The 61,367-nt window shown below is 40.3% G+C and overlaps 5 protein-coding genes across 9 annotated transcripts; 4 read left to right on the top strand and 1 right to left on the bottom strand.

Annotated features, from left to right (window-relative positions):
* The first annotated feature begins 17,317 nt into the window (after positions 1-17,317).
* Positions 17,318-23,220, top strand: npy7r (neuropeptide Y receptor Y7). Its single transcript, XM_088292675.1, has 2 exons — positions 17,318-17,673; positions 19,216-23,220. Exon 2 carries the CDS (start codon positions 19,265-19,267, stop codon positions 20,378-20,380), a length of 1,116 nt encoding a protein of 371 aa, XP_088148801.1. The 5' UTR covers positions 17,318-17,673; positions 19,216-19,264; the 3' UTR covers positions 20,381-23,220.
* Positions 23,221-28,317: 5,097 nt separating this feature from the next.
* On the top strand, positions 28,318-31,784 carry prelid1a (PRELI domain containing 1a). Of its 2 annotated transcripts, none has more exons than XM_088292676.1 (6): positions 28,318-28,479; positions 28,867-28,986; positions 29,307-29,532; positions 29,921-30,034; positions 30,195-30,273; positions 31,084-31,784. In XM_088292676.1, exons 2-6 carry the CDS (start codon positions 28,895-28,897, stop codon positions 31,203-31,205), a joined length of 633 nt encoding a protein of 210 aa, XP_088148802.1. In that variant the 5' UTR covers positions 28,318-28,479; positions 28,867-28,894; the 3' UTR covers positions 31,206-31,784. The 2 variants fall into 2 exon arrangements, with proteins under 2 accessions (XP_088148802.1, XP_088148803.1); XM_088292677.1 differs by lacking the exon at positions 28,318-28,479 and adding an exon at positions 28,601-28,749.
* Positions 31,785-31,825: 41 nt separating this feature from the next.
* Positions 31,826-40,385, bottom strand: mxd3 (MAX dimerization protein 3). 2 transcript variants are annotated; one of them, XM_088292679.1, is made up of 7 exons: positions 40,090-40,385; positions 38,454-38,553; positions 38,304-38,333; positions 38,108-38,222; positions 34,029-34,194; positions 32,828-32,948; positions 31,826-32,792 (listed from the first exon to the last, which is right to left on the bottom strand). In XM_088292679.1, exons 1-6 carry the CDS (start codon positions 40,157-40,159, stop codon positions 32,830-32,832), a joined length of 600 nt encoding a protein of 199 aa, XP_088148805.1. In that variant the 5' UTR covers positions 40,160-40,385; the 3' UTR covers positions 31,826-32,792; positions 32,828-32,829. The 2 variants fall into 2 exon arrangements, with proteins under 2 accessions (XP_088148805.1, XP_088148804.1); XM_088292678.1 differs by having other exon boundaries at positions 31,826-32,948.
* An 834-nt stretch (positions 40,386-41,219) lies between these two features.
* fam193b (family with sequence similarity 193 member B) lies at positions 41,220-52,919 on the top strand. Of its 2 annotated transcripts, none has more exons than XM_088292672.1 (10): positions 41,220-41,591; positions 43,903-44,121; positions 45,387-45,573; positions 46,557-46,775; positions 47,361-47,772; positions 47,858-48,041; positions 48,984-49,217; positions 50,305-51,313; positions 51,427-51,502; positions 52,494-52,919. In XM_088292672.1, exons 1-10 carry the CDS (start codon positions 41,430-41,432, stop codon positions 52,588-52,590), a joined length of 2,799 nt encoding a protein of 932 aa, XP_088148798.1. In that variant the 5' UTR covers positions 41,220-41,429; the 3' UTR covers positions 52,591-52,919. The 2 variants fall into 2 exon arrangements, with proteins under 2 accessions (XP_088148798.1, XP_088148797.1); XM_088292671.1 differs by having other exon boundaries at positions 50,305-51,337.
* A 968-nt stretch (positions 52,920-53,887) lies between these two features.
* ddx41 (DEAD (Asp-Glu-Ala-Asp) box polypeptide 41) lies at positions 53,888-59,905 on the top strand. 2 transcript variants are annotated; one of them, XM_088292674.1, is made up of 17 exons: positions 53,888-54,084; positions 54,437-54,532; positions 54,630-54,780; positions 54,865-54,939; positions 55,027-55,087; positions 55,166-55,302; positions 55,395-55,467; positions 55,755-55,908; positions 56,070-56,206; positions 56,607-56,769; positions 57,016-57,147; positions 57,230-57,301; positions 57,392-57,488; positions 58,035-58,184; positions 59,108-59,179; positions 59,382-59,492; positions 59,575-59,905. In XM_088292674.1, the coding sequence occupies exons 1-17, from the start codon at positions 54,058-54,060 to the stop codon at positions 59,709-59,711; spliced, it is 1,845 nt and encodes a 614-aa protein (XP_088148800.1). In that variant the 5' UTR covers positions 53,888-54,057; the 3' UTR covers positions 59,712-59,905. The 2 variants fall into 2 exon arrangements, with proteins under 2 accessions (XP_088148800.1, XP_088148799.1); XM_088292673.1 differs by lacking the exon at positions 53,888-54,084 and adding an exon at positions 54,131-54,252.
* The last annotated feature ends 1,462 nt before the right edge of the window (positions 59,906-61,367 follow it).

Raw genomic sequence — 61,367 nt, 5'->3', positions numbered from 1 at the left:
TTCTTTCAGTTATGGTTGCTATTTCTGTATTCAACACATACATAAAGCTTGCCGTGTTATTGGACACAGACACGGTAAAACATATGCGAGCTTAAAATACGCTACAAATACAGTGACTAACATGCATGCTAGCGTATATTTTTAAAAAGGCAACGGGAGCAAAACTGAGTTCAGTTGTACATTTTTGAAATATTTAACACTCCAGGTTCCCTCTAGTCAGTGTCAGTGAGTCTTGTTGCCCTGCAGCGCCTCGGAAATGATGCCGGCTTTTGCAAATGCTTGAACAGTACTAGCAGGGATATTAGCGGCTAATGTGGCTAACGGTTAGCCCAAGCGTCCAAAATCTATTCTCAAAATGTGACTTCACTTTGAACATTCTGTTCATACCGATGTCCGACAGTTGGATTTCCTTCATCAAGCTTACTGGAATGATGGCAAGCTACAGGTTCATTTGACGTACTATAATATCTACTGGGGGCCGTGCCGTTAGCGTCCTCTTTCATGTTTACATGCTGTCCTCAGTCATATCCGCCTTTCCTCTATATAAGCAGTGTGTCGGCAGGCAATGCTCCCAGTCAGTAAAGCGGAGCGCTCAAGAAAGTCACGTTTACAGGATTTTGTGAACACACAAGGCGCACCGGATTGTTAGGCGCCCCGTACACTTTGGAGAAAATGTAAGACTTTTATGTGCGCCTTCTGACCGTGAAATACGATAAATATTGTTGTGTATCGACTTTTGTAATGTTATGTTTCACAAATAATTCACTTAGAAACGATACAAATGGGATGGGAATCAACTTTGCACTATTTTGAGGTACATAAAAATCCGCAGTGGATTTGCGTTTGTTGTTGTGGCATTTTATTAGTCAGCCAACACTACCCAGCTACCGCCGGCCCTACAGTTACCGCAGAAATTATGGGCTTGTATGCACTGAAAAAAAGATTGGGGACCACAGTTTTAAAGACAACTATCTTCAGCATCTTGGATTGAGCACCATTCAAAATTGCTCACAGATGCACTGAGCGATATCTTTGATTGGGTCAGATTATCTCCTATTTGAAATCAATAAAGCTCTTGCTCGGGGATCAAAACATAATCCTTATAAGACTAAAGACAAAGAGAGTTTTTTTTGTTTTTTACAAGTAATCCTGTGTAATATTATCACAGAGTGATGCACTTGGTTAATTTTAAGCACCATTTTGTCATTAGCGACTCACCTCAATCATGACTGAAGCCTCCATGATGGCGCATGCCTGCTGAAGCCCCGTCAGATTTTCCAGCTTCTACTGCATGTTCGATACGCTCCACATGACGCTGGATTTTCTACTTCTCCTCTTCACGCTCCGTCTTTAAGTGCACCAACAGAGAAGCCTCCTCATCATGCAATATCTGATGGAGAGTTCGTATTCCCCACTGATACGGGCCCGCAGATCCTCTCCGACTCGCTGGAGTGAAGGGAGGCCGGGGGGTGATCAGTGGTGCAGCTCATCACGAAGCAGCTTTCAATGTATTTTTTATTGCGCAGCGAGAAAATGCAAAGACGAAGAATACTACGATGATATTCCAAATGTGCTTAAAACACTTGTGCAAAAGTACACATGTGCAGAAGGCCGAATGAATTCATTGTTCGACTCGCAGGTCTGCTTGTCAAACAACTAGACAATGTTTACACAGGGTCGGGCATTTCCTGGTCATCATCTTAAGCATGAGCACTTTTCGTCCATCTGTATTGCACATGATTTTCATTTTGAGCCACCATTTCTGTGTTTGATGCACGCTTGTTATTCAAATAAATAAATATAAAATCGTTTATTGATTTCTTTTATTTTTTATATTAATTATAGGCATTGGATGACATAAAAGTTGTAAAGGGGCATCGTACACATCAAAGCATGCGTCATTTACATCTGCAAACATCATCACATATGTACAATGGCATACTGTAAACAGCCATTATGGAGGGACGCATGCATTCTTATCTGCTAAGTGTTCTGCAGGAGTGCACCTTTATGTGGTATCCACCTTGTCTTTGTGTCTGGAAATCCCACTGTTGAAGTTGTCTTGAGGCGATGGCTCGGCATCTTCTCTTTCAGCTATTTCTGCACAACAAAAGGAAAAGTGATCAGTGCTCCAACAAAGAAATGAGTGATCCTCATTCAGTGTAGTCCCGTGAAATCGCAAAATCGATCCTCCCCAAAAAAAAAAAAAAACATCTTTACGAGGTTATTTGATTCTATTTCTGGTGTTTATAAAACCTTCTTTACCATTGAGCCAAAGTAAACAGATTGAACCACAGGTACGTACAAAACGTGTTCCCAGTGGTTATTTTTAGCCGTCTGTCTGTGCCCTTGTGTCTGTGTTCAAGTTATGATGAATGTTGGTCATACAAAGGGATGTTTTGGTGAGCTTGATTTAAGCAAACGAGACGTGTCGCTGGGAAATATTTGCAAACGCAACAGCACGGGGGAGATGTCGAAGTCAAACAATATTTTCTATGCAGCTTGATGACAATCAAGTTGTTCCAATTGCAAAATGATTCTTCACATAGCAGATGATGTAATGTTAAAGTCATTTTAGCAGCAAGAATTAGGATAAGAAAAACAGTCATGAGACGTTATGCTTTCAGCTACATGATATTTACGTTAACAAATTTGTTATTTTTTTTTTGTATGCTTAGATATGTAACTCTGCCTGCAGTGGATGTTCATATTCATCAACTAGAATTGTTTACCGCTACCAACGGATAATACTACAAATACGTTTTTCAACGGGTAGGTGTGGAAGAAGGTCTCGCTCTTGTGAAATTCAGGTGTGTAGTGTAATGACAAACGGATGCCTCTAGATGGCGAAGTTGCACTTGTTTGGATTTGAGATCAGCACAGCTTTTGAGTAGGAGGTAAAGATCAGGGATTAATCTTGGCTTGTTACATTCATTATAAGGGAGAGAAATGCCAACACATTGCAAGTCAGAAACGTTTAGGGACCTCACATTTAAACCGAGAATATGTATGGTATAAAGACGATACAGTTCAAGAAGTGAATGACGAATGCAATGTAAATGTAATGTAATGTCCTGATTACTATGGTAGGGAAAATTCTTCATATTCTCCAGGTTTTGGGGGGTTGGCTGATTTGTCATTTTGAAGATCGTTAACCACGATTGACCATTAGATCATGAAAAGGACTTCGACACAGTTTTCTCTTTGCCAGAAAAACAAGGGTGTCAATGTCAATCCTCAGACAGCTCGTGCAATAAGGACTGAAATTAATTGCTGATTTGCCAAACTTGATCTGAAGCACAACTTGAAGCTGGAATGCACGTAATATGCAAGTACTAGTAGGGAGACTGAGTGGTTCGTCCGCCAGGTGAGTGGCTCTTTAGATGCTCTTATATCTCTTCGTCGTTTGTACAAGAAGAACTGACTTCCTCGTTGGAATGGCTCAACCCCTCCCCTCCCTCATTCGCATCTCTCTAACTCTTACCTCTTCTTATGCTTGATAGTGAACAACAAGCTTTCACGTTTTTTTGTTTCGTTTTCCCCACCTTTATCTTAAATGAAATATTTCCTCCAAGACACATGTTTTTTTTTTCTGTCCAACTGATGTATAAGACACCGGAACCCAAACACTGGCATCTGATCAAGACATGAACTGAGATATTGCTCTGTTCATTTTGTTGTTTTTTTTACATCGTCAGAAATACTTTCGGACATTTTCAAAAAAAGATGGAAGACTGCCGTACGTTATTTGTTTTTTCTGGCATCTGCTTGTGGGCTTGGCCGGGTGCAGAGATAGCTAAATTATGCTCTCTGTACTTTAATATTTACCTTCATATATAAATTGAACATTTTTAAGGAGCCTGTAGTCATTTATTTTGAATTATATTTTGCAACCATAGCAAAGTAGAAATTGTGCTGATGTCCTCTTGCCTGAGTAGCTTAATAACAAGCTTTGCAGACGGCTTTGTCATGTCTGTCAGCTTGCCCCGGCTGTTGACAACGTACCCAAAATAGTTCCAGATTTCACTGCATGCTTCTTGTTTCTACAGGAGCAGCACGCTTTGGGAGAGAGAGAAAGGCGCAACCTCGTAGCCTCAGAGGAAATGGAGAGCTGTGGCTGGACTTAAAGTAACAGCACTAAAAACATGTGGTCTGGTTTTATTTTTGATGGAAAGGTCTCACAATACTTTTCTAGTACTAGTATACCATGGAGCCAACATGGGGAGAACTTGCTAAGATTGAGCTAACTCCACAACAGGAAGCTTGTGGCGTGTTTTGTTTGCATTTTTGTGCCAGTGTACCTCATGTTGACGTCAGGTCAGCTAACCCTTTCCAAAAGAGGCTTTGATCAGTGATACCCAACTAGGGTGTTGTGGAACACTAGTCTGCCGTGAGAGACCTTCAGCTGTGCTGTGTAAAATTATCCAATTACACTTACTTTCTCAGGAAATTGTTGTTAATTAATTACACATATACATTTGTTCAGCTATGAATGCTTGTGATATCTAGTGACAGGCAGAAGAATAAAATGCAGAGGGTACACACTAAATAAATAAATAAATAACCTGTACATGCTCTGACATTAACAATTGCCCAAGGTCAACACCTCACTGTGTCGGCCACTTCACTGATCCTGGCCTGACCAGTACAAAGTCAATATAGACATGTGATGGAATCAATTCGTTCCTGCTTTTTAATATCTAATATTCAACATTTTAGGTGTCATCCACGTAAGGTGATCAATCGTCGTTGCTCTTTTTCAATTGCACACATTCAATGAGGTCATTCGTGCTGGTGTGCATCGACACACACCACTATTTCAGCGTTAGGTAGGCCTGTAGATATTATTAAAAAACTATTAGAATATACTGGCGAGTGGATAATGTTTGATTTCAATTTTATCATTGTATTAAGCGGCTGCCTTGATCAACCGTACTTGCATTCATTTTGGCCACTGAGACTTCACGCAATCTTGTGAAATTTTGGATGAAATGATCACTGTGATGCTGTGGACTCACCTCAATGTTCTTGTTCTAAGAGTCTCAGCTCACAGCCATGACTTCTCCACCAAGGTGGCTGAGCAGTGGTACTGGTGGTTGAACTCCTTACGGCACTGTAGCCAGGTCACGGGCCTCTGTGTTGCCCTCCAGTATCTGGAGAAGCATACAAGCTCCCGGAAAAGGTTGCAGCAAATGGCAAACGTCAGGTCCTCTCTAGATGCTGCCTTCGGTTGATGGTGGCGTTGTTGGTAGTTCAGCAGCAGCCATGGTGAAGGAACACTTTCTTCAAGCTGGAAGAGGAAAGAGAGAATGATATCCAGACACAAATTACTTGTAAAGCTATGAAATACTTACGCGGTTAAATATTTTAACTCAGTTAACTCCATTTTATTTACTTCAAAAATAATTTCCATACTTTGCAGAGCCAAATTCAAATACTGTACCATATTAACTGTACATCTTTAGCACATCATGTCACTCACTACAAAACAGCCTGCTCAAGTTACCACTGCGCATCACAAACCAACACTGCTGGAGTGTGGTCCTTGTGGTTAGAACTAAATGTACTGTGTACATGAGAAATTGTAAGAAAAATACCAGTAAATATGACAGTTTTGATCCTATTCAAGGATCAAAGAAAGGTACTGGAACAGTCTTAGAATTAAAATATAATTCATGTTCGGTGATTTTGCATTCATTCCAAGATATTATTCAACTAAATATCTGTCACAAGCTTCACCAAAAAAAATTCCTTGAAAAATTTGATGAACCGCAATAGATTACGGAATTTTCTGTATTTTTTGTATCTCAAATATACACAATACATATTTGCAGCTGAGAACCTCATTCAAAAACTCTTTGCTGAGTAAGGCAATTTTTAAATAATGTTTCTGCCAATGATAAGCTCATCCCTTCAGTCGTAATGATAAAAAAATGGTGGCCCTGTCCAGCATTTAAGTTGACAGCCACTGCTCTAGACCAGTTTCACTGAAAGGGCCTAGCTGAGGCCCTGATTTTTGGAGGATGCATTCAACCTGTTTCTAGCACACATTCAAGCATGCCTGCAACTGTACCTATTTTACTAAATGTTATTTATAGACCAGCATATTGAAATGTTTGTCAAAGTTGCATATTCCGCTCCATCGCTTTTTTTTTCAATAGTTCAAAATAAAAAGAAAAATGACCTACCTCCTATTTCTACATCATGCACGGGGCAGAGCAAGATGATGTCGCTGAAGAGAAGACAGGAGAGAGCGTCAGAGAGAGAGAGAGAGAGAAAGCAAGAGAGAGCAAGAGAGTGAGAGAGAGAGAGAGAGAGAGAGAGAGAGAGAGAGAAAGAGGACTTTGGAGATGCTGGCTTTTCTGAAAGAGGACACAGAGCAGGAAAGACTCGGATGAAGATGCTGAGAGTGTGAAACAACGACAGAGAATAATGCAGGTCCTGTATGTGCTTCCACAAGCACTCAGGTTTGTGACGGAAAAAAAAACACCTAATGTCTGCCTAATGTGTGTGCATGCGCGCTTGCGTGTGCGTGTGTTTGCATGCATCTAATCTACGGCCATTTATATTGATCGATTTCATAAACATAGTCAACTACAATAACACACGACATTTGATTGAATTTTTTTTGATAGGGTTGATGTTTGTAATTGACTGTAGGAAGAGTTCATTTCAATGTAACAGAGGCCGCCAATAAGTATCACACATGACGAGCACCTCAAATCTAATTTTTAATGTTAGGCTTTGAACTTAAAGCATTTATTGTTGAAACTTTTATTAAAGCAGAAAATGCTTGAATAAGGAACCGCAGTATGTCTGCCAGTTGAAGTCCAACTAACAAACTACATATATTTGCTATTCCATGTTACACAAAAATAATATCCATGTGAATGTCTTGGTTCGCTTTAAATTAAAAGGCAATTTGTTTGCTTCCATTGAGAACTTGGTAAAACAGATGTATTGAAATGTGAGAGGCGTAAAGAAGAGGATTGGACTTTTCAAAATAACACATCGGTCCAAACTTTTCCCATTTTGTGCGCTGACAAGAGCCAAGTTTCACAGATTTTTTATGGCTCAGTCTCAGCCTATTTCATTTAATTATCTGACTACTTGTGTTTTATTGTCATTGTGTTTTCGCTCAACCAGAGTTTGACTCTTTGGTTATTTAGGTCTTTGGTCACTGTGGAGAGTTTCAGTTGCATGCGAGAGGATGATTCTTTGCTCATAAAAGTTGACATACTCCAGAACAAATATCCACTCCCCCCCCCCGGACTTCTGAAATGATGACTATGCCCGTGCATGTAAGGATAATGACTCTATTTCTTCAACAGTTTGAAAGCGGTTGTATTTCGCCACCACACAAGCATAAAAGTCATTAGAAAAGTCATTGTGATTCATTGTTGGCCCAACACCTTTCATGGGAGTCCATTGAGGGCACCTGGCAATGCAAACAGCCTGGAGACTTTCGAGACTCCAATTTGTGTGATCTACCCTTGTAAAGGATTGAAGCTTATATTAATTAAACAAAAATAACAATGTGGTTTTGGGGGAATTTCTTAAGCAATACATTTTAGAATAAACATTTTGCTTCTTTTCAAGTCATACCCTGCTCAGATAAATAAGGGGAGCACATCATTATCAGAGTGTACCTCCATGTTAGTAACACCTCCAGGATATGGAAAAAGAAAGAAGGAGGAGCGCTTGCGGAGCCTGTTTGGAGATTTCCTGGCAAGCGGCGCTCCGAACACTCCGTTCTCGTTACAGATGAGATCAGCTTCACACAGAGCAAATGTGATGTCGACAGGAGATGCTATGGAGAACATTGTGCTGGTGGCAACAACTGAGCTGACTGATGACCTGATTCCAACAGGTTCAGATGGGAAACCCTCAGGAGACTATTTTTAAGAGATGGGCACTTTATCCTATTTTGACGGTTCATGCTCCGACCGCGAGGTTGCACCCTCCCGTCATTTTCCTCCAGACAGGCTAACGGCAGAGGTTTTCTAACTCCTGCTTGGGCTTCCAATCTTGGAGGCATACAACACAGCCAGCATTCTTAACTGCCATATGGCACGAGACTGACTGCCGATGTGTAAAGTTTTTCACAGAGGACGAGTAGTAAATCGAAGTCACTCCCTCCTGTGTACAAACACGGTGAACACACACGAGACTAGCGGCACATCTTGATATTTTCACATTCGGTCTGGAGTTTTGTATTGGTGCATTTCATACGCAAGACAGGCTGGGCGTGTTTCTGCTAGCTGTCGACAAAATGAGCGTGCATGGGTACTTTACCCGGTTGGGGACAATTACAGGGAGGAATGACAACGTGCTTCTGTCCTTGTTTAGTCCGTCCTTTTTAAAAAAACGTCCCTGTCCGTCCCGTACAGATGGACATACCATTCCGTCATTGGGACGGAATGGCCATCTCTGCATTTTTCATCTGATGAAAACATTCACATACGCATAGAAATCACAACTAGGTCCTGTCATGAGTTATCGCAAGACAATTCACGGAGGTTGGATGATATTTGATTTCGCGTATGATTCAGAATTCAGTCCAGGTTTAAACAATATACTACAATACAAGTTTATTTATTGAGCACATTTCACAAAAGCTGGAGCTGGAACTAAGCGCTTTCCATATGGTGTAATATAAATCAGGGGGAAATTAGAACCCAAATTAAAACACATAAACAATATATACCTGAAGAACATTAAATGGGAGGTCATTCCATAGGGAAAGACCGGCAACAGAAAAGGATTCCCCTAAGGCTGTGCTTAGCCCTCGGCATCTCCAAAAGCATTTGGTCCACAGACCTGAGGCAGCGGGCAGGTGCGTAGGGGTGGAGAAGCTCAGAGAGGTACGCTGAGGTGCTGTATTATTGAGACTGTCTGAAAGATGAAAGATATAGCGCTCACTCTTCATCGGCCCAGACTTTGAATGAAAGGAAAAACAGTGGGGGATGGAATCAAAGCAACCCACGCAATTGTTTACCCGGCATCCAATTAGAAAACTTCACACACAGTCAGTCCCTTTAATCAATTCTTGGTAATGACTGAAGAACTAACAGCCCTCATCTGTCTTGAAAGACGAGGCTGCGACGAGGTCAACTTTTCCCTCCATTGACAGTTGCATAAGAACCCTGATTGACATTTCTACATTTCCATTCCCCCCGTTCATATACTTTATATAGAAACAGAAGAAGAAATCGCCAAGCTGTGCATGCAGTGAGCTTGTCAAGAAGTCACAGATTACGAATCAGTCATACCCGCCCTGGACAGACAGAAACCACGATTAGATTATAAGAACTATATATATGCAGTATCCGTGCGCTCACATTGGCTTTACAGGGATTTATGCTACCGGTAGAATAAAGAATGAGGCAGCAAAAGAAGATTAAAATCACCTTTGTTGAGTGGATTGTCCTGCAACAGCACTCTTTAAAAACCTGCCCACCACAATTCAGAGGACTGATAGAGATCACAAAGTTTCTCTCAAGGACATACATCCAATATTGCAGGCAGGTCAAGCCGGGAAATCTGTCAGCTTTGACTCAGTACGCATATAGAGAGGTCCGAGTGGCTCTTACGATTGAAAAAAATAAATTGAGGTGAAGAGCCAGGGTGCCCCAATCAATACAAGGCCAACTTATGTTGCTGAGACAATCATTACTGTATCATCAAATACCCCTTGCACAACACAAAGATCACCGAGGATGATCAGTCTGGGTGAGAAAAGAAAAAAGGCAACAGCTCAGAAACAATTGTCCCGGATGACCTGGCATTCTGCTATCAAATTCTCAAGATGTCATTTTAGTAGGCGAACCGACTCAAGCTGGTCAAAGTCTTCCTTGTTTATGCAAACTTCCGTGGATGGCAACTCCTTCTCTGAATTATCATTCATTAACGATCTACAGGTCTTAGGTCTCATAAAAACAAGTCACTGTGATTGAATGACTTCCTTTGCTTATATGCATGTTTGCTCATGGGTTTCATCTCATTTTGTTTCATCCGTTTAAGGCCTCAGCTGTGTAAATGTCAAAATGACCCTCAAACCCCATCAAACGGTCTTTCCAAAATCACACGGCTCTCTGGTGCTACTAAATGCCTTCTGGCACGATAGGTATTATTATTTCTCACAAAGAATGTTTTTCTGCCCATTTTTCAACAGTAAAAGGTTAAAGTTGTGTCTCGTGAATCAGAACACAAAACACATCAATGTTGGTGACTGTCAACAAAAGAGCACCAACAAAAGTTTGAAACAATCAGGCCAACAAATTAACTTGCACGTGTGAGCCTGATGCTTGGCCTAAAAATAGCAGTTTATGTATTTATGTAGAACTATTTTCAGTTGCTATGGGACTTACTGAGACGGCTTTTAAGTATGTGTGTCTCTTCATATATGAACACAGCTAAACAGTCAGTGGCTCTTGCTCAGATGGTTAAAGATGGATACAAATAAGGTGAGGTCTTTGAAAAGGCAAGCCAAGTTTTTGGGACGCAAAAAGCAAAATTGTCATAGCGTCAGTCTGCATGAATTCTTCCATTGTACCGTGTCTTGCGTTTCCACTTAAATCCAACTTTCCTTCGTGGTTTGACAATGGAAAGTCTTTGACTTCATTCTTCTAGATTATTCTAGTCTCAGGCAGAAAAGGCCACTGTGTGTGCAGTTATTAGCCGGTATATTGCTTTATTCTCGGCTGGACTTGTCATCTGACATCACATATACAACACGAAGTTGGGTTATTTATTGTTTTTGTTTTAAGGCCAAACGTTGACTGGAAGGAATTACGATTATTTTCCAAAAAGTAATTTTCGGTTAGCCTATGGCACTGTGCACTTTCATTTTGCGAGCAAAACAAATGTGTTTCTGGAGGCAGTTATGTTCCCTTTGAGACATCCCAACTAACATTTTGTCTATGACCTGATTACTGAGTGCAGAGTAAAATTGAAATGCGTCATAAATATCATCATAATAATAATAAACTATTTAGATTGAATATTCCCTTTTAAAGGAAAATGTTGACGTTGTCTTACAAAACAATTCAGACAAGCTTGTCCTTGTTGCCTCATGTTGGGTGAAAACGAGGGAAACTGTTCGATATCACTTTTGCGCAGAGCGATCAAAGGACTTTTCTCGTGGGTAGTCCCTGATAACGATAGCAAATACCAAAACCACTACTACTTTTGATACATATATTTTCCCAAAAATAATGACATTATATTAAATACCGATATATATATATATATATATATATATATATGAGAGCAACTGTGATGTCATTTTCAGTCAACAGCAAGCAAAATGGCGATCCCCTGAGATGGTTAAAAGCAGACAGATTTTATTGCTGAATTCACAGTCCACAAACACATTAATTGGAATATCTGCTTAGTCTGCGTGGAACATATTATTGTTCAGAAAATTTGGGCGTTGACTTCCCCTTTAACTCATTTACTGCCATTGACGGCTAAAGATGTCAAAGAGTTCTGAGTTCTGACAGCTAAATAACAGGATCCAAGACCATAAAATGTTTATAAATTATAATTATTTATGTACAGTTTAAAAGAACTTTAAAATTAATACTAAAACAAACCGGGAGCGAATGCATGGCCTCTCTGGTGTGACATCACATATTCTCACTTTCTGGTCTTTATCCACGATGGCTGCCTCCAGAATTGATTGTAACTTTGCACAGTTTTCTATGTATGCAAGTCTATTTTACTGGCAGGCTACTCGTCAAGCGATTTTCACTTCATAAAACAAGTCATATTTCCTGGCACTGAAGACAATAATAAAGGCCCACTTGGCATCAAAATAATGTTTTATGGTGCATGAAATGTGGGCTGCTTAAAAGTTTGGAAATAACTTACTTGGATTTAATGTTCCTTCGTAGCTGGAGGTGAAGAGAACAAATGACGTGTAACACTCTCGCTGGAGACAAATTGTTTACTCTTCAGATAAGGCAGATGCAGAAAGGTTTGTAAAAGCTTTGGGCCCATGCATCTATTCTCAGTAACCATTAAGACAAATGAGTCAGGGTTCAGGTTTAAAGCATGATCGGCATGCTAAAGTATCGGTGTTGCAAAAGCCCCTGTGAATGACTTACAAATGCCTCAATAATTGACACGTCATTTATAACAGATGAGGATCAGGCCTTCGCCATACGAAATTAACATACCATTAGATTGAACGTTTGAAGTCCATGGGACTAAAATGAGGACTGAGCACCTGTTGTAAAGTGGTACAGATTTTTACAGCCGTTCCAAAGTTTGTTGTTTTGCATGTGACTCACACGGAAGTAGCTGTCCTGTGTGGAATTAAAGTTAAAGATAAATGACTTTTAATGACCTGGCATTGCCTTTCTTTCCTGTACAATGCTGAGCAGATGAGATGGAAAACTCATCACAAATGTGCAAACGCTGCACAACTCTCCTAGTGCTGGTTGCTGGGATGATGGACAGTGTAGTCTTGCCTCATACTTGAGGCTATGGATCTCGTGCAAAACACTTTATAATGTGAACTCCAGTAGCCTCATACCTGGTGGTCTTGCCACTATTTAATGATGTTTAAATAAACTTCTGCCGGTACCATCTCTCCTGCGGCGGCGTCATGCACGGATGTTTTGTTTTTTAAGGAGTGGAGGGTTGGACGGGAGCGGGGGCCGACAATTTTTATGAATAAGGCCGGAGGGTCGAGCCCAGAACCGTATCCAGATAGCGGCCGGAGGGTGGGGGACTGACCAGCAAAAGGGGTCAGGTGCCCAGCTCTGAGAATCAGTCATACAAACTAGAGACACAACAGGAAATAGATGTCGCTAAAGTCAAAGTAAGAAGCACATCATTATTACATAAATTAAGAAAGAGAGTGACAAGAAAACAGAAGAAACTACAAGTTTAGTTTGTTAGTTTACGAAAGGGGTCAACATTTTTTCAACAGAGAAATACTAATAATGATTAATACAAAGTTCTACCAGATACACACTTCTGAAATTAAACATTTGCACAAATTATTTTCAGCAATGTTGTAAGTACATGCTATTATCATTATTAATAATCCAATGATATTCATTTACGTGAAGACACTGATCATGTTAATGATTTCTCACACTGATTAGGTAACAGAAAAATATCAATCTGCTGCATGGTTTCTATAAATCATTGCCAGTGTTTACATTTTCAGATGAAAGAAAATCACAATGTGCCATCACTGGTAAGGCATTTTTAGAACAGACCTCAGGGATAGTCATGTCATCCTTGGTACTCGTGGTCACCACTTTGATGACCCAGGAAGGAACTGCGAAAATGAGATTATTTTTTTTTCCCCGATCATTTCACTCTAACTACTTTCAGGTTAAACTGACAGCTGCCTGATGGTGTATTTTATGTAAAATTTGATTGAGCTATCACATTATTGCTGTTTTTGCCATCATGCCAACGTTTGATGGTGTTAAAGCTTGATGGACCTGCCTCTTACTTGATGGCTCTGTCTCATACACCATCAACTTGTGTCGTACTTGAGGCTGAGGACTCGACTCAAACATGATGAAACTGTCTCATACTTGTTCACGAGGGCCTGTCACATAACTGATCAACCTGCCTCTTATCCTACAGTTTATAACGGTTTCTCATACAATTGTCCTCTCAAACTATTCATATGCTTTGGACCTGCCTCATACTTGTTATTTATTATAGACCCTCAAGAGGGAATTCAACCCACACACTGATATATAATTTCAGTTGCATACCAAACAAAGAACCAGATCACACACACGCAGACAGGAGAGATTCAGCATAAGGGAGCAAAGCAAAGAGGGCCGTTCCACTTCAGCAAGGAAAAGACCTTCGACAGTACATCCTTAGGACAGTGTTTAACGATGTGGAAAATTGATTATGAGAGCCTCCCTCTTCTTTGATTAGGAGGACCAGCATAATACTGTACTGCATAGATCTGTCTCATGAGTCATGACTGATGGACCTGACTCATTATTGCTATTGTTGACCTCATGCAAGGACTTGATGATGTGGATCAGCCTCAAACTTGATGGTTAATCGTGGTCTCGAACTTGGTTGTTTTTTGTTTGTTTTTTGTTTTTTTAATATATGCTTTGAACCAGCCTGATACTTGATGCTGTTTACCTCGCGCAGGTAGTTTCTAGACCTGTCTCACACTTGATTAAATAGGCCTGCCTTTGCATTGATGTTACAGCCCTCAAGAAAGTAGTGAAGATCCCTGTAAAGTGAACATAAAAAAATGTCTAGTAAATTTGGCACACAACAGAGAAGAGTGTTGTTAACAAGGCTGTCAAATTTGAATGAATAAATAAATCACCATACATATAAAAAAGGGGCTCTAAAATCCTGAAAAACAGAGACATCTTCCAAGTTGTCAGACGCTGTGGGCATGGCTGTTGAAAGCACCGAAAACATGCTAGTGACAGACTTAACTGTCACTCAAATACATTCTTACAGCATGTGCTCAAATGTGTGTCAGTGTGAGTCACAGGCTGAATATCGTGTGCCGCTTGTGTTTAATAAACATTTAACTTGCCCTGAAGTGTTTGTATTACATGTACCCACACACGACGCAAAACCAAGAGAGGCTGTAGCTGGTCCGCTCATTAGCTTGCGAGCTAACTAATGTAATACAAGTAGTAAACTTTCCCCGAAGTATCTCTGTTGTGTGGAACCACATGCTCGTAGCGCGTTCGGCAAGTCAGTTAGCTCACTATTTTGCTACGCTGGGAAAAAAAAAAAATTTCTTCTTCTTTTTTTACATTAAATGATTGCATGGAACACGTTTTTTAAGTAGATGTATACTTTAAGTAGATGTGTAGTCAACTACAAATGAAAAAGAGTTAATTAAACAAATCTTTTTTCACTGTAGACCCTTTTTTTGCCGGTCAGTCCCCCGGCCTCCGCCAGCTATCTCAGTACAGTTACGGCCTCCACCCTCCCGCCTTGTTCATAAAAATGGTCGGCCCCCGACCCCATTAACCCCCCCCCTAAAAGAAAAAAAGTCCATGCTGACGCCGCCGCGGGAGAAATGCTAACGGGAGAGGTAAAGCTCATTAGCCGGCTACTTTACTATTCGAATGTGCTTACCTTATTATAGCTTTATTACTCTCCTTCTTCGTCTCATTCTTCTTCTTTCTTCAGCTCCATAAACGTGCCTAATGTTTCTTCTTTCATGTTGATAAAGTCAGCCAATCTTGCACACGTGCAGCGAACTGTACTGCTTTATTCCTCATCTCTCTCTTTCTCTCTTCTCGCAACAACTCGGCATCTCACGTAGAACAACAAGACATTTCACTCACCCGGTAACATGAGCCAATCAAATTCGTGTGAACTTCAGGGACCACATGGAAAACTTAAACTCAAAGAATATTACCCAATGCCATTATGTAGAATTGTTAGTGGCGCTTTTGACTAGTTCGCAGGCAATTTTTGTCATTTGCCCATTTGGACGCGACCACATCACACGCCCGAGTGCCGATTCGTGGGTAGAACTAAAATCCACCTCTGGCTGTGATTAATTGAACCCTTTTTTAAAAGTTGTCACCCACCTAATGAACGTCCAACCGGCCGGAAGTCCGGACCAATCCGCCCCTGGGATGGTCTGCCCAGCATTGGTAACTTGCAATTGCGGGAGACAGCCTCTGATGGAATGATGGCGCTCTATACTTATATACTCAGCGTAGGCCGACTTCCAGAAACCCCAAATCCGTATCGACATGGTATTAGCCACGGATAGCCCAAAATTTTGAGAAACTGAAAAATAAATTCATTATCTACACCAATTGTTAAGTTTTCACACGTTTTCAGCACTTATCCTCCATCACATTTGATGTATTTAGAGACCAAAATTTGAAAGGTCTTTAATTGTGTGGACTTGCTTCATAATTGATGATGAGAATCTGTCTCATAATTGATGGTGTGGCCCTATTGCCTGCTGGATAGACTTGCCTCATTCTTGAAGTTGTTGACCTCATGCCAGTAATTGATAGTATGGACCTGCTTCATTCTTGATGGACTTGTCACATACTTAATGAACCTTTCTCATATATGATAATGAGGACTTGCCTTATGTTTGATGAAACTGTCTCATGCTTAACGACGAGGACCAATCGCACACCAGATGGTTTGACTTGCCTCATCCTTTATGGACCTGCCTTGTGCTTGTGATGTAGATTTCATGCACGTATTTGATGGTGTGAATATTTTCAAAACATTTGGTCGTGGTGCTGAAGCATAAATCAAGAGAACAGGTTATTTAGATCTCCAATGTATCTCTTTTGTTGATGGGAAAATCTCGAGTCATCACTCATGTTGCGCATTCAAAAGAGAAGTGGGGACAAAGTCAGTCGTGGATTTTTTTTTTTAGATTCGAAACACACTAAAGCGTTCATTTACGATCTAAACTGAGTCTGATGAATATACAAAAATAAATAGATAAAACTGAATTCAGGATATATGGTCAGCCTTTGAGACCCCCGACTATGGCGGCTTTTAGGACATAAAAGGAAAAGTCATTAACTTATTTATGAATTTGTTACTTTTCTGTAATAAAAAAAAAGAGTTTTTCCTGTCACACAAACAGGTTCAACAGATTAGTATAAAATAAAAATTGCTCATTTTAACCCCTTATAAAAACTAATAATAATTAGTATTATTACATTAATGATAAGAAGAAGACAGAGAAGAAGAAAAACTACAATAACTTTGATTTGTAGAGTAGGCTCGATTCATATATAGTTGGCCAGGGATGGGCAACATTTGAACACAATTTTTGAAATTTTATTTTAAAAAAATTTGGCATTTTGTTTACGCCCAAACTCAAGAAATGCTGATAAACATTAAAAATATGTTTTCCACAAAAAATGGTGAAAAAGTAAGTGAATCCCAGGGAAAAAATGTGAAAATGAAAAAATATTGAAATGAAAAAGAAATAAAACCTTGAATATGCAAATTCGCAGGTGCTTAACTGCAACTATTCAGGGGCCAACTGTAGTTGTAAGTTATAATGTCACGAATCACCACTATATGGCAGACATGTTAATTAGTTGCACTTAAACTGAACATTATACTGCCCTATGTCGTTATTTTGTTGGTTACTTCAAAACCTTTGTTGTTTGATTCCAATACTGGATAAAAAGAAATGCATGGTTCGATGTGGCATTCAACCTAGTCCCCCCAAGTACCCACCCCCGCCCCACCCCCACCGGCACTGATGAAAAATTGTGGCCACTACAGGATTTAAGCTGCCCATCCCCGTACTAGACTATCCCACGGACAATATAATAAAGTCAGTTCTTATTGAATCAATATCGAACTTGCAATGAATATTATGATCTGCACGCCAAATGTTCTTGTCCCAGGTTCGCCCCTGGGTGTGCCTATTTGATTATGAGGACCTGCATCATACTTAATTATGCAGCATGGTTGGAACTTGCTTCCCATTCGATGGCACGTACTTGAGAAGAAGACCTTTCTCGTTTAGTTCCGACGAGCCTGATTCTTGATGTCGCGTTCCAGCCTCGGGGACGCAGCGCTGAGCCACCAAGATGCGCACCAGGCGCTCACAGCTTGGGAGGAGCTTGGCATATGCCAGCTTGTTTCTTGCCACTCTCGGGTGAAGAAGACACGCTTTGGAGAGGTGATATAACGCGAAAGGTGAGTCCACTGCGCGTGTGCTTTTAAACTTGAATGACGGCCGGTGGTACGAATTTATCCTCTAAAAACGGGAATAGGAACTGTTCGGCATTATAAGTGCGTCAGCGTAACCTCCAGTTGTTTGAGGAAGGTGTCAAAAAAGAAGCCGAAATCACGTACGGGTTGTTTGATTTGTGAATTTGCACCTGTCGAACAGGCGTATGTGGAAAGTATTTAAAAGTCTTCATTTCACTCGGATGGAAGAGAAATTACGCACGGGATAGAATAAATGTATTTGTAGCATGGGTTCATTTTAATAACATTGCAATGAAATAGATGATTATTTTATTCGGTGATTTCGCTCCAGCAGGTGTTTTGGACAGATCGGCAGACTGGGCATCAAGGCGGAGCAGAGACGGGTGTTTTAACACGTTGTCAGTGTTAAGTATAAAGTACTCATGTCGCCTGCAGTCTGCCCGCTTTTATATGAACATAATAGAGGACACACGCAGCTGCTCGAGTTGTAATGTTATATTTTTCTCTAATTTGCGACAGCTAACCCCTGTATTATGAGCTTTAACAAGCAGATAAAGCCTATCTCCAAATGTGAGACACACGCATGCATGCGTTAACCCAAATGGAAATAGCGATACAGTTTACCTTGCATAATGCCGCCTTATCAAAATGTCAACAAAGCTGCATGTTTCGTTCTCTGAAACAAACCAGAAATCCTAAAGTGGCTTCTTAACAGTGACATTGTAGATTGTACATTATGTGGTGTGATGTTCATTTTGAGAATACTAAATGGGTTTTTAATGTGCAAAATTTCTTTTAGTGAGGAGGAAATTGCATTGAAATGACTGACATCATCATTGTTTCCCGTAGCTCATAAACCAGCACAGGGGTTTGATATTATACTACATAAACATTTGCAAGACAGGCAATAAAACAAATAAAAAAAATTACAAAGGTGGCAATAGAATCATAATTAATTGACCAGTCTATGCATAACAAAAACAGCTCATCTGATTATGTCCCGCAGCAAGAGAAATGAAGAGCAGCATTTTAAATCAAGCAGCTTTTGCATTATGTGTACATGCGTTTGGGTGGCAACCATTAGGATTTCTCATGACATATTTGGGATTAAGTGGTTATGCAATGAAGGGGATTGGGCGCAAGAAAAATGTTCACCTTATTTACTTGAACGTGTCTGTGTTAGAAGGCTTCAGATTGCTTAATATCAAGTATCATGAGGGAAACGGCAACGGGGTTCACTTGGAAACAAACAGAATGAGGAATGTTAAGGTGACCCACATTGAAATAATTAGGGCTGAGGTTCACTTGCAGTTTGGAGAGTTTGAATGTGGAAGGCCACTGAGGAATTAGAACTAAAAAATGTCATTATTTGTTCAGGATGTACACCCTGATGGTTTGGACTGTGTGTTGAATGTGAAAAATTGCGGCATACCGTATGGTTTCAGTGCAGTAAATATGACAGTAATTGGCAAGGGAAAAACAAATATTATTGCAGTGACTTCCTTTGTTGTTTTCTGTATTTGACAGAACCAAGGCGGGCTTGATTCCCTCTCAGGTGTTTGCTCAACCTGAAGAAATGAGCCCAGCAGACACATCGAACAGCACAGGAGAATGGGAGCCCGATGAAACCGACCTGTGGATTCGGCCCAACGGTAGCATGGATTTAAAAAATCATGGCTTCCACACAGACATTACCAAGCACCTCGGGGTGCAGATCACCCTCATCACGGCTTATTCCCTCATCATCCTGCTGGGGCTTCTCGGCAACGCGCTTGTCATCTACATGATCATCCGCTACAGGAATATGCGAACAGTCACCAACTTTTTCATCGCCAACTTGGCGCTGGCAGACTTGCTGGTGGACACTTTGTGCCTCCCCTTCACGCTGGTCTACACACTGCTTGACGAGTGGAAATTCGGCGCCGTCTTGTGCCATATGGTGCCCTTCGCCCAGGCCTTGAGCGTGCACGTGTCCATCCTGACCCTGACCGTCATCGCCCTGGAGCGCTACCGCTGCATCGTCTTCTACCTGGGCCAGCGCCTCACGTGGCACTCCAGCTTCCTCATCATGGCTTTCACTTGGACTTTCTCGGCGGTCCTGGCAGCACCCTTGGCCATCTTCAGAGAGTATCGCTATGAAGAGATCCCCTCCATTAATCTGCACATCGCCGTGTGCTCTGAGAAGTGGCCCCATGGGAGCAGCAGGGACGGCGTCATCTACAGCCTCTCCATGCTTCTCCTACAGTACATCATCCCTCTAGCGATCATCAGTTATGCTTACATTTGTATCTGGGTCAAGTTGAAGAATCACATCAGCCCGTCGACTCGCAATGATGCCATCTCGCGCCGCAAAAAGACCACCAAGATGTTGGCTCTGGTGGTGGTGGTGTTTGCCTTCTGCTGGCTGCCCTTCCATGTTTTTCAGCTGGCCAGCGATCTGGACCTGGTTCTCATGTTCAAGGAGTATAAACTGATATACACCGTGTTCCATATCGTGGCTATGTGTTCCACCTTCGCCAACCCGCTCCTCTACGGCTGGATGAATAAAAACTACCGAAATGGATTCTTAATGGTCTTCCGCTGTGAGGATAAGCCGGAATCTTTCCACCCCGAGGGCTCATTCAGGACTCGCTCTATGAGGCGGGTGACGCTCAACGGCCGGAACGGCGGACACCCGCCGACTGCCGTGTGAGATGCCGGAAGACATTTCAATATGTTGCTTTTTTGCGGCACTTGTGGTACAAAGTAGGGATGGGCATTACAAAAAATGTCTTTGATATTTTTTCCAATCAGACTGAAGAATCTCTTTCTGAAAGCGTTCTGAACTCTATGTCAATGTTAAACTGAGCAAAATCATGCCACATGCAAGGGGTGTATTTAGTCATTTGGGGCCTAGAGACACATCTAATCACTGCACATATATCAAAGTTTACCATAACTAAAAAGTCAAAATTGGAGAAAATTGTCCTAATTTTGCAACTCGAAAAAGTCCTTAAATTGTTTCATGTAAATCATCTCAATCAATATTTAATATAGTTCAGCTTTACTATTCACATCTTTGTGTTGCAACTCATCACTCGTGTCACTTTCTACTTCATCTCCACTTTCTAAGGATGTGAATTAAGACTAAAAACAATAGCAGAACTGGGCACTTGACCCTTTTTTGCCGGTCAGTCCCCCGCCCTCCGACCCCTATCTCAGTACGATCCCACCCTCCATCCTCTGGCCTTATTTAGAAAAATTGTCGGCCCCAACCCCTTTACAACTTCACCACCAATAAAAAAAGCGTCTTTGCATTCAGGCGTCCAAGGATTGTTGTATTGCCCCCCCCCCCTCTTGTAATGGTATGCTCCGAGATGTCAGAATAAGGAAACACAGGCACGCTTGAACGTACACTGTTGTCTCACATCTCTTCCTCCACAAACAGTTGGCAGTGGCACTCTTGACGCCTTCTGAGGCTATTTCTCTTGTTTTGCGAGTAGGTTCATCACACGCACAGACTCTTGGGCCGGACTAAAATCAACCTCCGGCCTTTATTTATCGAATTTTTTTTTTTTTTAATTTATCACCAAAAATGGGTCGGACCAGTCTGCCCCTGGGACGGACTTCCCAGCTCTAAACAATAGTAACGGCTTTAAATCAAAGAAATTAAATTTTTCATGAGATATTTGGGAGGACCCCGGAACGCTTGGGACCCTAGGCAATTTCCTGTGCTTGCCTAACAGCGCCTCTGCTGGTTGCAGCCAAGCAGTGCACTTCATTTTGCTGCAACATACAATTATTCAATAAGACTGGTAAACAGAAATTTTTAATCAGCAATGGCTTGTGTCCCTAAAAGTATTTTGGATGCTGATTTAAAAAATCTCTTTTTTTTTTTTTTTTTAGCACATCAGGTTTTTGAGATATAGTCTCTTTTTGTTTGTTTTTAAGGTTAAGTCGGTTGATTTGTATCCAAAGCTGTATTTGATACCCTTGTGATAAAGATGCTGCACCTTAAATGCTAACGCAATACAGATTTTACCATGCGTTGTTATTCATGGCTATGTCATTTCAGAAAAAAATGCCACCAATTGGTGAACCTAAACCTTCATTCATAAACATTATTAAATATATTACTATGTGACATTTCATGTTATTGTTCTTATATCAATATTATAAAAAACTGATGTGTTAAAGAATAAACAATGAGAGATTCCGAATCAGTGCAAAAAAAAAGAAATTATCTAGAAAAGTTTACTTAGCTCTCCGATTATAAAAAGCAAAAATTTGTTGACCAATGTAATTGATTCCATCACACCATAGTCAGAATATGATCAATGAATTGATTAATTGGTTGTTATGCCCATCCCCGGTACAAAGGTAGCCTTTTGACCTCAACTATCTGGCCTTGAGTTTGTGTCTTGCTTTATGCAAAGCAATTATTTCATTTGTGAATGTTCATAGTGAACCCGGTGTATTCAACTGATGCTCACTTGTGGGTTCATTATTTCTGCAATCTGTACAATGTGTTCCTTATTAATGCAAATGACTTGTCGGTAAGTAATGTCCACTTAATTATCAAGTCAGCTGCGTTTGTTGAATAATGAGTCCCTCCTTCCTGTGGGAAGAAGCTGCTTTCTTTGCGACTACAAGGCTAATTTGATTTTTCAAAACACTTGTTTCTTTATTTGCTGACTTTATTGCGGTGACTTTTACCGCATCTTGAGTGACATTTGAATCTAAAGCATCCACTAAAGGTGCTGCTGCTTCTTTGCCTCTACGGGAAGTTAATGATGTTGACCTGAAGGCACTCCAGATCAGATGCAACAACGTGATTCCTTTTAACGGAAGTGAGAAACGGGATCTTGTGAATGAAGTGCAATGAGGTGTCGAGAAGAATGTTCAAGAGTGCTCTTAAAAGGGATTTCAATTAAGAATCTCTCACTTTTTTTTTCTCCCTAAACTATCAGCTGCTGAACTGCATGTGCTTTGTTGGTTGTGTTTGTATCAACAACACACCTTGGTCACATGAGCTGAACTGGCACTCGGAAAATGTGACACCATGTCAAACGTTCAAACGGGAACCTCTGCTCACAGCTGTGTCAAGGTACGCCAGAAGTGAGTCAGTAGTACAGTAATGACAGCACCCTGTGGGGTCGGGCTTATAAACGCAATCCAAGCAGACTGTCAGGAAAGAAAACTGTTTGTTGAGCGAAACAACTCCACCCATAAACTTCGAGACGGCTTTTTGAACAATGCAACAGCGGACTTAAAAGGCAAATAAAGCATTTGAAAAACAAACGGAACAATTATGGCTTATACTAAGTGTGTTTTTATTTTCCTGCAAAGAAAATGCCTGTAGCCAGAGTAGGGATGAAAATACACCACCCACAGGACGGATTTCATGGCTTAGCCTACATTATTCCTTTATGTTCCAGAGAGTCACATATAGAAGCTGCAGTCTTTGACCTATAAAAAAAAAACATGCCTTGCGCCTTACATTAAATGTTTTTTTCCAGTGCTTTGAGGAATACTGTCATTGTGCAGAATTAATTACACATCTCTTCCTTTGCGGAAAACACTTTAAGGTGATTATCATTAAAAGTGATAAACCGAGTAAGCATTTTAGTTGATTTACAGTTTCACTGTTAATGAAAGACAATGCCACTTGGTATTTTTTTTAACTGTTCCATAACATTTGTTTCTTGCAGTCCTCTCTGAACAATCCTTCACGAGGATTATAGTTAATTAATTGGTAATTAAGCATCAGAGAGCTATTTTATTTGCTAATTTGGTGCAAACACATACCAATTATGATTATCATACTATCTGGATAATCCATTTTTTATGCTTGGCCTGATTAGGGCCAAGGGTGACAATCATTCTCACTAAGATTCACACCTATTGATAATTTAGGGTTTAGAGAGCATTGAAAAATTGATCAAATACTTTCAAGAAAATATTTATATAAGAACATTGGATTCAATAGGAGTGGAAACAGTTGCGTTTGTTTTCTGTTTAAAAGAATTGTAGAAATATTATGCATGAACTTGTTTATGAAAACCGAAAATCTGGGGTAGCGGCAGAGACGCCACAACAGGTTGGGTAAACGAAGCAATTGCCTAAGACCTGAACTGGAAGGGCCCCCAGGACAGTGCTAAGGTTGGTCCTTTTGTATGTGACAAAATGACACAAATTTTACACACGCAACGTCGATGCATTGGAGAAAACAAACACATGATTGAACGATGATCTTGGTGTTTTGGGTCCCCACGGTCGCTCTTGCCTAGGGCCCCCAATGGTGACTAGAGATGCCCCTGGGTATCTATTCTGCCATTTTTGACTGAAAATGACTCACACTTGCTCAGGGCTCAGGTCATGACCTATCACAGCTGGGTAGATTTTGCTGATTATTCCCTATTCCACAAATGCATTATTAATCAGAATAATGTGTTGGGGTGCATAGAACATATTAATAAAAAAATCATTTTTGACCCCTTAAACCACTTATCCTGTTCAGAGTGTTGGGGAGATGTGGGCCTCTTGTATTCTGTCATTTGTGGGGGTTTTTTTTTACATGCCTGGCTTGCGCACTTTCAAGGTTTGCAGATTCTCCGGTCCAGATTTCTGACACACCCACCACGTGTAACCTGGAAATTTGTGCGCAACCACCGAAGAGCCGCAATTTACTGAAACCTGAAGCTGGGCCAGATTTCCGGATCGTGGAGTTTTCATGAGATGTGAATTCCAGAGAGATCCATTTGGAAAACATGTCACATAAATCTGAAATGAACCTGTGTAGATTTGGAGGTTATGCTAATCGTCACTAGTGACATATGCGCCTCTCCTTTAACAAGCCACTTTAAAATGGCAAGCTTCTTTCTTTGATAAACCTAACAAAAGTCATTTATTCTGAATATTGTGCTTATGTCTAAACACGTTTGGAGACATTGCGTCAGTAGAAAAGTGAATGAGCCAGCTGTCCAGAAACGCATTAAACCACACACCGGGCTAGTCACCTAAATGGAGTACATAGGTCAAATAAAAAAAATATTCCAAATGTCGCTCACCATCACCTCCTTTACGATGACTGCAGGTGTTGTGAGCGCTTTAAGACAAACTCCAATCATGAGTCAGCAACTGCGCACATTATGACGTTTCTATGGGTTGATATTTGAGCCACTAGAAACTGAATCTGAATATCATCGATTAGAATGTGAATTGCTGAACTTGAATATTTTAATTTCAAACTGAATTATTGAATTGAAAACTGAATTATTGAATTACGTGAATTGTAAATGGAAAATTCTGATTAAAATTAAACAATAAATATACAATTGTTGTTATTCAATAATTCAGTTTTCAATTCAATAATTCCGTTTTCAATTTCAATATTCAGTTTTTAATTCAAATATTCAGTTTTCAATTCAAATATTCAAGTTAAGCAATTCCCATTCAAATCGCTGATCTTCAGATTCAGTTCCTAGTGGCACAAATATCAGCCCATACGTTTCGCCTTCACAGTTTCTTACAGCCACTGCAGTGCGGAAGAGCTGAGATGTTTACATTTTTGGGAAAATGTGCACTCTGCCGAGAAGGGTCGGCTGCAGCCGGGGCGTTCCTGTTAGGACACAAGAACGCCTACTGGGCGTTCCTGTAAGTGTTTAGTCGACCAATGAGAAGGATCCAGTTAGAACCGTGGTGTTCCCAACAAGACACAGCGTCCCGCAGTGGGCCTTGGTGATATAATCTACCTGTATATTGTAGCGTTAGATTTATGCCACAATTATGTAATAGTAATGTAATACCGGGTACAAAAACATATTTTGTGCGTACAAAACGTGTAAAAGGCCCTCCGAGTGTAGGCACAAAATATGTTTTACGCTTAGGCTTCTCTCCCCTCAACTGTTGCAAAACGCTGATCGCAGGCGTGACAATTCTTAACCAATCAGGAGTCGGACACTGGGGCTGATTCTGATAGGCTGCTTACTGTCCAATCGTAACTCAGAGGCGGGGTGGAAACATCAAACAGACTGGGACGGCGCTATTGCAAAACAACTACCATGGTGACATCTAACAATGAAGACGCAAATGCACAACTCCGAGAGGTGATCTTAGATTATTAAAAAAATAAATATATCAATTAAAAAAAACATTTATCGAAGCACAAAGGGACAATAACGCCAAGCCAATCAAAGATATTTGAAAAAATATTTGGGAATTACTACTAAAAATAAGAACACCGTGTTAGAATGCAGAAGAAGAAGAAGAAGAAAATAAAGAGACATCAGCTTGCAGCATAAATGTTCCTGTGTGGCTTCTTGAATACAATACAGTACAATACAATTCAATTTTATTTGTATAGTACATTTCACAATAGATGGAGGTGTAACAAAGCATGAATAACAGAAGGTAGAACATTACACCTCCTATCGACTGTTTGTGTTTGAGGTATTTGACATTACGCTTACTTAATTGTGGCATAAATCTAACGCCATAGGCGACACCGGGCGTGGCTCTTGGTGTGAGGGGGTGTTCCCGTTGTCAGAACAGGGCATTCCCGGGGGACAAAATGGAACACCCATTTGTGGCTGCGGCTGGACCATATTGGGGCGCTGCTGGGCTTGACAGGGAACCATTTCAGGGTCACTCCACCCAAAGTGCATGAAGGTGACCCGTTTACATGGATGGGCGGATCAGCCAAAATAGTGCGCAGCTGCGACCCTTTTATGACTTAAGTCACGTGGGATAATACACACCTAGTGATTAAGATTCATATTCACCTTATTCCTACGACCCATGAGCCTTTGCGCGAGTTCCGGTATAGCGAAACTGGTGTTTGGTTTGGAAACAGTCTGCGCGGGTCCACTTTCCATGACAGTTGTAGACTTAACAATGAGGGAACGCCACTTGTTGCAGCTTAGAAGAGAAATACCCCTTCCTACTCATTCGAAGGATGGAGCAATTTCAAATGCTTTGTGGTATCTACGCAGTAAGAAATTTGGTTTTAAAAGAAATGGACACAATCTTATTTAGCTTCAAGCAGATGAGGGGCCACCCAAATGTAATACTTCACAGGATTAGGACTCTTCATGTAAGCTTTGCAAATCAATGTCATAATAATACTGTAATATCTGTTCATTGTTTGGCGAATGTGAGGGTGGCGTCAGTTGAGTGCTGGGTGACATCATTGAGAGGGGACGAGCCAGGTGAGGGAAGATTGGCTCGGGCAGTTAGTCTGAATGTGGAGTGTGTGGGCGTGAGTTGTGGCCATCAGCAGCTCCTTTGTAAATGTGTTTTATTCACTGTCGTTTTGGTGATTAAAACGAACAGATTGCATTACCCGACTGTGTGCATCCTTCACCACTGGGCATTACAATTCTTATATCAACTTCAACCACTATTAGAACAATTGCCTCACAGGCGCTCACTACAGCGCACTGACAAAAAATGTTACTGTCTGTAAAACAAAGTACTACGATGAACCCTTTTAATAATAAGGTTGACTAATACTAACTAATACTAAAGTCGCATGTCTCCGACACACATTAAACATAACTCATCTTCTTGTAACACTCGGCACCCGGCGAATCTTCACCGCAATGCATTAGCACAAAGTTAAATGCGAGTGTTGCACCGTGCTTTTGTCCACAAAAAAAACCAGGAGAACATGTACAACGTTAAGGTGGACTTTTTGAACAAAGATTCTCAGACTTATCACAGTGTAGGCGCCAGAAACTGCTGCAAATGTCGCCACACTCTATCCCATTCCAGGGTTCGAGTGAAAATTTGCTTTTGTTGTCACAGATTCAACATCTTGTGCTTGTGGGTATGACAAATTCTCAAGATATATTCCATTGAAGGCTCATGATCGCTTAGAACATAAACCGCACAGTGAAATGAAACTCACTGTAACCAAATAGCAAAATTCTTACTGCAAGTGTCTGAAAAGGAAGTCACGCACATAATCGTTTCTACGTGAGAGAACTCAGAAATAAGCTAGATATAGTGGAAAATGGATGGATGGATGTCTCAGTAAAGAAAAGTTTTCAACTCTTCTTATTGATCGGTAAACTTTTGCCTTTTAAAATGGAAAGATGGGCCAGGTGACGTGTACCTCAAAAACAAAAGTTGGAACCTTGATTTTTATTTTTGAATAAAATATCATAGTAGTAGTAAAATAAAGTCCTAGTTATAATTAATAAATAATTTATTTAGTTATAATGAATTCACGAGTGATTCCCCAATGCCAAATTTCCCCATTGTGGGACTAATAAAGGACATCTTTATCTTTATCTCTATCTTCAAGTCAATAATTAAAAAAAGAAGTTGGAAAAATATATATATATGTCATTTGTTTTTACTGACATATTTCAATTAATCAATATCAGGGGAAAATAACTCATAGTAAGTAAATAATCTTTTTTCAAAAATGACTCATAAAGGGGTTCACATAGTTGGAGTTCCGTCATACATAAAATATAGCAATTACAGTCAACATTTTACAGTTAATCGAAGAAAAAAAAACAGTCAACTCCAAATAATAAAGACAACTAATCCATATGTTGCTGCCCTGTTATATTCGTTAAGCGTTGCTTGAGCGCCACACAAAACTACTGTCCTTTTCTACCCTCAAGTGGTCCAATGAAGATAACGCACCTCCACATTGACCGGATATGACGTACTCTGCGGTGTGACCTTGCATTTAGTCCGTGTGTCTTTTGACAGCGTTTGTCACACTGATAACTACAACGTGGTGTGAGTTTAAATTAAAATGAAAATACTCCTCCAATGAAGATTTTTGAAGTACAGGTAATTATTTTGTTCTTTTTTTAAATAATTCATAATTATAAGGTCGCACGTAGTTATCGAACCTTTCATTCATCATTTTCCATATGCTAAGCTAGCGCGTGCTAACTATGCAAGTAGAAGAGTGCGGACGTGACACATGACAGCTACGATCATCGACATCGTTTTATCTTATTGAATTCTATGACCTTTGTCATGTGGTTAGCAAGACGTTTCAACTCCTACTCTCAAATATACTGTACTCCATTGAATCTAAAATTATTTGGCTGCAAGGCGAGTGGGCGAAGTGTAGTATAACAGACATTTAATTATTCTCAAATCGGCCATAGTTCCTCTTTATGGTGGAACATTTTCATTTCATTAGACCCACCTCCCGTTTTGTCTCCACAGGTTGCTTCCATACCAACCGGAGGGAACGATGGTTAAGTATTTCTGCTGCGCAGGTTTGCTGAAAAACTCCTGGGACCAAGTTTGCGTTGCTTTCTGGCAACGGTATCCAAATCCCTACAGGTGGGGTCAAAGTCAAACTGGCATTCTTTGACACAACTTTTGCATTTTGGTTATTTCACTTCAGGAACATTTTCCTCCCATAAATTTCCGCTGATGTTAAATTAAATACATTTTCTTTACATATTATGGGAAACTAAGTTCTTACGCTTGTCAAAACATTTATGTTCAAAAAGTACAGCAAAAGTAGAATCTGTGCATCTATACCATCCATCCATGGTCCAACGAGACCACACTGCATTAGCTGTCAGCCAATCGCTGGTTTTCTTAAAATTTTAACCCAAGCAGCCCGACCAATGTACTTGTTTTTGTTTGCCTTTCAGTAACCATGTTCTGACTGAAGACATCATTTTCCGAGAGGTGACTCCAGGCAACTGCCTCATTTCCAGACGTCTTTTGACCAAAACGAGCCGCGCTCCACGCTGGATGGAGCGCTATCTTCCAAAGCACATGGCAAGCTGCGCGTACATCGTGGAGGACTCGGTTGTGGACCCTCAGAAAAGAACGATGACCACATTGACATGGAACATCAGCCACGCTCGTCTCATGGTACGACAACCACTGAATTAGCGTCCTGGCAATTAAAAACGTGCTTGGAGATATTTTTTTCTCGGGTCTGACCGATCAATTGGACGGCTGATTCAAGGGCTGATATTATCTCTTAAAATGGCCAAAAATTAGCCTTTCTTTTTTTGGGACAGGGTCCCATTTTTTGTTTTTGTTTTTATTCACATGAAGAAATTACAATACATGACATTTTTGCCACATGTAGAACACAGCCATTACTTGCCAGAAATTGCTACAGCTTCTGTAACAGTTCTATAAGCCTTGTGGCAGCCTCCCTGACCAGATTTCTTCATTCGTTTTGTTCCTAGACTATTTTATGTCCACTGTAAATGAATAAATGTTGCGTATTCACGTCCCTCTTTGCCCGCAGTCTGTGAAAGAGCGGTGCGAATACCGAATAAACCCTGAGAATGGCAGCTGGACGGAGATAAATAGAGAGGCTTGGATCTCTTCCAACGTGTTTGGACTCTCGAGGGCTGTTCAGGTCAGTAAAACAAACCATATTAAGCAACGTACAAGAGAACGAGTTGTGTTGCTGTTATGCACCTTCTGACTAACTGGGACTAACATGTCATGTGCCAAGGTTTGAATGGCTAAAATTAATCCTTCTGCTCTGAGTTCAATGTTTGCTTGTCTCATTGCAGGAATTCGGTCTTGCCAGATTTAAGAAGAGTGTTACTAAGACCATGAAAGGTTTTGAATACGTGCTGGCCAAAATGCAAGGTATGAAGCATATTTAATGAGCTGCTCCAACTAATTTATTGTAATTTAGTGAGGAAAGATGAAGACTCACAATACACAATTTGTTCAGAACGCTTCAGTTAAGTGGTACTGTTTGTCGTGAAGTCAAAATGTATTCCAAGCAGTCTTCTTAATTGCCTACCCGTCATGACAGTATTCTTTTGTGTTAGTGCCTGTAAAACATTTGCACAAAGCTTGAGTTGTATATCAGCGCTCCAAATTGGGGCATATTGATAAGAAAGATTTGAATTGTCTCTGTTGAGTACAAGTTGACAACCTATTTACAGCTGCATCTCAATGAAATAAAATGCCATAAAAAAAGTCAATTTATTTTATGTCAATACCAAAAGTGAAACTCATATTCGACAGATTCCTTTGCAGAAGGCTGTTTAGGAACACGTTGCAACATCATCTAGTGCGCACGTTGTGCGTGAGCGCTCCAAATCAAATATCAGTCAGCTCAAACAAATTCATGTTTATGAGTGAATATCTGGGAAGACGCTGATGTGTATTCCTGATCGGGATGTAAATGCTCCGCTACAGTTTTATTATTGTTATTTTTAATCTGTGTGTGCACAGTCCAGTACGATTTAGTGGTTGGCGACCACAAATGTACAGTATATAAGTGTTGCAAAATAGGAGAGAAAGTAAAATGCGCTATCTTGTAGATATTAAACTGACTGAATAAAATCCATATAAATAATTTGTTGACTGAAATGTGGGGCAATGGTCCCCACTGATTGGAACTGATTAATAATGTACATTCTCTCTTGTAAATTGTTTCTTGTGCAGGCGAAACGCCGTCAAGGAGTTTGGCCGAAGCAGCGACAGAGCGTGCGAGAGAGACCGCGTTGGCAGCAAAAGAGAAAGCCAAAGACCTGGCCTCACAGGCTCAGAAGGAACAATACGTGTGATGATTCCTTTACCTCGGATTTCGGGGGACACTTTTGTCTTTAAATCCTCTTCAGTGCAGCGGTGCATTTTGTGGAGAATAGCTGATCCGAATCAATGCCTCTGTGAGGAAGCAGCTTGCTCATGCGGCGGGTGGATCACATAAAAGCCCGAGCAGAGCCACTTCCAGCCCACTCGAACCTGCTTCGGTCATCCTGATTATGTTCCTCTACACGTTGGATCACAGGTGCTGTAATGTGATAGAAAACTGTTCCTGCCGCCTTCATGTTTGCGTTTACTGTTGTTTTGTATCATGCAGCTTGCTTCGGTCAACATTTCAGAATTCAATGTTTGATGCAGCTTTACCAAGGTCCGATTTTTACCTCGTCTTTTTTTTTTTAAATGATTATTAAATTACATGAACAGCTAACAGATTCCTCCTGCAAAAACTGATCGTAACGGCGGCTTAGTGTTTTAATAATCTCAGTATTGACAAAATTGAGCACTTGAAGAGATTAATAAAACCAAAAAATGAAGACTGTAATGTGCTCAGAAAAATCAATGAAATATGCTTGTGACAATAAATCGACACCATGTTTTTACACGTTCTTTTGTGTTGAATAAATAAAGCCAAACTCTTAAATATAGAAAATATTTATTCATAAAAAGCTTACACCATTACAAAATAAATTGCTACATAATATTACTGGGCGGAGAGAGCATACATAAAACAGCTTTAAAAAAGGTAATAAGGCATTTTGCATATACAAAAGGTGAAGGCAAAATGTGCCTTCAGTTATTAAATATAGATCAATATATGTAATACAGCAAACTCATTACCTAGAGTTGTTAATAGTGATCAAGAAGAAAACCATGGCTGTGCAAGAAACAATGCTTTCCATCCACCAGGCATCAAAACACTCGCATGTCAAAAGAGACTAGAGTGTGCAAATACACTAAATGAATCTCAGGCACAGTCACATCATTGCGCAACAATGACCACCAAATCATTCTGTCGCCTATGTTCTCACTTCCGACTTACTCACAACTCATGGAAGACAAGACAAGTGCAATGCAAGGATGCTTACAGTATGTGCAACAAAAGAAAACATGAAACGATACGGTGTGTATAAATCATAGCAGAGATTAATGTTTAAGTGCAGGCCACACGCAGCCTTACTGAGATATACTGTAATGCTTAGGAGAAGCTCAAAAACAAAACAAAAAAACTAGAACAAATCTAGTTTAAGGCTGTAGTCAGTGTAGGCATATTGAAGTCAAGAAAAGTCTCATTACTTTTGAAGAGGGATTTTCTTTTTTTTTTGCATTCTTTTTACAAATCCCTGACAAAATGAATGTGTCTTTGTGGCTTTGGATATGTTTGATACAGCCATCCTAGCTCAGTGACGTGAACTGCTCTTCAGTGCAAATGGACGCAGCTCATTCATAACCCAAATCATGATTACGCTTGTGGTGTAACATTCAAACAATGTTGAGAAACTGCTTTTTGTTAAAAAAAAAAAGGGGGGGGGTGGTTCACTTGTGCAGTATCATTGTCCTCACCCTGCTCATTTTTGGAATGTTCTCTCCTCTTCTCCCCTCCACTCCCCCCTGCTATGATCACGATGAGAATGATAAGAGCGGCTGTCATAGCCAGGCTTTGTCCATAGTGGAGTAGCAGTGATCAGCACCACTGCCTGCAATGTACGGCTCTTCAGAGTCCATGCAGTCAAACACGATGCTCTCCACGTCCACCTCGACGTCCTCTGAAAGCAGAAAACAACAGCCGTCATCACACAGGAAGGAGGACATTTGAAGTTTAACCATACCCTTTGAATTCCCAACAATTGCGCGGTTACAGTGGCTGAAACGCATAACCTGTGAGAGAGCTTATCAGCTGCACCATGGAAAATTTATGAACAGTATTTTTTTTTTAAATACAGTGCAACCTTGTTTTGACAGACACCAGAAGAGAGCGGGGGAAATAGTAAAGTCCAGTCCCCTCAAAGGCCCCTTTGTATAGTAGGGTACCTTTCAAAGTCTGCTAATTCCAGAATTGGCCAGAACTGACCACAGTGCCAGTAATCGGGGCTGTGAAGGGCTTCTATCGTAGTTCATGAACGCGACCACATGCGTGCTCTTAAAGTACATTTAGATCAAATTTAAAACTTTTCAAACAGTATAAAGCTTGGTCTTTTTGCAATTTTTACAGTCAATTTTTTAGGCCACGAAATAAGTAATTTGATGTAACGGACAATAGGGCTGCACAATCTTGGAAAAACGAATATAAATACGGGAGGTCCTCCGGTTACGTGATACTCAATCTATGCTGTTTTGACTATTACGACGCCCGAGTCTCGTCTACCATTTTAGGTTCAAATTGCAGGCAAATGCCTCAGATTGGATTTTTTTTTTCCCGTATGGGACGTGTATCTGATTTGTTTTAATGACAGTCTGAACGGCTCAATTGCAAATCTGACCTGGGCCACTTTCATAAATTGAATATGTATCACAGTTTTTTTTATTTATTTCTTGCAACTACAGACAATAAAGGGATTTCTGATTCTGATTCTGCACGGCTAGGTCGCAAAGATTTGTCATTGACATCATCCGGAGCCCAAAATGCGCTCTGCGTGGGCGGAGGAAGAGCGCTGGGAGATTGAATCTGCAAACTTGTTTTGAGTAACACTCTTGACTTCATATTTGATTTTGATTGACTTCTTTTTGAAACATTAAGCATAAAGTGGACATTGATGATGATAATTCAGCCATGTCCTTCAGGGACCATAGCGGGGAAAATATGTGGACAAAATGTAAATGGTTATAGCTGCAAGAATAAAACTGACCTCTATCCGAGTCCGACCTCTCTGATGACATGGTGGAGCCCTGGCTGTCGTTCCTCATGCGCTCGGCACCTCGTTGCAGCTGCTCCAGACGCACCTGCAGCTCCCTCTGCTCCCAGCGCAGACGACCCTTCAGCTGCTCTGCGCGCTCATCCTGCTCCTGCAGCTTCTGTGATGAAAAACGCACAAGGTCAGTGGAGATGTAAGCAAAAGTTAAGATGACAACTGTAAAGGCCAAGCACAGAAAGAAAGTTGTGTTGTGGACACGAGCTTAGTCTGCCTTAACAAAAATGATCATGTTTCATTTTGATCAACGATATCAGACGTATTCATTTCACTTGTTCATGACAATATGGCTGTAGTTTGCAGAGGTGGATGGACAATTTCACTATCACACCAAGAGTGGCTTCCAATACTTTGACTCTCTCACATACCAGCGGTTCAATGTAGGCGTAGGAGTGGTTCGTGTGCTCAAATCTCCGTTTGTTATGACTGGTTTGTGATGACGTCAGAGCGGCGCGACAAGAGAAAGTGTGTTGAACTGTTGCCGAAAGAAAAATAAACAGGCGGCGCTCCCAAGTTGGTCCTGAGTTCCTTTTATTGTTGACAAGATCTCATAAAGCCCCTACACTCGGACGTTACACTCTCCTTGAGTTCAAGAGAATAAAACGAGGGCGGTAACCAACTCGCTAGCTTGTTAGTTGTGCTGCATTTAGCACCGTTGTTCGCGCATGCGTGGTGACCTAGGCTGACGTCTATTTTTTAATGTCATGCGATCTACCCATACGATCGACGTAATGAGCACCCCTGTCATATAGGCTTGATGCTTGGAGTATTTAAGATCGAGTTACTCAGTGACACAACGTCAGTACGTCAAGCTTTCTTCGCGTGAGGATGTCAGCCATCTTCCATGTGTTCTGAATCCAGGCCTGCTTGTTATTACTTGGAATTTTTGTATATAAAGACTTTTACGTCGCCACTTCCGTCTCCTGTCTGCTTCCGGGTCCAAAGCCCACTCCTCACGTGACAGCACGTACTGACCATCATGGACCCAGCAGACCCAGAGGACCCAATCCACCACGCCATGAGGGCACAGGGGGCACTGCTCGGCAGACACGACCAAATCCTGAGGGAGGTTATGGAGTCTATTCAGAACCTCTCCACCACCGTCAACTCATTGACCATCCAGTTGGCGTCCAGCGCTCCACCGCTAAAATTGAGGCAGTGGCTAATTGGCAAGTCCCTTCTTCACGCAAACAACTCCAGCAGTTCCTGGGGTTTGCAAACTTCTAGAGAAGGTTCATCCGTGACTACAGCAGGGTTGGCGACCAGACGGAACGCGCCAAGACCCTCTCGTTTGGCCTCCGGGTCGCCCACCGGACTGGACCCGCTAAGACCCTCTCTTCTGGCTTCTGGGTCGTCCACTGGACGGGACTCGCCAAGACCCTCTAGTCTCGCCTTCCCTGATAGGTCGATAGTTTTGATGAGTTACTTTAATTCTTTTAGTTTTGGACTTGGGTTTGTTGTTTTGGATTTTGACATGTTTAGTTTCTGGGCACCAGGTGGTGCCCCTTGAGGGGGGGGGGGGGGGGGTACTGTTGTGACATATTAATGTCTCAGTTGTAGGGCTGGGCGATAAACCGAAAATTTACCGTTACCGAAATGTATTAGAATGACCGACATCATTTTGCCCATGTCTGTAAATTCGGTGTCTAAAAAAATAAATAAAAAGAAAAGTCTTTTCTGTCTGCGGTTCATGTTAATGCCTCTTTAAGACGGCTCCAGCGCATGTAGTCACGTGACTCATGCGCTGTAGCAGAATGTAAACAGAAGACGCTTTCGTAGCTGGCGATTCAAATCCTGAAGCGGCTGACACGGCTGCAGACGAAGTAACGTTAGTTGAAATTGTTCCTGTCGCGCTTGTCCCGAAAAGAAATTGGACATCTGTCGTTTGGAAATGTTTTGGGTTCCATAAAGACGATGTTTGAGCAAAAGAACATGAACTACAAAGTGCGTCGTAAGCACCTGAAACAGCGCGTCCAACCTTTTCTTTTTCACCACCCACAACACAACCATGCTGTTGACTTGGAGCTTGTGCTAAAAGTTTAAAGTGAGAAGCAAGGTTGGACAAGTGACAACAGCCCACTAACGGAGGCGACACCATACGAGAGAACGTCTCAGTGGTAGACGCGATAGCCTCGCACATAGCTAAAGATAGAGCTCCTCTAGTTACAGTGGAGCGCACAGGATCTAAACGCCTCATGCACGTAGCCGACAAGAGATACGAAAATATTTGCCGCAAACAGCACTTCCCGATATGGACAACATCGGGACGGGAGCTTAGACATGTCGAGCATTTTGCATCCACATCCGACTCGTGGTCGAGTCGCAACATGGATCCCTGTTTGAGCCTGAATGTGCGGTACATAGACGACAAGTGGCGACTGCGCACCGGAGTACTCGAGACGGCACATTTTCCTGATGAAGCGCACGCCTTTATTTGGCATTGGCATTCCATTGACATTTTTTTCATTTTATTTAGCATTTTGTTTACAGGCGACTAGCGCCTTTGCACATGGCATTATTTATATTGTTTACACGATACCTTTACACAAATCTAGGCCTTTGCAAAAGGCATTACAGCATCTCGGCACAATATATTTGCAGAAAAAGATTTTGTGAGAGGTACCCCTTTTCTCCTGTTCTTTGTGACATTGTTCAAGTCATGCAAAGCATGCTATTTTGAATGTTTATTCAAATGATTTTTGTACTTCTATTTTTCCATTGAAAGTAATGTGTACCAGTTGGTCAATTAAAAAAAAAGCAGTTAATATGCACTTCCTGTATTTATTTTGATTTTGGTCCTCAGGGGGAATTTATCGTACATTTATCGTTATCGAGGTAAAATTGCCCAATTTATCGCAATATTGATTTTAGGTCATATCGCCCAGCCCTAATCAGTTGCTGTTCAGTTGCTATGGTCCTTTTATGCTTTGTATTTTTATGATGTCATATAGGCTTGATGCTTTGGAGTATTTCAGAGGGAGTTACTCAGTGACACATCGTCAGTATGTCAAGCTTTTGATTATATCTTCGTGTGAGGATGTCAGCCATCTTCCATGTGTTCTGAATCCAGGCCTGCTTGTTATTACTTGGAATTTTTGTATCTAAAGACTTTTACGTTGCCACTGTCTGCTTCTGGGTCCAAACCCCACTCCTCACGTGACAGACAGCCAACAAAGCGCTTCATCAAATATTTTCCCCGCACAAAACAATGGTGAGTGTTCAGATGCATTTGTTTAAATTTTTATTTTTTTTTGGCTTGTAATTTGCGGGGGAGTAGAAATGTACTGCATCATAATGAGGGCCGACAGAAGATGTGATTACTTACATGAGAGTCCAAAAATTAGGAACAGTGCTTGGTGTCCTGCTGCTCCTACCAAGGTTATAATCGATTTAGATTTTTTATTATAGTTAGTTTTTTATTTCGTTTTGACCTTAGTTTGTTAAATTCTGTTAGTTTTACATGTTTTTAGAGAGGGTTGGTTAGTTTTAATTTGTCGGGTTGTTTTTGACAAAAATGCTTTGTTTAAGTTTAGTTTTTAAAAGTTTCAGTTATGTTTTTTGGTATTTATATGCAGTATCTGTCGAGTGCAAAATGAAAAAAGGTAAGTACCGTGTAATAAAGTAAACTAAAATTCCCAAACAACTGTTTGACAATCTGTATAAAACCAAAATATATTCAAAACGAACCCTGAAAGATCTTGGATGACGTGAACTGACAGACGAAAACTAAGGACATTTTCACTATGATTAGTTTTATAAAATACAAAATGTAGTTTCAGTTAGTATTTTTCTATAAAGCAATCTCATTTATATTTTGTCAACAAAAATTTAAACGTTAGTTTTAGTGATTTCCTTTGTTTTCGTAAACTCTATCCTATCCGACCTGTCGAAAAGACACTGTAGCCTTTGCCACACTTCTTGCCTGAAAGTTAATTTTAAGGTGGAAGAAACCAACAGTTGTCATTAGTTTAACGTTAGATCACAATTCAATGTTTGTATGGTTACTATTTTCCAACCTTTATGTGCAGCTGGGCTCGCCTGAGCAGGTTGAGTGTGGTGTTCCTCATCGAGTCCGACGATAGAGGAACTTGCTTCTTGAGCTGCTCCAGGCACTGCCTCAGTTGTGCTCGTCTGCAAAGCGCAGTGACAATTGGTATGACTACAAGTCATTCAAACGTGCCTCATTTTTCCAAACACAGCCATATTAGTCACCTGTTTTTCTCCAGCTCGTTGTGCACGGACCTGCGTTTACAGCATGAGAAAGGTGTGTTAATTAAAATCGATGGTAATAACTGCCATGCTATAGCCAAACAAGCACACCACACCCTCTTGTCAGCTGTGTGTGTTATGCAATGCATTCACCTATTGCCACCAGCAGATATCTTCTTGCTCTTCTGTTTGCTTCTCTTATCAGACACAGTCGGACTGGAAGGCAGAAGTGAAGCGTAGCCATGTTCCGCCTCTGCAAACAGATCACAAATACTGTACGTCAGGCTCACTCCATCCAACTGCCGTCCAACTCCTAAACTGCTGACAGGAGTAAGAGAGTTGACACATCGCCTCTCAGTATGATACTACTGCTAACATTCTGCTGAAATTGCATAATTCCCTTTAAAATCTTTTCAGGAGTTTACGGTTGCCATTGGGGCTTACAACATAGTTGTATACCTCTATACTTTATACTTTCAATATTGACTACGGCCTGACTGATCTGGACTTTTAGAGGTCAGTGCTGGTGCTGATTTCTGGCAGAAAAAAAAGGCTGATTAGTTATTAAAAGGCGAAATAATTGAACAAATATACATTGCATAAAATAACAATACAATTTAATTGGCGCCAATTATACACAGATTTTCATTATTTAGAAGCCCGCCTGGTCCCTATTGAATAGTGTGTGTGTTGTCAAAACATTTTATGGAAAAAAAGGTCCTTTTTGGTCCCAATATAGCGTTTTTCTTTATCGCATAAAATTAATGGCAAATTCCATTGTTTTCATTTATTACATGATTTGTATAGAACACAATAAAATTAACAAAAAAATTAGATATATATCCAGTGGCAGGAAAAAAGACATTTAATGAAGTTATAAGGACGTAAATCCTTGTCATGTAATAGTAAAATTTTGTACTGTTTTTATTTTTTTACTTTTTCATGACTTGCATATTACTCACCAAAGCATTGCTTGTAAAAAAATAATCACATTTACTTAGATTTGGCTGATAGCTCCACATAGAATTATGTGTAATAAATAGAGTACAAAATTTTGAAAACAATCGGTAAACTTGGCCGACGATTATGATTGAAATTTTAGACATCCTAAACATGAATGCTTTAGAACGAGAAAAGAACCGAGATTCGAACCACGAACCTCAGGACTGTGAGGCAGATGTGTTAGCCATTAGCGCATTGCGCAGCCGTAAATTTCGTTAGGTACCTAAATATGTTTTTCAGCGTCATAGATGTGAATTAAAAAAGGACCACTAATAATGTTTAAAAGAACGCCTGTGATCGTCTAAAACAAACTAGAAGACATTAAGCGCCGAGTCTGTCATCGGCATCAGCTGTGTTTGATTTTGGCGCCATCACCCGCCTCAAAATGTCCACTGTTTGAAAGGGCTAACATCGGAAATCACTCACGTCAGAATTGTCTAAAATGCGAAGAAGGCACCGCCAAATATAAAATAGCGCAAAAACGTTGACATGTTGATTCGCCGTCACAGTCGCGGAAAGCCGCTTGGCTTAATTTTGAAAGTGGATGAAATTGGCGCCTTTGAGTACAATGATGTGAGCGATATGTAGGTCACTGAGTCAAATGGAAAGCTCGTCCAAAATAACTGGACATGCAGATCGATCGGTTCGCATGCAATTTCGGGGTCTCATCTCTTTCACGATTTGTTTGCAGACCAGAGTTGCACCCGCTTCACTGTGCGTTTTGTTTTTGACGATAAACAACTTCGCCGCCTATACTGACGTTGGTTGTGCATAAATAGACACTGACCTCGCTCTCTCCTCTCCAGGAACTCAGCAGCACGAAGAAGCACTTGGATGTTGCAAATGGACCCTTCCATTGTGTTATTTCTTTATATTGTTCAAAAGAACAAGCTGAAGGTATAAATAGCCTAGAGTGGGTGAAGCTGTTTCAGTCTGACTGACTACAACTGTGCAACGTCCTCAATACAGTCACTGAGCCTCAACACGGGCGTTGCCTTCAGGGTACATGCTATACTCGGACATCTGAGTTTTTAAACAAAAGCATGTCCGTATCGGGTCAATATTTGACAAAAAGAACGACATAGATGTAACTATCGTATTTACTTTACTCAATATGTACAAACACAAGCCAATTCATTAAAATGTTGCGTAAAAAAAGACGTATTCGTCCTCTTTAGTATCCATGAAATTATGTGTTAAATTATGTATAAAACGACTGCTTAACAGAATCGATTCTATTTTAGAAAACCATATCTTAAATATAACACCTCAGGACAAGATTTTATAGGAAATCCCATTTTATGGTGTGCCTTTTCTTTTATATAGTCTGCGACTGCACGATTTCGTAATGCCTTGAATGCATTCGGAGACAACGTAAAACTTCACTGTCGCGCCCACTCCACCGCCCTCCCCTTTAAAACAATAAGATACAACGGAATTGGTATATATTGGTATTATTTTAAATCAATAATGCAATGTGTCGTAGAATATTGTTCCCCAAGCACACTGGAGTATAAATAATACTGCGAGTCTGTAGGCACTATAAAACTCCCAAATAATGGTTTTACATAAAATGAGCGGGCTTGTGATGTAAATATACGCGCTATTATTTTAGGCGGTATATGTATTTTTATTAAATAAACCATGTTAAACGTTAATATGTTGAGCATAGCAGACTTGAACTCAATCCAATTTTCAACCCAAGTTTTTTCTCCATTCAAAATCGATTATGCAAATGTGAATATTGACATTAACCACTTTTTTAACCACAAAAAATAGTTATTTGTTGAAATAACACGGTGTGATATTTAACAAAAACGTAATACAAAATAAACGCTGATCGTTACCATATTTTCACGTTTGCCCTTACAAAATATGGCGGCGCTAGCTTCAATGCCCTCGTCGACTTCAGTTGTATTCCCCGTATGAAGGCGAAGCCGCCTCGCCAGCAGTATCTGTAACCTATGAACTCCCAAGTGTGCCAGACCAGTCCTCCGCCATATTGACTGTTGTCTTGACTGGAGGAGAGGGAGAACATTTTGTGGTCCGAGAATAAACGCAAGTGTGCTCTTGGAATTACCGAAACTGGTGCAAACTTGGCCAAAGCGCTTTGTGGACCCCGTCGCGATGGCAAGGAAAAAAAGCAAGCAGCAAAGCGTTGCTCAGAAGGAGCTTGTACCCGGGCAGCAGACCGTACCGAAGAATCCAGTCTCTCCCGGCTATGCAACTGGCGGCGGCGGCGGAGATGCTGAAGTGGAGAGTCTGACCAGCACCGCCAGGGCGAACCAGGCAAGCTACCCACCCATCTCACAATGAGCTAATTCAACCACGGCTAGCCCCTCCTCACCCAGCCACCATACTGCATGGCTAATGAAAACAGTACATCCCAGAAAGCGTTATCGTATATTATCAATTGACTGCGTTAAACGCTATCGAAAATAGCAATCGGGATCGCAATAATAGTGGATGGAACGTTAAGAGTCCGACAAGCATTCAAGCAAACATTTTTAATTTCCACGACCTGTGCCCCACTGTTTGGCATCGTGGTCGTGTGGCAGACAGGTGACATTGTGCTTGAGACAGGTCGTCCCGTTTGCAACGTTAAAACACACAACAATCCAACCGCCCCCGCTTGTGTTAGCCGCGAGGCTAGCCGTGCTATCGGCGGGCTAGCACGCAAACGTGCTTTACTACCTTCACTTTGCGCACACTACAGGAAACGGCGGCTACACACGCTACGAGCTAATCGTGCTAGCTAGCGCCGATGCATAACGGCTTTGTAACAATGTTGCTAACACTCGACATTTTAGTCGAGTCCGAGGCGCCCTAAACTATTGTTTTAAATCCACACTTAGTCGCTGGAATGCATGGTGCAAAAATGTAGAACGAATGCAAAGTTGATGGGGAACGAAGAACCTAATGGTGGAAATTCACGATGGCATGCTTTAGGAGAGACATCTGTCAAGCTCACTCACTCACCTTACCTGGTACCTCTGAACTCTGCCGCTTACTAATGAGTAATTACATTTGAACCCATGCACGGGACGATAGAATAATATGGTACTTAGACCCTCTGGAATAACCTTTATAATGATGTGATATTATCCTGATTATGTCATTAACATTTATGATTGGGCTGAACAAGTCATCAAACATTGCAATGGGGTACGATGCAATCTTCCAGTCTGCAATTTTGAGGAAAATAAAAAGCTTTATTTTGATTGGTTGGCTGTATATTACTCATCTATATGGTGTCTAGATTAGTTCAGTACCTAAGGAGTGCAGTTCACATGTTCACATGTAATTGTGCATGGGACGCGAAAAGTTGAAGAGATAAAGTCACAGATTTATTTGCATATACAACATGTTTGTTCACAGCACACTTATTTGGAATAAGTTGCCGTAGTACACGCTTAAAAGACGAAAAGTCAAAAGTGTTTACTCAGGGAACAACTCTAATCAAAGTATATACATTCTATATGAATTCATGGTTCATTTTACTTGATATTAGTAACCCAGAAGACCAAAACATTACACAAACTAGCCACCAATAGTAAACTTAATCCTGACGCAGAGTAAGTCCACCTTGGCAGTCCGGCACATGAGCAAATCACCATCGACATCAGAAAGAATAATTTTGTTTATAACGGTTTGTCATTGTATTAAACGAGATGTTGTATATAAAAGTATTTGCCGTATTAGTACTCTGTATCGGTGACTACACAGAGGGATATTCATATTGGTCTGAAAAATGTATTTTGAAACATCACTAATAATAAACCTGTAATTGTTTATTGGAATTTTTATAAATATATCGCTTGTGTTTGTTTAAAAAAAAATATTTAGATATTTATTTAAATACAACACTCCAAATAAGTAATTTCCAACCTGAGACGAGACTTCTTCATTTCTTTATTTTTGTTACGTGGTGTTCCTTGGCTCATTAAAGGTTGGGAAACTTTGCCCAAGTGTTGTGACGTGCCACACACGGTAGAAATTGCAGCAAATTCACATTTCATCTGCTTTTTAATCATTCATTTTTCAGCGGGCAACACATCAGAATAGTCTTTCGCATGTCTGATTCGAATCTCGGCTCAGGTGCCTCATTGTAGAATGTGCATGTTCTGCCCCATACTTGTGTGGGAGAATTTTCTGTTGTCAGAATTTTAGGTATGTCGATTGCATTATATTTGTACCTACATACTTTTGTGGCGGATTGGTGTATGAAATGTTTATTCTCCAATGCCATGCAGAAATTCCAAACAATAGTCCTTAGAAATACTTTTGTGGATGAGATATTTGTTTCAACAGTTAGTAATAACATTATGGTCACAAATTCATTCTTCATAACCTCAGGCAAATATGTAATTTTGACTTTAATATTATTCACACAAGATGTTACTAGATAAAAATGACCACTTTAATTGCTTGTTGTTGTTAAATTTGAACTATTATTAGTAGCCAACATCAGGCAGTACACCCTGTTATTTCATTTTATGTCATGTCCTGTTAATTATCCAACAAAGTGATGTGTACCGTGTTGCAGTCCGACAGCTAATCATGTGCTATTAATTTAATTTGTATCCTTTCATGTTCTCAGCCGATGCATACCTGCTGCATCCTGTGCCAGCGTAAATTTAAGGACTGGGGGGCGAACTCTGCGAACGGACTTCCCGGGGGACATGACACCGAAGCTTACGTCGAGCCCGCACTCTCCCAGTCTCTCCTGCGAGAGGTGCCTCTGTGGATATGTAAGAGCTGCTGCAGGAGCATGCAGAGACATGAGGAGGAGAGACTTGCCCAGGAACAGCCAACTGGGGTCTGTCTGTCTCCTTTTTTTTTTTTTTTTTTTTTAAATCAACTTGTTTAAACATTTTAATGAAGGCTTATTGTCCTTTATCATGGTTATCTAGTCTCTATTGATTTTACTTGTGGTAATTTACCCGCTAAATACTGCGAAACCTGACATTCATAAACTTCTAATATGTTCGTATTTCATTAAAAGATGAGTTATGAATTATTAACTACCCAGGCTCGTCACGCAAAACACTGGTTTGTCAAATTATCTTTACTCATGGAATTGAATGGAAATTAAATCTTTTGGCATCCCATGACCCCTCTTCCCCCAAATAATTTTTTTAATTATAAAATCACACTCTCTAATATTATACTTTATAAAAACATACAATAATGACATAATTACATAGAATTAAAACAAATGCAACTGTTGTTATCTCCTCCATCCAGTGTTGTTTTCGTCAACGATGACAATGACAAAAATATTTCGTCGACGCTCCTTTTTTCCACGACGATAACGAGACAATGACGAGTTAAACGAGGTTATTTGATGACAAAAACATGACGTGATAAACATGAATCTTTGTTGACGAGATGAGACGGGACGAAATTGTTAGCGTGTGGTTCGTCAGACGCGTTCAAAATTTATGACATCCCTTCCTGTTGTGTCTAAACAATTCATCGATCATTAAAAATAATTATCGATTAACTTGATAATTGATTAGTTGTCGATTAATCGTTGCACCTCTGGCGACTACTATTATTTTGTCTGTATTTCGCAGTTTGTGTTAACATTAGCATTAAGGTTATTTTTTTTTGATGTCCTAAAATATTTGCAAAAGTCGCCAATGAGAACTGTTCAACCGCCAAGTTTTCACGGGACTTCAGAAGCATTTTATTTTCCAAAATATTGTTCGGCAGTTGAAGTCCAAATTATGCAAATGTTCAGGTTTTGCCATGATCGTCCCATCTGAATACATCATTTTCTCTTGAACATTTTTGGAAGCGTCTGAAGTTTTTTTTTTTTTTTTTATAAAATTTTCTTGGCAGTTCCAAATGCTAAAAATAGTTGAATGGGATGACTGCAGCAGAGTCTCCTGTTGTTATGATTTAAAAACAGTATTTGTTTGCTCACGTAATCATGGGAACTTTTCGAGTACCTCGCATCCGCTCGTTTGAGTCAGTTTGATTAAGTTGTACACATGCTCACCGTTGCTGCCAGGAATAACATACATGGCCTGTGATTAAATAATTGTGTATATGTGTGTTTATGTTTTCTTATTGCAGGTGCCATTGTCACACTCTTCCTCTTGTAAGTTCCAGGGATGTGGGAATGGTTACCCAGAGCAAAGTACTGTGGATTGGGACCCAAGTTCCTTCCTGTCAGCCCACAAACTCTCTGGGCTGTGGAACTCAGCCCACAGTAATGGAGGGGAGCACTGCAGCCACAACGCCTCCTTACACCTACAGCAAGGTCTGTCGTCTCGTTTAACGACAGTGAACATCATCAAACATTCAAATCTCAGACCTCAGGTCTGAAAGGTTCATTCAGCAGCTGCAATTCATTTGATGTCCTTGTTGTTGAGGTGGGCTTCTTAGAATAACTGCAGTGCTTCGAATGCGGTAATATATGGCTGTAAAATTAATGAATTGCCAGATTGCCCTTCTGTGAAAACTGATGCACGTTTTATAGAACTAAATAGTAAGATATTAATTGTAAAATGTCAAATTAATTTCAAGCAGTTTCTGTTTGCTTCCTCTTGTGTTCTCAATTCTCTTTACAACGTTGTACTAATTTGATGCGTCACTCCGGTTATATTTTTAGATGAACATCAAATACTGAATCTGTGATATGTGATTGTGAACTCAACTACTTTACTACGTTTGTAAGCCGTTGAAAGTTTCTACGTAACCATTTAAGGCTGGGAATATTTTGCGTCTGTTGTGCCTCGCGTCCTCTTTGTGACTGTATCGACTCAAGCAAGAGGAACATCAGAAACCATTGGAACTCTGGCATCGAAATAAGATTTCAGAACATGAACTGAGTGACTCCAAAATCATATTTACAAATTCAGTTCCGTTTTAAGATTTTCGTAAATACTCTCCTGTTCCATATGGAAGATCCATGCCCCGTTTCTTTAGAAATCAGGCAAATGTCAATGCGCTGCCATAGCTTGCAATGTTCATTAAAATATAACAAAATTCTGGAGCCATACTTCATATATACATAGGCCCACGCTTACTCCCACCGTTTTGTGGAAATCAGTTGAATGTTTTTTTTTTTGCTGCTGGCAACATATCCTCCTAGGCAGAGGAAGAGCATTTACATAACAATTGCATATGACAAAAGAGCAGAGCTTTAAAAATAAATATGAAGTGGGGAAAAAGATCAGACTCTCTTAAGTCCTCTCCATCTATTATTACTGTTTTTTTTTTGTGTGTGTTTTCAACATGCAGCTATAACATCGGGATCGGCCTGTCATGAGAAAAGAGGACTCCATGAAGCACCTGGGAAATCTGCTAAAACGTCGGTAGCCAAAGTGTGCCCCTACAGTCACCCGCTGACCCAGAATTCCAGTGGCTCCACTGCTGGGACACCCCTCTCTACCTCAGCTGACCTGTGCAAGACCACCCCCAAGCATTTCAAGAACGTGTGCCGTCGACCAACACCACCAGGTGTGGAGTGCTTCTTATTGTGCGGGGGATTCAGAGTGGAATCTCACTACGCAAGTCAAAACTTGAAGGTTGCATGTCCTTTTGTTGTAAGATGCAAGATACTACTGTTTAATAAGCGTGCAAGCTTTTAGAGGTCAAACTTAAAAACAACAAAAGTGAAAACTTCTAATAAAAAAATAAATAATAATATTTTATTTAAAAATAATTATTAACAAAAAAAGAATTTATAAAAATAAAACTGTTCAATGATATCTATTAAAACCTTATTTTACATTTATTCTTATTTTTTTTTAATTCATACACCAATTGTTTAACAAGATGATTTGGTAAAAAACAAAACAAAAAAAAAGAAGAAATTGATTTTACTTAACCATTTAATTATGCAATGATTTAACACAGCAAATATGAAAGGACGCTTGATAATGTAAATGCTCTATGACCCAGAATAAAAAAGTGACTTGGCAATTTTTGGCCCGCCGGCCGTAGTTTTCCTGCCAAGGCTTTTAGAATAATTAAATGATTAATATAAAATATGATTAATAGGTGATTATACTATAATTGTGACATGACTTCCCATTCTTCCAGGTGAAGCCTTCCACGCTAGCGACCATCATCAACACACAGACTTGTCGGTACCCCCCAATAGTCCCACGGGCCTGTCTTCCCAGCATTCCTCCCTCCTGCCCCCAAAGCCGAATTCGGGACAACATAACCACGTAACCTCGTCATCTTCCGCCGGTGCCGCAGGCCACGCCCCTTTCCCCCCTCTGGTACCAAACCTCCATGGGTCCACAACTAAAAGGGCTTCTCCTAGTCCGGATAGCCCAACATTAGTTCACAAGCCCAGTCCGTGCAAAAACTCCCACATTCCTGCTGTAAACACACAACACGGCAAATCGGGCACATCAGTGGCAGGCTGTAACCACCCTTGTAACGGACACAGTACGGGAACGGTGGCCTCGACAAATGTGGGGAGCTTGTCAACTGGGGCCTGCAGGTCAGTATAATGAAACCATCAAATTTGATGAAGAAGATTGGTGACTATGTTTGTCTTTCTTTTTTTCTCTCTCTCGCTCTCACAGGGATCAGGCATGTAAGGGGCACAAAATGTCTAACGGGACGATGTGTGAGCCGTCACTTGAGTTAGAGGAAGTGGAGGACGAAGACAGCAGCTCTGAGAGGAGTTCCTGTGCCTCCTCCTCCACTAACCAGAAGGATGGGAAGTACTGCGACTGCTGTTACTGCGAGTTCTTTGGTCACAATGCGGTACAGTTTATTGTTTGACACCCTCTATTTAGTATGGCCCGACCGATTAATTGACTGGCCGATTTAAATGCCATATATTAGCTCTTTAGAAAATAATAACAAATAATTATGTTACTGAATTTTATCTCTTTATTTATTTATTTATGTTTATGCACGTTAATACATTACAACAAAAGACAAAGATAATGCCATTGAAACATTACCCCACCAAAAAACATGTCTTTTTTTTTTCTTCTTGAATTTTGTTTTTTTTCTCTCTGTTGTGAAGTTAACAAACATTGAAGGGCAAAGTATTGTAAAACAATCAAATGTTCGGCGTATGTTTTACTGTTGTTAACAGAGCATAACAAATGAATCAAATTCAAATCGACAAGCAATGTGGTACACTTGCACTTTTCTAACTGAAAGGCTGCAATGTGGGCTGCATTCAGTGGGTCAGTTTCTTTTTTTAGTATATGTATATATTTTCTTATTCATTTATTTGGTGTTTTCATAAGTTTAGTGCTCAAGAAGTACAGTCAACATGTTTACATGACATTTTCTCAGTGATAAAGCCACTAATTTGTTTGCTGTAATCAGACTTATGTTTAAGACACAATTCTTTGGGCAAATTATGTGAAGTTGTCGTAGTGAACGCTGTGGAAGACTGCAAGTCAAAAGTTTTTCACAAGTTAAACTGAAGTAATCAGAATTTAAAAACCTCCGTCGCAGTTAGATATTTTTCAAAATCGCTCAGCTTTAATTTTAAGCATCAAGGGACCAGAAAATAAGTAATTTTATGCATTATATGTTTTATATTTTATTAATTAATCTAAATTTTATTTTGCCTGATAATGGAATTGGCTTAAAAAAAATCCATATCAGTTGGGCCCTACTGTTTAGCATTTTTCAAATTCTCACAAATAGCGAAAAGCTCATTCTGAAATGTTTATCTGGTCACAGCCTCCTGCTGCACCCACCAGTCGAAACTACGCGGAGATCCGAGAGAAGCTCCGGTCACGACTCACCCGACGCAAGGAGGTGCTGCCTCAGCGCCAGGACTCGGAACTGACGGTGTCTGGTGCCATTGACAACAGAGATGTGGATGAATTGCTGGACTTCATTAACAGTTCTGAGCCCAAACCTGTAAACAGTGCCAAAGCGGCCAAAAGAGCTCGGCACAAACAAAAGAAGAAGGTATGCCAGTTCTTAAATTGGGTTTTAAGTTCCTTTCGTGATACTGATTATCATGAATTCATTGACAGGTTCATAATCATTCACAAAAGGTAAAAAACAGTGCAACCTCAAATGCACTAAAATTCAGTCATGGTGGTTGACGTCGAAGTTTTTCTTAGTCCCAAAAATGGGATGTATAACTCGAGGCACTATAAGTAACATTTTAACATATTACAAGAACTCGCTACAAGTATTTTGTTGTGTTTAATTTCATTTTCATAATATCTTGGTTATCTTTTGTTAAAAATGGTTTTCAATCATTTACATGTTAGTTATTAGCCATAATGTGTCCAGGTGACCAGGACTAAACATCATCATTTGCTTGGTGAGATTTATTTGTGGTTGTGATACTTGCTAGATCGATACTTAATTCATTACGTGAGAGAAATTAAATACATAATTACTCATTACTGAGCAGCCTTGAGGCAATTGTTGCGATAAGTTCCAAATCCGGTTCTGTGGTTATTATCATCACACCTTTGCCCTTTTATTGCTTCGTTTAATAAGACCAAGGAAAATCGAAACGCACTTCTAGAGTGCATGCTGACTGTGTTTGACCTCCAAGTTTGTTTTTTTTCTTTCTCGGCACACCGGTACTATCTTCTTTTTTTTTTTTCAGTTATCGGGACAGTCGGCTTTGGAGGAATACTTTTCTCTGTATTCACCTAGAGTTGTCCCGCTCCGATCACGTGATCTGAGAACGGGGCAGATTGCATGATTTTCTGTGGTATCGATATTGGCGGAAAAAGATTGGAATTTTCTGTTTTCTTCATTTGTAAAGTCAGGAATTAAATATTTTATTTCTATACTTAAGTTGAATAACGTTGATATCTATTTGGGAAAAAAAACGATAATTACGTCAATTTGGATGTGCAAAAAAAAGTGGACATCTCCAAATGCTACATGTCATTTAAAATGCATGCAGATGATCATGATAATCATTTGACTTATCAGCCACAGAATAAGCGGAATTCTCATTTTGAGGAACTCAATAGTCTCAGGACTTTTCCGAGTCGAAGTTGATTTACTTTCATGTCGTGTATTTCAGGAAAAAGCTCTGCAGAGCAACGTGGGCGCTGCAGGCAGTGAACCCGCTTCCAATCCATCAGAGTGCATAGACGAGCCCATCCCTGACACCGCTGAGACGTCACGCTTATTGGATTGGCCCCAGCTGGAACTCGAGCGGGTCAACAGTTTTCTCACCAGTCGGCTGGAAGAGATCAAAAACACCATCAAAGACTCGATTCGAGCTTCGTTTAGTATGTACGACCTCAATCTGGACGTCAATGACTTCCCGAAAAAGGCGGCCACTCTGGAGGGCAACCATTTATTGTCCCATCTCAACGGCTCCTCTGACATGCAGCAGATAGACCTCGACCTAGCCCCTCTTTCACTGGGGACTTTTAAGAACCACCTGGACCTGGTCAACGGATGGGAGGACACAAACGCATCCCAGAATAACACCGCCACTGCCACCGCAGCGACTGGAATCACGGGCGGGTCCAAGGATATCCAGCCCTTGAACACTACACCGAATCTCTCCAAGCTCATTCGAGTACGCTCCCCGGAAAAATGCACTTCCTCCATACCTGACAGTTTGCCACAGGCCCAAGTTACTGCGAAATCAAAAGAGGACATCTCAGATCCGAAGAACAGCACCGTTGGCAATGGCGGAGCAAAGTCAAAAAAGAGTAAAAAGCAGCAGCAACAGCAAAAACAGGAGCAATCGTTGTCTGAACACAATTCCAAGGTCATGGAGTCGAGGGTGGCGGAAATCATTTGTAATGGCTCAAAAGCTGCACTTAAACAGCTTCAGCAAGGAGCGGACAGCCAGAGGAATGGCCTGAAGAAAGCCGAGGAGAGCCGATCATTCAGAAATGCGGCAGCCAATGGCGCAAACGTTGCCCCCCCGAATGCACACAAGGTCAAAGGTGACAGCGAGGTGCGAGCGGGGCGATGTGAGCAGGATTCCGAAAGCAAGGCTCATCACGCCGTTCCGGCAAACGGGCAGCATCAGGCGCAATCCAAGGGGAAAAATAAGAAGAACAAGAGCAAGGGTGAAAAATCCGCTAGTGCTATTGGTGCGGGAGAATCTTGTCAATGCCAATTTCTAAATTTGTGGGCATGCTTTCAAACTGTAAATTAAAATTCTTTCTTATTTAATCTTCAGATGATGTCTTTCTTCCGAAAGATGTGGATCCTACGTCCTTGGATGAAATTGATCGGGAAGTAGAACACTTTAAAAGGTAAATGGAGCAATTCCAATACACTGGCACCTTTGAAGCCGGCTGGAAATCAGTCTATAACTTCACTTTTATCCAGTTCATCTTGACAACATGATGCAGATGAATCTTTAAGTAGCACTCTGAATACACCTTACAAGAGAAAAGATTTATTCTCACATTTATGCTGATGAAATGTGCGAGTTGCGCTTCTTTCCGACTTATTGGTACAACCATATGCCATGTACACCGTGGGATCTTTCGCCACAGAGAGAGAAAAAAATCCAAAGAGAAATCAATTTATTCAAGTTAGGTGCGCCTTAGCAAGTGGCAACAAAAGATGGCCACCGATGGCTTCACTTTTAACAGCAGTGAGTAGGCAGCATTGTTAGTCCATCCGTGGCTAAAATACAGTACTTCCTGTTTTGCTTTGTAAAATGTGTAGTCTCAAACTAAATAAGTGTACTACCATCTAGTGGTTACCAGTGAAATTAAATCCAAGAAAAACCAAAGTTTTATACCAAAATACAGTTATTAACTGTTCAAAATAAATCTGCAAAATAGCAGGACCTTGAATCTGGAACATGTGATGGAGGGGTGTTCCGGTAATCCTTAAAATTTTAACTAAAGCTGGCCGGGTACACTCAGATCAATTTTTAACTGATGGATTTCATGGCTGGCTCAAACTTGATGCTATGGCATAAAAAATAATTTGAGATTCGTCTTTTTTCAAGACATCTGATAATTTGGCCTTTGCTGACATAGATCGGAAGGGGTCAAATTGTGCCTGTTTGTGTGCGTGTGTGTGTGTTCCCCACTTAAATGGGAGTCCTATAAGATTTGCTCACATCAAAGGCATGCCATGAATGCTGATGGTTGGTTTCACATTCAAGTTTTTCGAGAAAATTCGGTTCGACTTTGGAGGTTTTGAGTTAATTGTTCAGTGTCATTTTAAACATGTCCACTGTATTTCCCTCTGCCTCTCCTCTTGTCTAAATGCCTGTCGTCTTTCTAGGTTCTGTCTTGATTCGGCAAAACAAACCCGCCAGAAGGTAGCGGTGAACTGGTCCAACTTCAGCCTCAAAAAAGTTCCCTCCAATGCAGCTCAATAACTGACGAGAGCCAGGAGATAAAATGTCACACCACAAACTCTTTCAATAGAGCTGTGCTCGGCCCGAGGCCTTCTCTCATTCCCTGTTTTCTTCTTGTTGAGTAGAGGGACCTTATTCACAACTCGTTCAAAAGACTGACGGTGGCTAGTCAGCCAGGGATCAATACAAGGCCAGCTCTATCTTTTATTTTTTTGTTTTGCTGTTTTGCAATTTTCACTAAGTGACAGATCCAAAATGGGAAACTAGTGTGTTTGTTCACTGCATTCATGTGCTGATGTATGTAGTATGTAAACATTTACCTTACATGAAATAAATGTTTTTATCAGAAATCTGACATTTTGAACGGTGTTAAACTTCCGGACTGTAATTCAGGTGCTCCCCCCTGATGTTGTCACATTCAGCATGCTTGACAGATATCTTCAATGTTTACTCACAGACAGAACGCAATATATTTGGTGACTTTTTCCCCAGTATAATGATCATCAACAACCTTGTACCATGTCAAACCTATGCTGTTCTTTTTGTATGGAATGAGGGTAAGCAAAATTCATTCATATACACAGGCACTTTCCGTTAAGTTTTTTTGTTACATTTGTCTCACAAAATGCACCCCAACACATGATGGCTACCAATGGCGTGCCCATGCATGATGTGTTTGAGAAAATATGGTCGCTCACTCAAAATGCATTGCCTCAACGTCATTCCTTCCTTGGTGTTCACGATTGTTTATAGTGTTAGCTGGTATCGTTCTAGAATCCAAACATGAACACTTCAGTCTAACATTTAAACCCGCATTCAATTCATTTTGATGCTTGTACATATTAAGTGGTTATTTTGGGGCCCTTTTGAGCCTTTGGTATGTATTGCAAGAAGTTGTGTGAGTGAAACATTTTCAACCATACAATTCTTTTCTGTTCTCCAACCCATTCCAAGGCTTGTTGGTATTTTAAGGAAAATATTCACATCTCTTGACGTGCAGTTGCATCAACAGCCAAGTTTTAGCTGATCAATATCCTCGCGATAGATAAAGATAAAGTCAGTCTTTATTCTGTCATTTCGTATTTGTTTCCGTACAGACATCTCTCACGCGCTCCTGTTTTGATTCAATTAGAGAAAGAGGGTCTTGATGTTTTGAATGTAGATTTATACTATACCAATAATCGCCAAGTGTATGTTGGCTGGTTTTGTTTGTTTTAAAAAGAAACTCATTTTTGATACTGTGAACAATCTTTCCTTCCGGAAGATTAAAATGATGCAGTTTTGACAAAAATACATTGTAAGTGTGGCGTTTGTTTTACTACGATGTCATGCAGTCAGGATCTGTGACGTCGGCACAAATTTTGAGCCTTTAAGATTTCCGTACTTCAGCCTTGGCCCACAGCGAGTGTGTTATACATATTCATACATAGTTTTTATGTGGATAATTTGTACAGTTACTACCAACGCAAGCACGCCGTTTTGAATAAAATGGAAGATGATATTCGACTTAAAAAGGTAAGCGCCAATAAAAAGTCGCTGTTCCAACAAGGAACAACTTGCTAGCATTAGCGGCTAGCAAAGTCGCTAGCAAAACGTCCAATCGCTACGCTACAGGTTTAGCGTTAAAAATGTTTCACACTCATGAGGTATTTCCGCATAAATTGTATTTTAATGAATTTCAAGGTAACGCCCGCCGTCGACTATAACGCTTAAAACGTAACCACGACGTTTAGGTGTTTTGTTCAGTTTACGTTTTGTTTTTGATTAGAGCAAGCACATATGCACCATTTTATCGTAAGCCATTTAGTAAGACTAAACGCTTGCCTATTACTGGGACTTTTCTGAATATCTTTTGTGTTTTTCGCAGAGATCTCATGGAGAAGATGAAGGTTCTGGATCCGAGGGGTCGGAGGATGACGATTATGTTCCTTACGTCCCCGTCAAAATCCGAAAGCAACAAATGGTAGGTTATCTCCCCTCATTCAGTGACGTTTGTCTTCACAGTTTAAATGAAAAGTTATTCTATAGGTCACCCAACACGTCTTTTGTTCACCTTACAGGTTCAGAAGATGTTGCGATTGCGTGGTAAAGCAGTGGATGAAGAGCACAGAGACAGTGGTGAGGAACAGAGGGATGAAGACGAAGGGCTCGGTCCGCGTTCCAACGTCAGTCTCCTTGATCAACATCAGCATCTCAAGGAAAAAGCAGAAGGTTTCAATTTCAGGAGATTTCTGAATTTAGTGTTTCAGTGTTTTTTTTCCTACTCATTAACCCTGTTTTGTTTTGAATTAACAGCACGTAAAGAGTCAGCCAAGGAGAAGCAACTGAAAGAGGAAGAGAAGATTTTAGAAAGTGTCGCAGAAGGCAGAGGTAAAAAAAATAAAAATCTTTTCGTACTATACCAAATTCAAACCCTTCACTAGCCTGATGTTGACAACTGTCTCATTTTTCTGTCAGCTTTGATGTCCGTGAAGGAAATGGCCAAGGGTATCATTTATGATGATCCAATCAAAACAAGGTATGATCCTTTTGCTATACAGTTAGTAATTAAATAACATGACAGGCCCGTATTACATAACCTTGTGGATGATTGTAGTTGGAAGGCTCCGCGGTATGTCCTCCATATGCCAGAGACCAGAAATGAACGCGTCAGGAAGAAGTTTCACATTCTGGTTGATGGAGACGGCATCCCCCCTCCGATCAAAAGTTTCAGGGAGATGAAGCTTCCGCCAGGTTCGACATTATGGTTAACATCTCACCCTCTCACCCGATGCGCAAACATCATGTCATACCTTTGTCTTCTAACAATGCCGTTGTGTTTGCAGCAATACTTAAAGGTTTGAAGAAAAAAGGAATTGTACATCCAACACCAATTCAAATTCAAGGAATCCCAACAGTGTAAGTGAACTATGCACACATATACAATGTTAGGTAGGTATTTTATTTGACCAAAATTTAGATTCAACATATTTTTACCTACATGAATAGCTAATGTGTTTTCATGCATTTTTGTAATTAAAATGACTCTTGCGTTCTTGTGTTCACAATTTTTAATGCGTTGTAATTATAGATTTAATAATTTCTCATTTGATCTGCCACTTTATTATAAAACAAACAACATTGGTAATTGTGATCCTGTTATGCATGATACAAAATGTTGATACAATTTAACCCTCTATTTGTAGCCTCTCGGGTCGCGATATGATCGGCATCGCCTTCACTGGCTCGGGTAAAACCTTGGTCTTCACTTTGCCCATTATCATGTTCGCCCTGGAACAGGAGAAGCGGCTGCCCTTCTTTAAAAGAGAGGGACCGTATGGCCTCATCATCTGTCCTTCTGTAAGCCAGAGCCTATTTTTTTTAGATTTTTATTTTAATTAACATAATCTTCAACCCCATGACTATGCACAAAATATGTGAGTCTTGATGCCTTTAACGATAGAGGCTATCAGCACATTTTCTTCAACAAGTCGACAATCTGTGATTTCACTTTGCAACAGCGAGAGCTCGCCCGACAGACTCACGGCATCATCGAATATTACTGCAAACTGCTGGAAGAGGAGGGTGCCCCTCAGATGCGAACGGCCCTCTGCATTGGAGGGATGTCCGTCAAGGAGCAAATGGAAGTTGTGAAACAGTAAGTAAAGGGCAACGTTTGAATACAGAAGCAACAGGAGCTCATTTCTTTAATTTAGGACCCACAAGTCAAATTACCATATTTCCTCGAATTGTGGCTTTGGGTATTTTTTTTTTTTTTTTTTTACTCAACTTCAGAATGGGGTGGCCTTTATTTGTAATGACATATAGAATACATTTTTAAATACTAAGTTATACGTGTCTTGTATGGATGGATGTGTATAATTCAGTGATTGAAAAAAAAAAAAGAATCCCCCTTGTACCACTAGAGGGCGCGAACTGCGTATTACATTTGAAAGATCGCTGCTCCAATGTATTGAGATGCACTGCAGTTGTCTCTTTGGAGTGACTACCTCTCCAAGTGTGACATTACACAACTGTAAAATGTTTTCCGCTTGCAGTGGTGTACACATGATGGTTGCCACTCCTGGGCGTCTCATGGACCTGTTACAGAAGAAGATGGTGAGTCTGGACATCTGCCGCTACCTGGCCCTGGATGAGGCTGACAGGATGATTGACATGGGCTTTGAAGAGGACATCAGGACCATTTTTTCCTATTTTAAGGTAAAGATTAGTCCTGAATGATTAAGCTATGGAAAATGATGCAGGTTTTGTTCTTGATATTTCATCATTACATGAGGAAAATAAAATTAGAAAATGTATCAAATGCTTTGCTATTTACCATCTACCCATCTAATTACCCGAACCGCTTATCCTCACGTAATTTACACAAACTTAAAAGTGCTGGTAAAAGTCACGTTGGGTTTGCTGTACAGTATGTGATAAAAGAGCCATGTTGTTCCCGTGTAGGGACAACGGCAAACCCTGCTTTTCAGCGCCACCATGCCCAAGAAGATCCAGAATTTTGCCAAGAGTGCTTTGGTCAAGCCCATCACCATTAACGTGGGCAGAGCGGGTGCTGCCAGCTTGGATGTCATCCAGGTACACATTCAGTTGCTCGCTGTCTGCCTTCAATTGCCCCAAACCTCCTGATATAAAAGGTGTTTTGTGCGTGTATGAACAGGAAGTGGAATATGTCAAAGAGGAGGCAAAGATGGTCTATCTGCTTGAGTGTCTCCAGAAAACAACCCCTCCCGTCAGTACCTTTTTCCTCATCAAATTCTAGACACGCATACACAAACGAAATATGCATGTCTCAAATCTTTTTTTTTTGTCTTTTTCAAAGGTGTTGATATTTGCTGAGAAAAAGGCAGACGTCGATGCCATCCATGAGTATCTGCTGTTGAAAGGCGTGGAGGCGGTGGCCATTCACGGAGGAAAAGGTACATGCACGCTATTGCTCAATGCATCAATCCAAATTTCTATGGCACAAGTCCTCATTGGGGTGAGCTGCAGCTCAATGTCAGCCCATTGAAGAGCACAATCATTTCATACAGTATATACTTCAGAACTACCAGCAAGTTTGTCTCTGTGTTACCTGTAATTCCACATCATGAACACTAGATGTCCCTTTTGCTTCATAATTCTCAAAGAGTGCACACCATTGAATCGATTTCAATCGTTTCCCTCACACACACATACAATTAAAAGGTCACATTTGTTTTAATTACATGGCCGTGACAAAGGGTTCATCAAGGTTTAGGAATTGTCGAATATTGAACAAAACCCATTTCTTGCCTTGACTCTCTTAAATGTGCTTCAGGATCTTTGGTCCGCCTAGCCGGTCAGGTCATGGGCTTGGTTATTGTGTAAATTATACAAATTTTGGGTATGGAAGAGCAGAACGTCTTGCTAACTTATTTTTAGAAAGGCAGATTATTAATAGATGATTCAAAAGTAATTTTTTCGTCTTTATTTTTGCGTTGAAGATCAGGAGGAAAGAACAAAAGCCATTGAAGCATTTAAGGAAGGAAAGAAGGATGTCCTCGTTGCCACAGATGTGGCCTCCAAGGGTCTGGATTTCCCGGCCATCCAGCACGTAGTCAACTACGACATGCCTGAGGAGATCGAAAACTATGGTGAGACAATACTGTGTGTGTGTGTGTGTGTTTACAAACAGCGCAGGCTTCAAACGAGCTTCATGAGTCTCTGGTCTAGTTTTTGCTGCCCGAGGCTTTGGAACTTCCTTCCAAGAAATCTAAAGCAGCCAAACTCCTTTTGTTTGTTTCATATGGTCTTCTTTTATTTGTGTTTTTATTGTTGTTGTTTTTTTTCATTTAATTTGTTATCATAGAAGCATTCTTTTTCTCTTGTAGTTGATGTTTGTATAAATTGCTCAATAGATTTCTTTTGTTCATTGATTTGTTTTAAAGGTGTAAATTCAGTAGCTTTGAGATAAATAGGTAACCTCACAAATGTTCATCTGGATGATTGCCGAAAAATTCCATCCTTGTAAAAAGTTTTTTATAAGAGTAAAAACCATGTTTGTCTGCAAATGATAGATGGCAAATCATCCACTTTCCACTCCACTCTAGGTTGTAAATACAATACATTCAAATAAAAATAGTGAACCAGAGGACTCCCTGTACAGAAGGTTCATAACTTAAAACACTTCCAGTTGGTGTTTGGTAAGTTGCTTTTGACGCTAAATTTGAAAAAAAAAAAAAAAAGCACATTGTGGACTAAATCTGGACATTTCATTAATTAACCTACTAAAGAAACCACAGAAGAACCAGGAGGTTTTAAAATATTCAGTAAACATGAAAAATGTATAGAAAGTCACAGTCATTATCCATTACAGCAGAGCCAGTCTGACAGCCACGTCTGCTGCACAGAGAGCATCTTATATATCGCATGTAAGGACTCCAAACTGTCCATTTAGAAATTGCTTGGATGTATATCATTTTAGCGGTCAGTTATCAGACCATATTTCTCTCTCGATTGCCTTTTCCTGTTTCTGTTTAGACTTCATTAAAAGAAAAATGTATCTTCTTTATCTCAGTCCACCGAATTGGAAGAACTGGGCGGTCTGGTCAGACTGGTATTGCCACAACGTTCATCAATAAAGGCTGCGGTAAGGAACTGCACTAATAATTAAGGAGAAAACAAATCACATTTCCATTATAATCATCCTCATGTATTGTCCTCAATTAATCATACTCTTGTTAAATTTGATTTAAAGTGAATTTGTATTTGTTGAATGGGTATTTCCTGGCTGGAAATGAGAGCATTATCAAAAAACTGACTTTTTTTTTCTTTTGCCATTAACATCATAGATGAATCGGTGCTGATGGATTTGAAGGCCCTGCTCATTGAAGCCAAGCAAAAGGTTCCTCCAGTTCTCCAGGTGCTCCAGACAGGAGATGAAACAATGCTGGATATCGGAGGTGAGTCATTCATTAAACATCTGGCCAAGGTCTATCTTCATTTGACAATAAGATGAATTATTCTTGTGGTCTTTTTTTGTAGGGGAGAGAGGCTGTACATTTTGCGGTGGGCTTGGTCATCGTATTACAGACTGTCCCAAATTGGAAGCAATGCAGACCAAGCAGGTCACCAACATCGGGAGGAAGGACTACCTGGCTCACAGCTCAATGGACTTCTAAGTGTCTTTGGAAAAGGGAATATTCAATACTGCTTAATGAGGAACGATTATGCGTCCAGCTGTGTGATATCAGACCAGGAGGTAGAGCTGTACAGACTTATTATGAACGTCATCACAACACTGATGAGGTTTATAACATTGTAACATTTTTATACAAATTGTAAATAAATTTCTCTTTTTGAAAATAGAACGGTCTTCCACTCCTGCATAAGTTTTATATTCTGCATCGGTTGGCTTGCTGATCAACCAAGAAGGTTTGCATGTGATAATTATGTCTAAAACCTCATTTAAATTTTCGGCTTTAATTGCATAACAATGTCCAAGCTGACAAACGGGCAGCGCGTGGAAGAAAGGATGCCATCTTCTGGAATACATGGGAAATATGTGCATGGAATCTCGATTTCATATCCAGTCTGTCTCATTTTAACCTGGATGTGTGTTTAATCGGAGGTTTATGTCACAGGTAATTTAAATACTGTACAGTATAATAAATGCTCTAAAAATGGGTAAAAAAAACATCGTCCATACTTCAGGGCATGGTTGGCGATTGTGCTCAAGTACCACATTTTGATTTTCATCTATGTTTATCCTTTAAAATATATTTTTTTAAAAATCCCTCCATTTAATATTAAAATTTCATAATTCCCATCTTCTATAATGTCATTACAATTAAGTATTTGATAAAATACAAAAATGTTAAGTGTATATGTATTTTTATGAATACAAATTTAAAAATTATAATCAATGAACTAATTTAAATAAAATTTTAAAAAATCTAATGACCTATTTTAATAAAAACTAGCTAAGAATCATGACGCAATTGAAATACTTTATTCTTAAAAAAAAAGTGCAAATTTTAAACTTGGTTTATAAACAAATATGACGATATAACTACTTGGACCGGATTAAAGGACGGAAGGGCCTATAGATGTAGCCCTGGCCCATACTTTGCCCACCCCCAAATTCTTTGGTGGCCACGTAACATCTACAGTTGGTTAAATGTGCCACTGTTAGGTCAGTGTAGATTAATTCTGCAAAACAGTGTTGCAGAGAACCAAATTGAAACAGATATCTTTATTAGAAATTCCAATATTAGTACACTAAAGTTGACTGTCACGGCGTACAATTTCTATCCCAACGTCCTAAAAATTTCTATTTACGTAATTTAAGCAACCGGCAGTATAAGTGGCAACCGAATGCGAATGATAAACTCTACATGAATCGAGAGAGAAGTGTTACACAACCTTACTTTGTCTTATGAAGTCGTGTATTTGTCAAAAGAGTTCAAAACCTTAGGAAAATGCCTGCTAATAAGGTCACGAACTGATTTCAAATGAAATATTGGGACTATATTAAAACAATAATCCTCTGTTATGATTACACTATAAGGAACTCATTTTACAACACATGTATTATTGTGTTTGTAGTTAATATAGATAAGCGTTGACCAGTACAAGCAACCCTCACGATGGTGGGGAAGATGGACGGGATATCACATTGCGGAAGCTCCAACTCCTGATATGTCACTTCTCCAATTCTTCTGCTTGCACAAGCTCTACACTTTCTTGCATCTTACTTCTCTTCAAGCCATAAAGTGGCGATAAGAAGGTGGAGTGCCCACTGTTCTATTTACCATGCCATGTTTGCAGAAAGATCC

This window comes from Idiotropiscis lumnitzeri, chromosome 4, assembly GCF_059441095.1.
Source record: "Idiotropiscis lumnitzeri isolate Australia: NSW breed Sydney's pygmy pipehorse chromosome 4, RoL_Ilum_1.0, whole genome shotgun sequence".
Lineage (NCBI taxonomy): Eukaryota > Metazoa > Chordata > Actinopteri > Syngnathiformes > Syngnathidae > Idiotropiscis > Idiotropiscis lumnitzeri.
The sequence above is the reverse complement of the archived record's forward strand: the minus strand, read 5'-3'. Positions and strand labels throughout refer to the sequence as shown.

Coding starts and splice junctions, on each gene's coding strand:
- npy7r (XM_088292675.1), top strand. CDS start 19,265: ATGAGCCCAGCAGACACATCGAACAGCACAGGAGAATGGGAGCCCGAT.
- prelid1a (XM_088292676.1), top strand. CDS start 28,895: ATGGTTAAGTATTTCTGCTGCGCAGGTTTGCTGAAAAACTCCTGGGAC. Junction 28,987..29,306: donor CGGTATCCAAATCCCTACAG/GTGGGGTCAAAG, acceptor TTTGCCTTTCAG/TAACCATGTTCTGACTGAAG. Junction 30,035..30,194: donor GACTCTCGAGGGCTGTTCAG/GTCAGTAAAACA, acceptor GTCTCATTGCAG/GAATTCGGTCTTGCCAGATT.
- fam193b (XM_088292671.1), top strand. CDS start 41,430: ATGGCAAGGAAAAAAAGCAAGCAGCAAAGCGTTGCTCAGAAGGAGCTT. Junction 44,122..45,386: donor CCCAGGAACAGCCAACTGGG/GTCTGTCTGTCT, acceptor TTCTTATTGCAG/GTGCCATTGTCACACTCTTC. Junction 51,338..51,426: donor AAAATCCGCTAGTGCTATTG/GTGCGGGAGAAT, acceptor TTTAATCTTCAG/ATGATGTCTTTCTTCCGAAA.
- mxd3 (XM_088292678.1), bottom strand. CDS start 40,159: ATGGAAGGGTCCATTTGCAACATCCAAGTGCTTCTTCGTGCTGCTGAG. Junction 38,334..38,453: donor ATATCTGCTGGTGGCAATAG/GTGAATGCATTG, acceptor CTGTAAACGCAG/GTCCGTGCACAACGAGCTGG. Junction 38,223..38,303: donor AACGAGCTGGAGAAAAACAG/GTGACTAATATG, acceptor TGCGCTTTGCAG/ACGAGCACAACTGAGGCAGT.
- ddx41 (XM_088292673.1), top strand. CDS start 54,211: ATGAGGTATTTCCGCATAAATTGTATTTTAATGAATTTCAAG. Junction 55,088..55,165: donor GATGATCCAATCAAAACAAG/GTATGATCCTTT, acceptor GGATGATTGTAG/TTGGAAGGCTCCGCGGTATG. Junction 57,148..57,229: donor CCAGCTTGGATGTCATCCAG/GTACACATTCAG, acceptor GTGTATGAACAG/GAAGTGGAATATGTCAAAGA.